At 41.5% G+C, this 68,578-nt stretch overlaps 1 protein-coding gene across 2 annotated transcripts; it reads right to left on the bottom strand.

Annotated features, from left to right (window-relative positions):
• Positions 1-12,934: 12,934 nt before the first annotated feature.
• On the bottom strand, positions 12,935-43,831 carry LOC124145110. Of its 2 annotated transcripts, XM_048391222.1 has the most exons (8): positions 43,746-43,831; positions 38,571-38,640; positions 37,955-38,128; positions 34,073-34,240; positions 30,578-30,778; positions 18,087-18,209; positions 14,281-14,462; positions 12,935-13,168 (listed from the first exon to the last, which is right to left on the bottom strand). In XM_048391222.1, the coding sequence occupies exons 1-7, from the start codon at positions 43,758-43,760 to the stop codon at positions 14,281-14,283; spliced, it is 933 nt and encodes a 310-aa protein (XP_048247179.1). In that variant the 5' UTR covers positions 43,761-43,831; the 3' UTR covers positions 12,935-13,168. The 2 variants fall into 2 exon arrangements, with proteins under 2 accessions (XP_048247179.1, XP_048247180.1); XM_048391223.1 differs by lacking the exon at positions 12,935-13,168 and having other exon boundaries at positions 14,255-14,462.
• Between the last annotated feature and the right edge of the window lie 24,747 nt (positions 43,832-68,578).

Raw genomic sequence — 68,578 nt, 5'->3', positions numbered from 1 at the left:
TCTAAGTAGCTTATCCCGTGCTGTTAGATTGCCCTTACAAACATCAGCATTTAAATCGCCCAAGATAAAAACTGTTCCTAATTCACACAGATTATCATATATATCAATCAGTTAATCAAGGGCATTGCAGTATAAAGAGTTTAAAACATTTGTAGATGGTAGTCGACTGGCTATTACATCAACATCACAGTAGCCTGTTTGTGACAATTTAACACTTATTGCATAATCCGAGCTTATAGCTATTGGAATAGCTTTCCACTTGGTGTGTGGTCAACAGAAACAGTACAAGTGCAATAGACAGGCAAATAACACTAATTCATGTACGATAGTTTTATTTAGTTTCAAGCAACAATTACAGACAACAATTACTATTGTACTTCAATTCACATTTACAAAGTTTCTGAATTCTCAAATTTCTATTATAACCACAATTACCAAATGACTCGCGTGTCGAACGATGTTGCCTATCCTAACTCTTAAGCCAAACTGAATAACAACGACACATGGTGGTCGACACCTGGCGCACATGCATGCTTTTTTCATGCTTTTAGATATGTAACCACGAAGTAAAGCAGTGTGTGCGTGAACTGTTTTCACACACAGGAACGAAACAGAACTACCTGTTCGGAAACATAACATACTCACAGCAATACAATCTGTGATGACAATATCCTTATGTCCATATCCCCCTCCTTGATAGAGTCTGTCAACACAAAATAGTAACCAACTTTCCACAATCGAAATAATATCCTCGATCACATCCACAATCGTATCTTTTTGGTCAAGGTTCTGTCACAAAATTGTATATCTCACATTGGATAGATTCTCATGTTAAATCCATCAATCTCACAAATGTTCACATTTCGAATGTCAGAATAGAATCCATAGAATCCTGTGTTGTCCTTTTGTTCAGTGACATCTGGTACTTTATCAGCTAATGCTGTCCGTTTCAAGAGGGCACACTTTCGTCACTGGTCTAGTAGTGTGAGTGTGTTAAAATTTAACGTCGCATTGGCATTATTTCAGCCAATAGTTGTGCAATTTGAGCGCCGTGCTGGCCAACGTTTTTTTCTGACGACATACGCCAGAAAAAAACATCGCCAAAATGCAATGGCCAGCAATGAGTGCTGACCGTTCCGCCATAAGACATGGCATGATCGGGAGACGTCAAAGGCCACTCACGGCGTTAGCCTAGTTGGACCAGTCGCTGCAAGGGGAGTGTATACTTAGTGAGGTGAAATGGGGTTTAACGTCGCATCCAAGATAATAGCACTGATATAGCGACGTGCATGCACGTGTATGTATGTGTGTGTGTGTGGCTGCTTGTACTAGTCCGGACTGATGCCGATTGATAGTGCTAGCTCACTGAGATGCCATGTCGCAGTTTAACATCAGACACAGTATACTGACTCCGAGCCGACCAGTCCCTGTTTTAGCCACTTAAAGCCGAGCAACAGACAGGGTAACAACAATTACAATCTGTAAACGTCTTTTTGTATGACGCGGCAAGGGATCGAACCCCGGACATTCCGCTCTCCGGGCGGGCGCTAGATCACGGAGGCGGTCTTATATACTTAGTAATGATTGTTAACTTGACATGGGGTCACGCGCACACACATACATGTGTGGCTATTACCGATTTGGGGGACGCCGCATCCCAATTTCGTGTTGTAATGCGTTTATGCCCTTCTTGACCGCCTCCGTGGTCTAGTGGTAGAGCGTCCGCCCGGAGGTCAGGATTAGACCCTCGACCGCGTCATACCAAAAGACGTTAAAAGATGGCCCTTCTTGTTACCCAATCTGGCGCTCAGGATAAAGGTGTTAAAACAAGGACTGGTCGGCGCGGAGTATACTGTGACTCAGTGGGGTATTCATGTTAAACTGCGGAATGGTATCTCAGTGGGCTAGCACTATAAATCGGCATCAGTCCAGACTAGTACATTTGGTTGGGTGGTTGGTTGTTTTACGCCGCACTCAGCAATATCCCTGCTATATGACGGCGGCCAGACTTGTACAAGCAGCCATACACACACGTGCATGTACGTCGCTATATAAGTGCAAAAATCTTGGACGCGACGACATTGGCTCGTCATCAAGGCTAGACTGTTCCTTGTGGAATCATTCATGCACTGTCGTGGCGTTAGGACGAGACAACCTTATGTCTATGGTCTGGTACACAGACGTCCATGGCCGATCATTAACTTAAGATTCACATTTATTTGTTTTGATTATGTCTCTATTTACACGTTAGCCTAATACCCGGTCATGTGTGTTCATGGCACACCCGTTGGTTACACCCCTTAATGTCTGCAATAAAACATTTTGAAAGTTTCACTATGGCCTTGAACGTTTTGACGTATGACGCTTTTTAAAATATTCGTCGAATAAACATTCGGTCTGAAATATAGTGATAGAAAAATAGACATTTTTTTTATGCACCGATTGTCTTTAAATGTAATATCCAGTTATGTATGACTGTTTAATAATCTCATACCAACTCTGACTGGAGTAGGTCCAATAGTTTTACAGATATTGTAGTAAACGTCGGTACCTTAAATTACCTTAAATTACCTTCCAGACTATAGCTGTTATATTGCTGAGTGCGGCGTTAAACAACAAACAAACAAAGAAAGAAAAAATTAAGTTTTGAGAGCGACTTTAAATGTTTGTAGCTCTGACCATACAGAACAGGTCGTATATCCATCTACAAACCTTCGATAAGTACTAATAGATCGGCCAATCTATTATGTAACGTCATTAATTTTCTTCTATTTTACTTTCATTAATATTTTGGGTTTGGTGGGGGTGGTATGGGTTGGATTATTTTGGAGGCAATTGCTGTTCCCGAGTGTGTTGAAAAAAGTGATTTATCATCATGTGTGATAGTCTCATATATTATTAAGAAGGGCACTAAGATTAAATGACATTAGAAGGTGTCAGTTTAAGTTTCTTTACGCTGTTGATAAGGTGCGCTGAATTGTTGATAAATGTTCAACGTGACCCCATACTTAGTCAAGGATCATGATTTGCATAAAATAAGACGTCAGCATTATTCCTTAGTCATCCAATGAGGCTTTAGCGGAGATCAATGTGTGTACCAAACTTCCCATTTTAAAATGAGCATTAAAACGTTTTGGAACGAATGGGGAGCAGTCAACTGGTAAAGCATAAAAAAATAATGTTATCCATCACCGAGAGTCAACAGCCAGTTCCTGAATCTGGTTCCAATTTTATTTGTACATTGAATACACTTCATGATTAGTTGTTTGTCATGATAAAGCGTAATTTTCGTTCGCCTTTTCAAAAAGAACATTGACCCGTGAAGATCCGGGTAGAGAATAGGTCTTCAGCAACCATGCTTGCCGTAAAAGGCGACTATGTTTGTCGTAAGAGGCGACTAACGGGATCGAGTGTCAGGCTCGCTGACTTGGTTGATGCATATCATCGATCCCAATTGCGTGGGTCGATGCTCATGATGTAAATCACTGAACTGCCTGGTCCAGACTCGATTATTTACAGACCGCGGTCATATAGTTGGAATATTGCTGAGAGCGGCGTAAAACAACAAACAATCAATTCACTTCTCAATTTTCGTCAGTTCAGTGGTCTAGTGGATACAACGTCAGCCCGGGGAGCGGGAGGTCCCGGATTCGATCCCAGGCCGCGTCATCCCAAACGACGTTAAAAGCTGGTACTTGTTATTACCCTGCAGACGCTGGGCATTTCGCAGCTCTAACAAGGACTGGTCGGCGCGGCATGAGCATACTGTGTCTGGGTAGGGTATGCGTCTCACACAGCGGCATGGTATTTCAGTTGGCTAACAACTACAAGTAGAGATTGCTGCAGAGCATCAATAGCTCCCCGCAATATAATGTTAGGTGCAGAGGAAGGAAGTGTAAGCTATGGGAGGAGAGAATTTGTGTTAAGTACAAATTGGTGGTTATTAATGTACTTATCTTTGGAAAGCACAATAAAAGAAACACATGGTATAAGTCAAAACATTAAATCTTATTGGACATCATTTTTGACACTGCCGCGTCCAATTCGGACATGAACTACACATAAAGATTTGTGAAAGCACAGCTGAGACCTCGAATGTTTCAAACAACTTTTGAGGAAGAGTCGTATGACGCTCTCCGAAATCCTCACAAAGAGAGCCTGTACTGTGAGCGGTTCGATCCCTGGCCGTGTCACACCAAAATACATTAGAATATGGTTCTGCCTTGGGCTCGGCATTTATGGCATCAAACAAGGATTGGTCGGGTCAGTATACTGTGTCAACACGGGATATTTTTAACTCAAGAAATAATGGACATTATGCTCCTTCTCTTTGCTGATGATGTAATTTTTTCTATTCAGTAAATGACTTGCAAAAACAGTTAAATGTGTTACAGAGTTACTGTTCAAAATGGTGTCTTGAAGTAAATCTATAAAAAAAACCAATGATGTAGTCCTTAGAAAAGGTGGTATTGTTGCAAAACATGAAAAATGGTTCCTGGTTCATATGCCTTGAGTGTAGTCACTTACTATAAATATTGAGGTTTTATGTTCTCCTCTGGATTGTCATGGTCTATGGCATGTAAGCAATTAACTGAATCGAAAGCCATTATGCCTTTTTATAATGTTTCAGGAAAAATAGTTGTGTTTCTTTTTTCAAAACATGTGCCATTTTTGAAGGCAAAATTATGCCTATACTTTTGTATGGTTCTGAAATATTGGAAGCTGTATTATGCTGCAACTGAAAATGTTCACACTTCATATTTCAAATGTTTTCTAGGTGTTGGTGAGTTTGCCTCAAACAGAGCAATCCTTGGTGAAACAGGCCGTAGTAATAATTTTGTAGCCACCCAATTAAGGGTAATTAAGTATTGGATTAAATGCCTGATAGATACCCATATCAGTGTCACAAAATGTTATAGGCACTTCGTGATAATGGTAAAAATAATTGGGTTTCAGATGTTAGAAATCTATTATTTGTTAGTGGCTTTTCATATGTATGGATTCCCCAAGATGAGGGAGATACACAGTTATTGTTATATTCATTTAAGCAAAGACTACAGGATATATTTTGTCAACAGTGGCACCAAAGTATTTCTGAATCATTTTATCTTAGCAGTTACTGCAAAGTAAAATCATTGTTACAGACTGAAAGATATTTAACTTATCAGAGCTAAATGTAAACTTAGAATTTTATTGCACAATTTTAATGTAAATGTATATCGCAGGTCCAAAGACTGTGGTATTGTGAACTATATTTGTACAAACTCTTCATCGGGAGAAGTACAGAATGAATATCATGTCTTACTTATATTATATGTGAAACGTATTCCCATCTAAGGTATAACGTTCTCCCCATGTTGCAAGGTATTTTTAAAGACCGTCAGTTAATGATAAATCTGCTAAACTCTGAAAATCCTGATATGATCCAAGTATATTTGAAACATGTTTTTATAATGAGGAATGTGTAACTTGATTTAAAATCTAATCATGTACATCAAGTGACAAATGTTAATATCCAATGTGCATTGTAGTATTGGCCTTGATGCCTAATTTACTGAATTAACTGCCTGTCTGTCTACTGTGCCAGAATGGAGTATTCATGTTAAACTGTGACATGGTGTCTCTGTATAAGTGGAAATATCACCAACGCGATGGCAAACCCTATTTCACATCACCTATTATAACGAGAAACTGCCTCCGTGGTCTAGTGGATAGGGCGTCTGTCTGGTGAGTGGACGGTCGGGGTTCGATCCCGGAGTGCGTCATAACAACGAGACGTTAAGATGTAGAACTTGTTGTTGCCCTGCCTGGTGCTCGGCATTACAGGAATAAAACAAGGACTGGTCGGCTAAGAGTCAGTATACAGAGTCTGAGTGGGATGTCCATGTTTAACTGCGGCATGGTATCACAGTGGGCCAGCACTATAAAATCGGCATTAATCCGGACTAGTACAAGCAGTAACATACCCACACCGCTATAAAATTGCAATAATCTCTAAGTAACGTTAAAATCTATTTCGCCAAGAAGACGACTTCCGAATCTCATGACATAAGTCGTTGTATGTGTGTGGATATTTTATGTCCGTTTTAAATAGGCGATAATCCTGATGTGTTTTCAACTTTGAAATTTCGAATCTACATTCCAACATGGAACAGGTTTTATTTAATTGTACCGGGACATGGTGGCAAACTACACTCGAAATCTTTCCAAAAGCAGAAGGGATAAACAATGCGGCAATGATCGCCTAATATTTTCAAGGATTCGGGACAATAATTTGTTCCGGGATTGACGGAGACCCGGTTTTGACAGATTCCAATAAAATTTCCCGAAGTCAATATCCGTTTTCAGACATTTTATACACTGAGTCAAATTATAAACTTCACATTTTTAAAAGTAATGCCATATATGATATACAACGGACAAATGTATCAGAAAAGGTATTTTTTAATCATTAATGTCCAAAGAAGGATTTTGATTAACGGTGGTAACCAAAGTTTGTTCCAAGCACCTACGGTATTCGGTAATAACATCAACAATAAGATCAACAATCATAAGTTCCAAGCACGAGAATCTGATGGCACACAAGTTCAGTAGCGTGTATGGCCACCATGTGCGTTGACAACTGCCACACAACCACTCCGCATGGACCTTGTGATGCTACTGAACACATAATTCATGATTCATCACTGAAGACATCTTGATTCCAATTCCTCTGAGTCCATAGTAAGTGTCGCTATGCCCACAATTGACGTTGACGTCTGTGTAATTGAGTAAGAATCGGCCTGCAGTATGGCCGTCGTGCTTGAAGGTGAGCAGTTCTCAGACTGTTTCGAACAGTTTGCGCACTCAGTCTACCCCTAAACAGTTCATTTCTGGTTGATATAGCCGTCAAAAATGGTTACGGAGGTGACTGAACAGAACAGAACTTTATTACGCCCAAGGCTACAAAAAGTAGCATGTAGCATGTTGAGGAGATGCGACATATAATAGTGATGCCAGCTTTAATAGTCATTTAAATGTAGCCATTACTATTTTACAATATTTTGATAATTTTTTCAAGAAGATATTATTTTTACAATGAAACATCTGTTGAAGTTTAAACATAGATGGATGTACAATAAGAGTCTTTGGTATGTATGATTGTCTTACTTCTTTAAAATATTCACATTTAAAAATATAATGATATTCATCCGCAATGTCTTGGCTTTTACAAACAGTACACTTTCTATCTAATAAAGGGGTGTGATTCCATCTTCCACATTCAATCGGTAAATAATGGCAAGAAGTTCTGAAAAGTAGTAGTGGTATGTACACTCGTTTTGGTAAATTGCACAGATATGTTTCCAGTGAGATATTATCTTTAATGACTTTATAAAATTTTCCTTTACTTGAATTTGTGACATCAGAATTCCACCGTTGTATAAACTGATCATCCAAACAAGTTCTAATCACACATGTAAGCCAATAAACTAATGAAAATGACTGACGTTAGACAATCTGACGATCCTCTGCATGTGACGTCACACGTGGTCGACCTGGCCGAGGGCGATCAGCGGTGGTACCCGTTTGCTGTAGACGCGTCTGTAAATCATAAACAGTCCGTCGACTACAACTCATCGTCCTTGCAACTGCAGCTACGGACGTTCCCGTCTGCAACATGCCGGTGGCACGTTCACGTTGCACATTTGAAAGGCGTGGCATGACAAATGGCCGTAAAGACTTTTGTTTTCTTGTTTTGTTAATGACTGCTCACAAGTATGGCTGAAAACAAGTGCGGTATTATGGCCACGTGATCAGTCCACTTTTGCCACTATAGTGCTGTGCACATGATTTTGATCGATTCACCTGCACAAAAACGGGTGCTATCTGAAGACAATACGTGGCCATTACTGTTTAAATACACAACAAGGGCCCACAATGATAACTGGTCAAAATGTTAAAATTTTAGGATTGTGAAGTTTTTAATTTGGTTTAGTATACATAGGTTAGTCTCTCTCAGAGACCCTGAAATAATGTCATTTCTAAAAAGCTGTTCTCATCTTTCACAAACAAAAACTAAACATTGCAAGTTTGCCTGGAATGTGCGCCTTAATATACTATTTCAAAAAGAAACGCAATACGGATATCTTTGGCCATAAAAGCAAACTGAGCGGACCAAGAGGTGCAAAATGAAGAGGTTTCATGTGCTATAGTGTCAGTGACAATTGTCCTGGATCAGAATGATCACAACAAGGACATACAAACCATTAGACGGGAAACACGTACGATTCGGAAAAACGCAACCAGTGCATTAACAAAAGGGCCAAGCAACTGCACACACTGCATGTGCAGCAGCACTATGAACGGTATTAAAGTGCAGGTTTTTTTATTGCCTGGCATCTGCGTCAATCGAATAGTGACAGTTCAACAACATGCCAAGATTAACAGAAGTGCAAAGAAACAACGTCAAAGGCCAGTTGCAGGAAGGGGAATCCCGATCAGCTGAAGCCAGAGTTTTCAATGTAGCGCCGAGCACCATCACAAGGCTATAGGATCGGTTTCAACAGCATGGGTCAACACGTGATCGGCCAAGGTCGGGACGACCAAGAGTAACTACCCTGCCCAAGATCGCAACATCCGACAGCGCCAGACCCGTGAAGATTCCAGGGTAGAATATGTCTTCAGCAACACATGCTTGCCATAAAAGGTGACTATGCTAACGGGATCGGGATGCTAACGGGATGCTAACGGGATGCTAACGGGATCGGATGGTCAGGCTCGCTGACTTGGTCCATGCATGTCGTCGATCCCAATAGCGTGGATCGATGGTCATGATATTAATCACTGGATTGTCTGGTCCAGACTCGGATATTTACAGACCGCCGTCATATAGCTGGAATATTGCTGAGTGCGGCGTTAAACAAGCAACAGACAAACAAACAGAGTATTTGAAGGTAGTGTCCTCTGGCAGTTTCCGCAGCAGTAACAAAGCGATCTTGAAGATGCTGTCGCACAATCTGACGATCCTGACGTCGAGTGGTGGCCGGTCATCTGTATTGTTGGTGGTCTGGTACTGATGCTGGAGCCTGTATATTGTCCAGCTTGCAATCGTCCAAGGGCTTGGTGTCGCTGATTACTTGTCAATCTTGGCGTGTGGTAGCAATTCAATAACGGATGAATGTTATCCGATCTCGGTGATTTTTTTATAGGGCAAGAAAGTGGGAACGCATGCGGATTTTGATTTGCATCGGATTACTTGCCGTGATGCGTTTGGGCCATCGGTTTTATTGTCATCTGCTTTATTTTTTTCATCAAATTTCATTTTTCCGGACAATGTTAATGTTAAATTTTAGAAACTTTGACAAAAAATACCCAGACAATTTTTCATGCAATATTACTTGGGGTCATGCTTCTTTTGCGGTTCAGTATATGTATTATGTATTTCTTGTGTGTGTTGGTGTTGGTGATGGTCGGGGAGAGGGTTCTTATGGAGAGGGGTTTAAGTTTAATAATATTTTCTGCTTGATGAATATGACTCTAATCGGTAGAATAACACTTCACTACAAAATATACCCCAAAATAAGTGTGATCCATTACCGAGAAAGTGTTAGCCTAGCATTAACACAGCAGGAACATTTGTAGGTATCACGATTCAGCCAAATATAAACATGGGATTCCCATAAAATACCGCACATTCATCTGCCGTGTCAAAAAGTGTATGACATAAATGTCTCCTCAAGTGTTACATGGTATATACAGCAAACATGTCCGGCCAAGATGTGGGGAAGTAGGCAGAAAACCCACGACAGAACACGCGTGGAATATTGACCTCGACTCTCCACACCCGACTTATGAACAGTTTGTAAATTAAATTGAGGTGCATATATTGTTTCTGACTGATGTAGAGTTACATAACCATAACTGCCGTCATCAATGACTACTACTACTACCACTACTACTGCTGCTGCTACTACTACTACTACTACTACCACTACTACAACTGCTACTAATACTACTGCTACTATTATTACTACTACTACTGCTACTACTACAACTACCACTACCACTGCTACTTTTACTACTACTACTACTTCTACTACTACTACTACTGCTACCACTACTGCTACTTCTTCTTCTACTACTACTACGACTACCACTGCTTCTACTACTACTACTACTAGTACTGTTACCACTACTGCTACTAGTACTACCACTTATACTACTACTACTACGACTACGACTACAACTACTACTACTACTGCTACTACCACTACTACTAATACTTCTACTACCACTACTACTACTACATCTGCTACTACTACTGCTACCACTACTACTGCTACTACTACTACCACTACTACTACCACTACTACTGCTCCTACTACTACCACTACTACTACTACTACCACTACTATGGCCACTACTACCACCACTACTACTACTGCTACTGCTACTGCTCCTACTCCTACTACTACTACTACCACTACTACTACTACTACCACTACTACGGCCACTACTACCACCACTACTACTCAAACACGTTAGTCTATCACGGCGGGGTACACCAGAAATATAAGTAATTAAACTTAAACTTGAGTAAAATGTGTTACACCTATCAAGATCTGTGACTCCTTTTCGGAACGTTCTGAGATCGCTGACCTGTGTACCATGTGTAGTTGTCGTCATGGTAGAACCTCAAAACACTGACGTTATCTCTTATATGTCATTTGTTATTTGTTTGCTTGTTTGTTGTTTAACGCCGCACGCAGCAATATTTCAGCCATACCATGGGTAAACGTCTGAATCCTGCATCATTATGAACCTTTCTCACACATGGAGTTGATATATATCTACAATCGCTACTTTCAAAGCGGTGTTAAACCAAACAATGACGAACTCACTCACACACTCACTCTCTATAACATTTAAAAAGGTACTTCGAACGGTTCTATAAATTGGTGCAACAATTACAGGCGCCAAGAAAGCACGGCTACAGTTTTTTTGGGAAGGGAGAGTGCAAAATGAATTCAAATAATCTGCGAAGCAATTTGCGATTTGTAGTCTATTGTTTTTTGTTCAAAACATATCACCTGCTGGATAGGAGGTTTCTGTTGATTATTAAAATATTCGAGGCTTTAACAAAATATCTGATGTCTCAGTTAGTCAGTAATGTTTACAGAACTGTTCATGTCTCTCATGTAATGGGTTTCCAGACAAAATCACCAGGTGAAGGAGAATTCACGCTACTGCTTCAGTGAGAAAAATTCAACATCACTACTCATAGGTTTGGAATCGCATGTAAGAACACATAACAATTGACAGTGCTGTTAGCTACTTCTGTTTCACGCACTCAGTAAATCAATCTGTTTCTCGTAGACCCTGAGGCACCTTTCCCACAGGAACTCAATAATTGTCAGTGCCCGAACAAAATATGCACTCCGTCACTCCTCATCTTCCCGCATATTCCACATGCTACACTTGTTGTCAAACACACATTTGAGTTCGAAACAAAGTCACGAAAGGCGAGCGGAATTAGTCGTGGGCCAACTTCATCTTCCCGAATCAATTGTGTGAACTGACTATAGCCGGCCAAGTTCCACCCTTGCCTACCTTGGCTGGATTTTCGGCGGTATATTTCGTCGCTGTAAACAAAGGGGCAAGATGGCGAGTGACTTTTCTCTACTAACATTCAGGGGGTACTTTTTTGTATTCATTGATCAATAACGAATTCCTCTGACTTCACAGTGAGTCGTTGGGCCAGCCCAAGTTGTCTATAAATGTTCATCCCCAGACAAGACAAACTAACAAACTAGTTGCCATCTCATCACAAACCAGTCAGGTTTAAGGTCAAGGACATCAAATTCCTCCCCAAAACTATCCGACAATGTTCTTTTATAGTTGTGATGGGTTATCTGTAGTCATTAGTGTATGTATGATGTAGGCTATGAATGTATCCATACACTCGCCTTTTTGTGTGAGGTGAGGTAAAATGGGGTTGACCGTCTCGTTCATGATTATTGCACTTGTGTGTATGGGGTTGTTTGTACTAGTCCGGACCGATGCCGATTTTATAGTGCTATCCCACTGAGATACCATGCCGCAGTTTAACAAGAATACCTCACTCATACACAGTATAATGACTCCGTCGGCCCTTGTTCATCTTCCCGGGGCAAGAGAGTTTACTGACTACAAAAGACCAGTTTCCACCCTTGCCGAACAAGGCTGGTATTATGGAGTTACATTTTGGCTGGACTAACGAGTCTATGCATAGTCCAATCAAAATCGCGCACCGAAATCGAAATCCGGTTCGTAAACTGTCATGCAGATTTCGGTCGATTGCAGGATTTGCAAAGCATGTGCACCGCCAACTCGTTGTCAACAGATTTTTGCCTCATCTTTTCATGTTTTTAATCAAGGTGCTCACTTGATTTGATGCACTTCGCGATGTAAGACCCGTTTTATCACAATATAGATCTTGATTATCGATCAGATCGTCTTGACTGGGCGCGGCTGATACGAGAGATGGAATCTGATTGGTCCATTGCAGAGGCTTAGAAGGGACATAACTCGTAATAGCCACTGGTGGCGCTACGATCGAGCCCCCGAATTCCAGCCTAGTTCGTCAAGGATGGAAACTGGACGTTTAAAGTCAGTTAACTCTCTCGCCTCGGGAAGATGGTCCTTGTTAAGTCCCTTAATGCCGAGCGCCAGATAGGGTAACAACAAGTACCATCTTTTAACGTCTTTTGGTATGACGTGACCGGGGATCAAACCCGCGACTTCCGCTCTCCAGGCGGACACTATTCCACTAGATACCATTTACTGCCCCGTGATACCCCAAACATTCTTTTATGTCATGACAGAATAACTAATATTAGCTCACTTGTCCACAACAGCAAATCCAAGAAGGCCAGGAGACGTATACCATTTGATTTATTTCTTTGTAAATCCCGAAAGCAAGTTAAAAGAAGACAAAATGCAAAAAGTCGTTGGCCCTCCAAGATAGACATGTCTTCAAATAATATAAGCAGATACCGTGTTGGTTTTCCCCTAGAAATACTTTCAAATATCAGTATTTGCACCGAAACATGTTCAGCTTTGTGAATCCCTCTCTAGTCAGTGATGAATGCACAACCATATCTTGAATCCATTTACAGAATATTATTCTTTGTATTCTGTCAGACCGGAACTGTAAAACATGAAAGGGCGTCTTCCATTATACAAAACAGACAAAAATATTTTTTCAAAAGATTCAATAAAAATCGTTAAAAAATCCAGAGATCGACTAGTACCACACTAAGAAGACTGATCTCATTGATACAACGCCTCTCGCCTATTGCTCTCAGAAACGAAGAATCTGTTCCAATGCTGTTGCACATATCAATGTCTGATAAGTTAGAAAAACAAAAACAGTTACATATTTGATCACTTGCTGCCAATGATAATTATTATTTACAGTTTGTGTTTGTTCCTGGTGAAAATATGCAGTCTGTGAAGTTATTTTTGTTGACGTATTTACTTCGGCTATGTAGTTATAAACGGGCCTACAGGCTTTGCGTAAATCCTCAACGCGAATTTACATGGCATGCATACCGGCTTACACGTTAATACCTCCATAATCTTTACACATATTGAAGCTAATTCTAATTAACATGATTTCCGGGGTTTTACTTTTAAGAAGTATAACCTTGCCCGACAAGAAAGGCATGCCGTCACTTGAGGTTTATAAAGACATTTAGAAGAGACGAAAATAACATGATTTTCTTTTTACATATGATGTCTTCTGTGCATTCGAGATTATGCATTAAGATTTAGAATAACAATACATGTAAAGTATTCAGAAGCATGTATACACAAGACCATGACCAGAGCTTTTATTTCAAATTTTCAAAAGCCAGTTTTTTCTCTGTGACGATCAGCGCCAGCATCTGGTGTGATTTCACCTTAGCGGTGCAATTGAATGTGTTCTTTCTACGACGATTTCAAACAGTGTCATGCGACTCTTTATCAGAAGTTGTTTGATACGGGTTACAGCATTGGTGGCGCTTTCAGGAAGTCTTGTGTTAGGCAGGTGTAGGACACTTCAAACTTTGCCACATAAGTGATCAAAATGGTGTTAAAACTCTCTGTTGGTGTGTCATGTGTTCCCGTGTTCAAAGAACATATGTCCTCGCGAAACATGCTGGATATCCTGTGAAAACTTGTGTTGTGTAAAATACCCTCTGTTCTGCTCTTCCTACATGCATTAGTCCTAAACATATCCTGTCTCGAACCAAATATTGTATTGTTCATAACCTTTACCTAATTCCCGAGGACGCAATCCTTACACGTGGTTCTGCAGACACGGGTTCGTTTCTGGTTCGTCTCGCCCATGCAGCTGTCCTTGAGGCAAGTCCTTGTTCTAGTATCGTCGACAAGGCGTTGTTTGGTGGTACAGTCACAGTAACAGGCGTTGCTCTTCCACGGAGTCCAGTCAGTAAAATCTGAAACAGACGTCCAATATAAGTACATGAAATAAAGGCTTGATCCACACAAGGACATTACCTCTTTGTTTGTTTGGTAGGGGTGGAGGTGGGGTCGAATATTTACATACCGCCCTCATATAGCTGGCATATTGTTGAGTGCGGCATGATGCCAAAAAATGTTAAATGATGGTGCTTGGCGCTCGACGAGAACAAGGACTGAGAAAATTATCTCAGTGGGCCTGCTCAATCTCATATGGCCTGCACTATCTCAGTTGGCCTGCTCTATCTCAGTCTCAGTAGGCCTGCTCTATCTCAGTAGCACTATAAAACTGACTGCAATTCGGACTAATTAAAGCCGCCACACGCAAACACTTTGCTATATAAGTCGAATAATCTGAAACGCGACCTTAAACCCCATTTCATCTTCCCTCTCCCGTGAATATCCGGGTTAGAAGTTTTCTTCAGCAATCAATGCTTGTTGTAAAGGGAACTAATTGGGCATGTTCACTGAATTTATTGATGTATGTCGTCGTATCCCAGTTGCGTTTGTTTTCATGCCCATTATGGCAAATATTGGATTGTCTGGTCCAGACTCGATTACTTCAGACGGTCGTCATAAAGCTGGAATATTAGTAAGAACAACGTAAATTATACCACTAGGATTCACTATGCCCATTGCTTCGGGGGTCGTTATTCTTCGTCATTATTATTCGTAACGACCAGATCCCCTCTGTGGTGTAGTGGTAGAGCCCCTCCTGGAGAGCGGAAGGTCCGGGGTTCCAGCCCCGGCCGCGTCATTCCAAAAGATGTTAAAAGATGGTTCTTCTTTTTACCCTGTCTGGTGCTTGGTATTCAGGGGCTAAAACAAGGTCTGATCGGCTCGGAGTCAGTACACTGTGTCTGAGTGGGGTATTCATGTTAAACTGCGGCATGGTATCTCAGTGAGCTAGCACTATAAATCGGCATCAGTCAGGACAAGTACAAGCAGCCCCAAACGCACGCGCACGAGCAAGCACGTCGCTTAATGAGTGCAAAAATCTTTGACGCGACGTTAAACCTAATTTTAACTCACCTCGTAACGACCAAAACACGCACAACGCGCCGAGGTCGGACGGGAGTCGAAGAAGCCTCGGTTCGACGGTTTTACATCGTCACGTAATGACCATCGCCGTCGTGACCCAGGCAGAAGGCCTCTTCGTTTGAGTGAGTGAGTTAGGTTTACTTTATCATAGGAGGTACGAGTGGCCCATTCGTTTAAGGCGTCGCGATTCGCTCTGCAGAGTTGTCTCCCTTCGGCACGCCAGAAACCTATGATTGTGGGTTCGAATCCCGAATCGCCCCGATTATCTTTCTAGGTTTCTCAGCACCATACCCGTGCTACACCATACACCATACTCGTGGTAAACGTCTGGCACCTGCATCACTTTTGGCTTTCCTCCCACATTAAGCTGACACGACGTGATATAACTGGTTTACTCCACCATACGAGGTATATGTTCTAAGTGTTCTAATACGCTACTTTTTAACGCTGCAACGTAACAAGGACACATGTTTTGTGCAAACGAGAAACGGGAATAGACATGTGGTGAGAGAGAATCCGTAACCTACAAGACGGCTCGTCCCCCTTTCGAAGGCCGCCGTGCGTCGGAACGGCGCAAGCCAATCAGAATTATAATATATTATACTCTTCAAAAATAGAAACACAAAACCGATATTGCTGGCCATAAAAGCAAAATTTACGGACCAAGATGTGCAAAATGAAGAGGTTTAATGTGTTATAGTGTCAGTGACAAATTTCCGGGATCAAATGATCACAACAGGACAGGACATGCAAACCATTAGTCGGGAAACACGTACAATTCGGAAAAACGCACTCAGTGCAGTAAAAAATGGGCCATGGGGCTGCACGTGCAGCAGTACTATGAACGGTATTAAAATGCAGTGTTTTTTTTAGCCTGGCATCTGCGTCAATCGAACAGTGACAGCTCAACAACATGCCATGATTAACAGAAGTGCAAAGAAACAGCGTAAAATGCCGCTTGCTAGCAGGGGAATCCCGATCAGCTGAAGCCAGTGTTTTCAATGTAGCGCCGAGCACCATCACAAGGCTATAGGATCGGTTTCAACAGCATGGGTCAACACGTGATCGGCCAAGTTCGGGAAGCCTAAGAGCAACCACCCCCGCCACAGATCGCTACATTCGACTGCGCCACATACGTGAAAAGACGACCACAGCCACTTCAACCACATCAGAAATACCCGGACTGCACAGATTTTCCGACCAGACCGTACGAAACCATTTAAGAGCAGCAGGTCTACGAGCAATACGTTCTGTTCGACGCGTCATATTGAGTCGACAACATCGCCAACAACGACTGCATTGGTGGTTAACTGCGATGGGGAGATATCTGGTTCAGCGACGAATCGAGATTTCTCCCCCGTCGAGGGAATGGAAGAGCACGGGTCTACAGACGTCGGGGAGAGCGTTACGCCGTAAACTACGTACATGAAGTGGACATGTTTGGTGGGGGTAGCGTTATGATGTGGCCTGCTATCTCTCATCATGGCAGGACATTTTTGGTTGCTATCCAGGGCAATCTTACGGCTCAACGATACATCAACGACATTCTCCTACCACACGTCCTGCTATTTGCAGCCAACGGCAAAGGTGTATTCCAAGAGGACATCACGGATCACAAGATCCTCTCTATACAACACCAACATAGATGTTCTCCCCTGGCCCTACAGAACCCCAGATTTGAAACCGATAGAGCACCTGTGGGATGCATTGGATAGACGGCTACGCCGACGTCAACCACAACCCCAGACGTTGCAGCAGTTGGCTTTTGCGTTGCAGGCAGAGTGTGGGCTACCGAATCACATACCCAAGGAAGGTGATTCGCTTACTCGTCTCTTCCATGGGCAGGAGATGTCAGGCCGCTATCGATTCCAACGGGGGAAATACGCGTTATTGATGGTAGCTGACCTTCACCTTGGACTTTTCCTATGTACCGATAACTGAGAGGACTACAATGACCAAATGTTCTCTCCACAACATTTTGGCTACCTCACACAAATCTGGCTTTGTGTTTCTTATTTTGAAGAGTATATATATATTTTAATATATACATATATTTTCCTTGTTGGCATGTTTGATAAATGGGATAGAACCATTTTTAGCAGCGACATGTGCGTTAATATTTCGTGTCACCTCGCTATTGTCATGAAATCATATACATAATACATGGATTTAATGACAAAAATGACGAAATAACGAAAACGTGGTTATGTTTGCAAATTTGATGACACTAATTTCGTGCATTATGCCACATTTTCTCCAATTGTTGTATGCTGGGTTTGGCGGAAATGTGACACGCCAAGTATAAAAACGAGAACAATAACATTTTGATTTGATCAGTTGTAATAGTGTTTAATGATAGGGCCTGCCATTGATTATGAACTTTGACCTTTTATTTTATTCCTATAATAAGTAATTCATTTTGCATTTTTAATGATTACATTAAGCAATAAATCTAAAACAGATCTAACAGTTTGGAAGATATAAATGGTTAATTTTAATCATATACTATGTTTACTTTTGAGAAAGGAGGGGTTAAAGAAGATAATAAAGAAGATATTTACCTACGGTGTACTCTAATCTCGTGCCATTGTAAGCAAAAACGAAATCTGACCAATGATGAATTGTAACATTGCTTCCACGGAAGATCCTTTTGGATGTATAACACAAACGAAGACAGCCGTCATCTGAAGAAGAAAGAAGAAAACATCGTGTTTATCGTGTGTGGATTATGGTGTACCGTTTTAAAATCAGATATTGTACTCAGATACTACACATGTAAATCTAATCACTTTTCCAAAGGAGATCGGGGGATGGGGTAGCCTAGTCGTTAAAGCGTTCGCTCGTCACGCCGAAGGCCCGGGTTCGATTCCGCACATGGCTACAATGTGTTAAGCCCATTCTGCTGTTCCCCGCGTGATATTGCTTGAACATTGCCAAAAGCAGTGTAAAACCAAACTCACTCACTCACCCCAAAGGATATCACATCATATGAGAACCCTGAGCAAAATTTGACAATCCAATGTAAACGACGGATTGTGGATTATTGAGCCAATCACCCACCGGCTTTCTAAATGATTCTGTTTTAAACACCTCGTTTCGGAAATGTAAGCTAATGAAAATCCCCACAAAACCCAGATATACTCTTCATGATACACCCGTTGAGGTGTACATGCCAATACCCCCAAACGACGGAATGTGTAAAATATCCACAACAATAATATATTAGGGCGGTGCTTCTTTGTTTTCATTTGGTTCCGATTTAGAAGCTTCGACAGTGAGTAAAAGGTGGCCCCGTGGGGGTGGTCATCTTCACGCGAAAATGTATCGCGTCGAAATTAAAGATGTGAATATAATGAGATTGAAGTCCCTCCAAACTGCAATTTAGGGGATATCCTTTGACTTACTTTAAACCCTGTGGATAGACTCCATCTTACTTCCTTCTCTCAATACTATAGCCGCTAATACCGTCTGTCTTACCTTCCTCTCTGGGGATACCCTCTGTTTTACCTTCCTCTCTGGGGATACCTTCTGCTTCACTTCCATCACTGAGGATACCCTCTATCTCACTTCCATCTCTTGGGATACCCTCTGTTGTACTTCCATCTCTTGGAATACCCTCTGTCTCACTTCCATCTCTAGGGATACCCTCTATCTCACTTCCATCTCTGAGGATACCCTCTGTCTTACTTCCATCTCTGGGGATACCTTCTGTCTAACTTCCATCTCTGGGGATACCCTCCGTCTTACTCCCATATCAGGGGATACCCTCTATCTCACTTCCATCTCAGGGGATATCCTCTGTCTTACTCCAATCTCTGGGGATACCCTCTGTCTTACTCCCGTCTGAGAGTATACCCTCTGTGTTACTACCATCTCAGGGAATACCCTCTCCATAACTACCATCTGAGGGAAAACACTCTCCCTAACTGCTATCTCTGGGGATACCCTCTGTCTTACTCCCATATCAGGGGATACCCTCTGTCTCACATCCATCTCAGGGGATATGCTCTCTTTTACTCCCATCTCTGGGGATACCCTCTGTCGCACTTCCATCTCTTGGAATACCCTATGTCTCACTTCCATCTCTAGGGATACCCTCTATCTCACTTCCATCTCTGGGGATACCCTCTGTCTTACTTCCATCTCTGGGGATACCCCCTGTCTCACTTCCATCTCTGGTGATACCCTCTGTCTTACTCCCATATCATGGGATACCCTCTGTCTCACTTCCATCTCAGGGGATATACTCTGTCTTACTCCCATCTCTGAGGATACCCTCCGTCTTACTCCCGTCTGATAGGATACCCTATGTGTTACTACCAGGGAATACCCTCTCCCTAACCGCCATCTCAGGGAATACCCTCTCCCTAACTGCAATATCTGGGGATACCCTGTGTCTTACTCCAATCTCTGGGGGTACCCCCCGTCTTTCACCCGTCTAAGAGGATACCTCTGTGTTACTACCATCTCAGGGAATACCCTCTGTATCACTTCCATCTCTGGGGATACCCTCAGTCTTACTCCCATATCCGGGGATATCCTCTGTCTAACTCCCATCTCAGGGGATACCGACTGTCTTACTCCCATCCCAGGGGATACCCTCTGCCTAACATCCATTTCAGGGAATACAGTCTGTCTCAGTTCCATCTCAGGGCAAACCCTCTGTCTTACTCCCATCTCGGGGTTCATCCTCTCTCTTAGAACCATCTCAGGGGATACCCTCCACCTTACTTCCATTTCAGGGGATACTCTCTCTCTTACTCCAATCTCTTGGGATACCCTCCGTCTTACTCCGGTCTTAGAGGATATCCTCTGTGTTACTACCATCTCAGGGAATACCCACTCCCTAACTACCATCTAAGGGAATACCCTCTCCCTAACTGCCATCTCTGGGGATACCCTCTGTCTTACTCCCATATCAGGGAATACCCTCTGTCTTTTTACCATCTCAGGGGATACCCTCAGTCTTACTCCTGTCTGAGGTTATACCCTCAGTATTACTTCCACCTCTGGGGATACCCTCTGCGTAACTACCATCACAAGGGATACCCTCTGTCTTATTCCCATCTCAGGGGACACCTTCTGCCTGTCTACCATCTCTGGGGATACGCTCAGTGTTACTACCATCTCAAGGGATACCCTCTGTCTTTCTACATACGTAGGGGATAGCATTGTCTTACTCCCATCTCAGGAGATACCCTCAGTCTTAATACTATTTCTAGGGAAACCCTCAGTCTTACTACCATCTCATGGGATACCCTCTGTCTTACTCCAATCTCTTGGGATACCCTTTTTCTTACTCCAATCTTATAGGGGAGACCCTCTGTCTTACTACCATCTCTAGGGATACCCTCAGTCTTACTCCCATCTCTGGGGATACCGACTGTCTTACTACCATCTCAGGGGATACCCTCCGTCTTACTCCCATCTCAGGGAATATCCTCTAACTTACAACATACGTAGGGGATAGCTTTGTCTTACTTCCACCTCTGGGGATACCCTCTGCGTAACTACCATCACAAGGGATACCATCTGTCTTATTCCCATCTCAGGGGACACCTTCTGTCTGTCTACCATCTATGGGGATACCCTCAGTCTTATTACCATCTCAAGGGATACCCTCTGTCTCACTTCCATCTTAGGGCATATGCTCTGTCTTACTTCCATCTCAGGGAATACCCTCTGTCTTTCTACATACGTAGGGGATAGCATTGTCTTACGCCTATCTCAGGAGATACCCTCAGTCTTAATACTATTTCTAGGGAAACCCTCAGTCTTACTACCATCTCAAGGGATACCCTCTGTCTCATTTCCATCTCAGGGGATATGCTCTGTCTTTCTCCCATCTCAGGGGATACCGTCTGTCTTACTTCCATCTCTGGGAAACCCTCTCTCTTACTACACTGTCAGAAGATACCCTCCTTCTTACTCCAATCTCAGGAGATACCCTCTCTCTTACTCACATCTCAAGGGGTACCCTCAGTATTACTTCCATATCTGGGGAAACCCTCAGTCTTACTACCATCTCTAGGGATACCCTCTGTCTCATTTCCATCTCAGGGCATATGCTCTGTCTTACTCCCATCTCAGGGGATGCCCTCTGTCTTACTACCCATCTCAGGGGATACCATATGTCTTACTTCCATCTCTTGGAGTACCATCCGTCTTACTCCTGTCTGAGGTGATACCCTCAGTAATACTTCCACCTCTGGGGATACCCTCTGCGTAACTACCATCACAAGGGATACCATCTGTCTTATTTCCATCTCAGGGGACACCTTCTGTCTGTCTACCATCTCTGGGGATACCCTTAGTCTTATTACCATCTCAAGGGATACCCTCTGTCTCACTTCCATCTTAGGGCATATGCTCTGTCTTACTTCCATCTCTGCGGATACACTCCGTCTTACTCCCGTCTGAGGTGATACCCTCAGTCTTACTACCATCTCTGGGGATACCCTCTGTCTCACTTCCATCTCAGGGCATATGCTCTGTCTTACTTCCATCTCTGCGGATACACTCCGTCTTACTCCCGTCCGAGGTGATACCCTCTGTCTTACTACCATCTTAGGGAATACCCTCTGCCTAACTGACATCTCAGGGGACAACTTCTGTTTTACTCCCATCTCTGAGGTAGAACCTCTGCCTCAATTCCATCTCCAGGGATACCCTCTGCCTCACTCCCATCTCAAGGGATACCCTCCGTCTTAATCCCATCTCAGGGGATACCCTCTGTCTTATGCCCAACTCAAAGGATACCCTCTGTCCTACTCCCATCTCAGGGGATACCCATGTCTTAGTCCCATCTCAGAAGATACCCTCTGTCCTACTCACATCTCAGGAGATGCCCTTTCTCTTACTCCTATCTCAGAGGATACCCTCTCTCTTACTTCCATCTAAGGTGATACCATCTGTCTTACTCCCGTCTCACAGGATACCCTCTGTCTTACTCCAACCTTAGGGGATACCCTCTGATTTACTTCCATCTGAGGGGATACCCTCCGCCTTACTTCCATTTCAGGGGATACTATCTGTCTTACTCCAATCTCTTGGGATACCCTTTGTCTTACTCCCATCTTATAGGGGATACCCTCTGTCTTACTACCATCTCTGGTGATACCATCAGTCTTACTCCCATCTTAGGGGATACCGACTGTCTTACTACAATCTCAGGAGATACCCTCCGTCTTACGCCCATCTCAGGAAATACCCTCTCTCTTACTACCATCACAGGGGATACTCTCTCTCTTACTCCCATCTCAGAAGATACCCTCTGTCTTATTCACTGAATAAAAGGATAACCTCTGTCTTACTCCAATCTTATTGGATAAGCTCTCTCCTACTCCCATCTCAGGAAATACCCACAGTTTTATTCCCATTGCAGTAGATACCCTCCGTTTTCCGCCCATCTCAGGAAATACCCTCTGTCTTACTTCAATCTCCGGGGATACCCTCTGCCTTACTTCAATCTCAGGGGATACCCTCTGTCTTATTCCAATCTCAGGAGATACCCTCTGTCCTACACCTATTTCTGGGGATACCAGCTGTCTTATTCCATCTCAGGAGATACCCTCCGTCTTACTCTCATCTCAGGGGATACCCTTTGTCTTACTTCCATCCCAGAGGATACCCTCTGTCATACTCCCATCTCAGGGGATACTCTCTCTCTTACTTCCATCTCAGGGGATGCCCTTTGTCTCACTTCCACACACAGGACACCCTCTGTCATACTCCCATCTCAGGGGATACTCTCTGTCTTACTGCCATCTCAGGGGATACTCTTTGTCTCACTTCCATCCCAGAGGATACCCTCTCTCATACTCCCATCTCAGGGGATACCCTGTGTCATACTCCGATCTCAGGGGATACTCTCTGTCTTACTCCCATCTCAGGGGATACCCTCCGTCATACTCCCATTTCAGGGGTTACTCTCTGTCTTACATCCATCTCATGGGATACTCTCTATCTTACTACAATGTTAGGAGATACCCTCTGTCTTACTCCCTTCTCACGAGATACCCTCTCTCTTTCAACAGTCTCAGGGGATACTCTCTGTCTTACTCCCATCTCGGGGGGGTACCCTCCGGCTTACCTCCATCTCATGCGATACCCTCTATCTTACTACAATGTTAGGAGATACCCTCCGTCTTACTCCCTTCTCACGAGATACCCTCTCTCTTACAACAGTCTCAGGGGATACTCTCTGTCTTACTCCCATCTCGGGGGGTACCCTCCGGCTTACCTCCATCTCATGCGATACCCTCTATCTTACTACAATGTTAGGAGATACCCTCTGTCATACTCTCATCTCAGGGGTTAGATATCCTCTGTTTTACTCCCATTTCTTCGGACACCCTCCGATCTTTCTCCGATCTCATGGGATACCCACTGCCTTTTTTCCATCGCTTGGGATACCCTCTGTCTTACTTCCATCTCAGGGGATACCCTCTGTCTTACTCCCATCTCGGGAGGTACCCTCCGCCTTACCTCCATCTCATGCGATACCCTTTATCTTACTACAATGTTAGGAGATACCCTCAGTCTTACTCCCATCTCACGAGATACCCTCTCTCTTACAACAGTCTCAGGGGATACTCTCTGTCTTACTCCCATCTCAGGGGATACCCTTTGTCTCACTTTCATCCCAGAGGATACCCTCTGTCATACTCCCATCTCAGGGGATACCCTGTGTCATACTCCGATCTCAGGGGATACACTCTGTCTTACTCCCATCTCAGGGGATACCCTCTGTCATACTCCCATCTCAGGGGTTACTCTCTGTCTTACATCCATCTCATGGGATACTCTCTATCTTACTACAATGTTAGGATATACCCTCCGTCTTACTCCCTTCTCACGAGATACCCTCTCTCTTTCAACAGTCTCAGGGGATACTCTCTGTCTTACTCCAATCTCGGGGGGGTACCCTCCGGCTTACCTCCATCTCATGCGATACCCTCTATCTTACTACAATGTTAGGAGATACCCTCAGACTTACTCCCATCTCACGAGATACCCTCTCTCTTACTTCCATCTCAGGGGATGCCCTTTGTCTCACTTCCACCCAGAGGATACCCTCTGTCATACTCCCATCTCAGGGGATACCCTCTGTCATACCCCGATCTCAGGGGATACCCTCCGTCATACTCCCATCTCAGGGGATACTCTCTGTCATACTCCCATCTCAGGGGATACTCTCTGTCTTACTCCCATCTCAGGGGATACTCTCTGTCATACTCCCATCTCAGGGGATACCCTCTGTCATACTCCCATCCATGGGATACTCTCTGTCTTACATCCACCTCATGGGATACTCTCTATCTAACTACAATGTTAGGAGATACCCTCCGTCTTACTCCCTTCTCACGAGATACCCTCTCTCTTACAACAGTCTCAGGGGATACTCTCTGTCTTACTTTCATCCCAGAGGATACCCTCTGTCATACTCTCATCTCAGAGGTTAGATATCCTCTGTTTTACTCCCATTTCTTCGGACACCCTCCGATCTTTCTCCGATCTCATGGGATACCCACTGCCTTTTTTCCATCGCTTGGGATACCCTCTGTCTTACTTCCATCTCAGGGGATACCCTCTGTCTTACTCCCATCTCTAGGGATACCGACTGTCTTACTCCCATCTCAGGGGATACCCTTTATCTTACTTCCATCCCAGAGGATACCCTCTGTCATACTCCCATCTCAGGGGATACTCTCTCTCTTACTGCCATCTCAGGGGATACCCTTTGTCTCACTTCCATCCCAGAGGATACCCTCTGTCATACTCCCATCTCAGGGATACCCTCTGTCATACCCCGATCTCAGGGGATACTCTCTGTCTTACTCTCATCTCAGGGGATACCCTCTGTCATACTCCCATCTCAGGGGATACTCTCTGTCTTACTTCCATCTCATGGGATACCCTCTATCTTACTACAATGTTAGGAGATACCCTCCGTCTTACTCCCTTCTCACGAGATACCCTCTCTCTTACAACAGTCTCAGGGGATACTCTCTGTCTTACTTTCATCCCAGAGGATACCCTCTGTCATACTCTCATCTCAGGGGTTAGATATCCTCTGTTTTACTCCCATTTCTTCGGACACCCTCCGATCTTTCTCCGATCTCATGGGATACCCACTGCCTTTTTTCCATCGCTTGGGATACCCTCTGTCTTACTTCCATCTCAGGGGATACCCTCTGTCTTACTCCCATCTCTAGGGATACCGACTGTCTTACTCCCATCTCAGGGGATACCCTTTATCTTACTTCCATCCCAGATGATACCCTCTGTCATACTCCCATCTCAGGGGATACTCTCTCTCTTACTGCCATCTCAGGGGATACCCTTTGTCTCACTTCCATCCCAGAGGATACCCTCTGTCATACTCCCATCTCAGGGATACCCTCTGTCATACCCCGATCTCAGGGGATACTCTCTGTCTTACTCTCATCTCAGGGGAAACCCTCTGTCATACTCCCATCTCAGGGGATACTCTCTGTCTTACTTCCATCTCATGGGATACCCTCTATCTTACTACAATGTTAGGAGATACCCTCTGTCTTACTCCCTTCTCACGAGATACCCTCTCTCTTACAACTGTCTCAGGGGATACTCTCTGTCTTACTCCCATCTCGGGAGGTACCCTCCGCCTTACCTCCATCTCATGCGATACCCTTTATCTTACTACAATGTTAGGAGATACCCTCAGTCTTACTCCCATCTCACGAGATACCCTCTCTCTTACAACAGTCTCAGGGGATACTCTCTTTCTTACTCCCATCTCAGGGGATACCCTTTGTCTCACTTTCATCCCAGAGGATACCCTCTGTCATACTCCCATCTCAGGGGATAGATACCCTCTGTTTTACTCCCATTTCTTGGGACACCCTCCGATCTTTCTCCGATCTCACCCACTGCCTTTTTGTCCATCGCTCGGGATACCCTCTGTCTTACTCCCATCTCTAGGGATACCGACTCTCTTACTCCCATATCATGGGATTCCCTCTGTCCTACTCCCATCTCAGGGGATACCCTCTATCTTTTTCCCATCTAAGGGGATACCCTTTGTCTCACTTCCATCCCAGAGGATACCCTCTGTCATACTCCCATCTAAAGAGATACGTATACCCTCGGTTTTACTCCCATTTCTTGGGATACCCTCCGAACGTTCTCCGATCTCATGGGATACCCACAGCCTTATTTCCATCGCTTGGGATACAATCTGTCTTACTTCCATCTGAGGGGATACTCTATATCTCACTCCCATCGCAGGGGATACCGACTGTCTTACTCCCGTTTTAGGGGATACCCTGTGTCTTACTTCAATCTCAGGAGATACCTTCTGTCTTACTTCATACATAGGGGATACCTTTGTCTTACTCCTATTTCAGGGGATATCCTCTGTCTAACTACCATCTCTTGGGATACCCTGCGCCTTACTCCCATCTCTTGGATACCCTCTGTCTCACTCCAATCTCAGCGGATACCCTCTGTCTTACTCCCATTTCAGGGGACAGATACCCTCTGTTTTACTTACTGTCTTACTTCATACGTAGGATATGCCTTTCTCTTACTCCAATCTCAGGGAATACCCTCTGTCTTTCTTCCATCTCAGGGGATACCCTCTGCCTTACATCCAATTCAGGGGATACTATCTGTCTTACTCAAAACTCTTGGGATACCCTTTGTCTTACTCCCATCTTAGGGGATACCCTCTGTCTTACTACCATCTCTGAGGATACCCTCAGTCTTACTCCCATCTTAGGGGATACTGATTCTCTTACTACCATCTCAGGGGATACCCTCCGTCTTACTCCCATCTCAGGGAATATCCTCTAACTTACTACATACGTAGGGGATAGTTTTGTCTTACTCCCATCTCAGGGGATACCCTCTGTCCTACTCCCATCACAGGGGATACTCTCTGTCTTACTCTCATCTCAGGGGATGCCCTCTGTCTTACTCCAATCTCAGGGGATACCCTATGTCTTACTCCCATCTCAGGGGATACCCTCTGTCTCCCTTTTATCGCAGAGGATAACCTCTGTCTTACTACCATCTCAGGGGATACCCTATATCTCACTCCCATCTCAGGGGAAACTCTCTGTCTTACTCCCAACGCAGGAGATACCCTGCCTTATGCCCATCTCAGAAGATACCCTCTGTCTTACTTCAATCTCAGGGGATACCCTGTGTCTTATTCCCATCTCAGGAGATACCCTCTGTCTTATCCCCATCTCAGAAGAGACCCCCTCTCCTCCTACCATCTCTGGGAATACCCCCTGTCCTCCTCCCATCTCTGGGAATACCCTCTGTTCTACTCCAATCTCTGGGAATACCCTCTGTCCTACTCCCATCTCTGGGGATACCCGCTGTCTTATTCCATATCAGGAGATATCCTCTGTCTTACTCCTATCTCAGAGGATACCCACTCTCTTACTACAATGTCAGGAGATACCCTCCGTCTTACGAACATCTCTGGAAATACCCTCTCTCTTACTACCATCACAGGGGATACTCTCTCTCTTACTCCTATCTCAGGAGATACCCTCTGTCTTATCCACTGAATAAGGGGATAACCTCTGTCTTTCTCTAATCTTATTGGATACCCTCTCTCCTACTCCCATCTCAGGAAATACCCACAGTCTTATTCCCATCGCAGGAGATACTCTGTCTTACGCCCATCTCAGGAAATATCCTCTGTCTTACTTCAATTTCAGGGGATACCCTCTGTCTTACTTTAATCTCAGGGGATACCCTCTGTCTTATTCCCATCTCAGGAAATACCCTCTGTCTTACTTCAATCTCAGGGGATACCCTCTGTCTTATTCCCATCTCAGGAAATACCCTCTGTCTTCTGCCCATCTCAGAAGATACCCTCTGTCCTACTCCCATCTCTGGGAATACCCGCTGTCTTATTCCATCTCAGGAGATACCCTCTGTCCTACTTCAATCTCAGAGGATACCCACTCTCTTACTCCAATGTTAGGAAATACCTTCAGTCTTACTCCTATCTCAGAGGATACCCTCTCTCTTACTACAATGTTAGGAGATACCCTCAGTCTTACTCCTATCTCAGAGGATACCCTCTCTCTTACTACAATATTAGGAGATACCCTCCGCCTTACTCCCATCTCACGAGAAACCCTCTCTCTTACAACAGTCTAAGGGGATACTCTCTGTCTTACTCCCATCTCAGGGGATACCCTTTGTCTCACTGCCATCCCAGAGGATACCCTCTGTCATACTCCCATCTCAGGGGATAACCTCTCTCTTAGTACAAAGTAAGGAGATACCCTCTGTCCTACTCCCATCTCTGGGGATACCCTCCGTCTTACTCCTATCTCAGAGGATACCCTCTCTCTTACTACAATGTTAGGAGATACCCTCAGTCTTACTCCTATCTCAGAGGATACCCTCTCTCTTACTACAATATTAGGAGATACCCTCCGTCTTACTCTCATCTCACGAGATACCCTCTCTCTTACAATTGTCTCAGGAGATACTCTCTGTCTTACTCCCATCTCAGGGGATACCCTCTGTCTTAATCCCATCTCTGGGATAACCTCTGTCTCACTCCCATCTCAGAGGATAACCTCTGTCTTACTCCCATCACTGGGGATAACCTCTGTCTTATTCCCATCTCAGGGGGTAACCTCTGTACTACTACCATATCTGGGTATACCCTCTGTCTTACTCCCATCTCAGGGGATACCCTCTGTCTTACTTCAATCACAGGGGATACCCTCTGTATTACTTCCATCTCAGGGGATACCCTCTGTCTTAATCCCATCTGCCTTACATACATCTCAAGGGATACCGGCTGTCTTATTTTCATCTCTTGGGATACCCTCTGTCTTACCTTCATCTCTATTGAGGCCCTCTGTCTTACTCCCATCTCAGGGGATACCCTCTGTCTTACTCCCATCACAGGGGATACCCTTTGTCTTACCTTCATCTCTATGGAGGCCCTCTGTCTTACTCCCATCTCAGGGGATACCCTCTGTATTACTTCCATCTCAGGGGATACCCTCTGTCTTAATCCCATCTGCCTTACATACATCTCAAGGGATACCCTCTGTCTAACCTTCATCTCTATGGAGGCCCTCTGTCTTACTCCCATCTCAGGGGATACCCTCTGTCTTATCTAAATCTGTAGGGATACCCCCTGTCTTACTTCCATTTCATATTACTTTCATCTCTTGCCCTGCCTCTAACTTTCATCTCTGAGGATACCCTCTGTCTTATTTCCATCTCTGTAGATACCATCTGCCTTAGATACATCTCAATGGATGCCCGCTGTCTTATTTTCATCTCTGAGGATACCCTCTGTCTTACCTTCATCTCTATGGGGGCCATCCGTTTTACCTGAATCTCAGGGGATACTCTCCATCTTACCCCCATTTGAGGGGATACCCTCTGTCTTCCCTTCATATTAGGGGATACCCTCCGTCTTACTCCCATTTCAGGGGATACCCTCTGTGTTATTTCCATATCAGGGGATACCCTCTGTCTTACTCCCATCTCAGGGGATAACCTATGTCTTACTCCCATCTCTGGGGATACCATCTATATATCTTATGTCCATCTCTGGAGATAGAATCTGCCTTACATACATCTAAAGGGATACCCGCTGTCTTATTTTCTTCTCAGGTGATACCTTCTGTCTTACTCCCATCTCAGGGGATACCCTCTGTCTTCCCTTCATATTAGGGGATACCCTCCGTCTTACTCCCATTTCAGGGGACACCCTCTGTGTTATTTCCATATCAGGGGATACCCTCCGTCACCTTCATCTCATTGGATAACCTCTGTCTTATATTAATCTGTAGGGATACCCTCTGTCTTACTTCTATTTCAGGGGATACCCTCAGTCTTACTTCCATCTCTGGGGATACCCTCTGTATTACTTTCATCTCTGGTCATGCTTTCGGTATAAGGAATAAACGCTATGTATTTAGCTCACCAAGTTTCGCTAAATAGATTGCATATTCCTAATGAAGTATAGTTTCCATCCCCCAAAACACTCGCGTGATAACCTCTATATACTTACCGTCACATATTCGTACACCGTCACAACAACACTCAATATGGGAAGACATAACCTCCACCTTTACTTCCCTCGCACCAGTGATGCTACTTTCGATCATGACTTCGCAATCTACACTGTCAAAATAAGGACCGTTCCCGAAGTTGGGCGTCACAACTTCCTGGACAGTGGTGTCAGCAGAAACCAGACTCGGTAGAGTACAGACTGCAACAGACATATGGCACACATAGTAATATAGTCATGAAAGTAATACACTTTCATTTGCATCGGGTTATATTACCCTGGCAATGAATATGATTCCAGACATCAATGCCAGAGAACAATCAGTGCACTCAGCCTAAAGCACTCAGGTAAGATAGATGCTTTCGTCTGTCCCTTATCAATAATGCACATTTGTATCAAGCACTGGCCATTACAATAGACAATTCAAGGGGATACTTCTCGAGAACAATTGGGCATTTTGTTTTTGATTGTAGCTTTGTCGACCAGTCGTGCAGTTTATCGGGTAGTTCATACATAAAGCTTACCCAAATGTCTCAAGGTGTGGTAACGGTCAACAGTCCATAAGAACAGGGAACCTGGCATATGCAAATGAGCCACAACACAAGAGAGGGTTCACAAGCAAGTTCCAATGGTCAGTAGCGAGTGTGTCCAGTTCATGCATTGATGCAGACATGGCACCTTCGCCTCATTGATTGTCGAGTCCTTTTCTAATGATATCGTCATGTCCTTTGGACTCTACAAATGAAACATTCTTCATTTGGAACGTGGCAAGGTAGAAATGTTAAGATCAGTCAGTATACCTGTGGGAAGAGGGTGGAGGGGGGATTTATTGACCATCTCGTGAAAGGTCAGGCCTAGACATACTTAGGGAAGCAGATTAGGGACAAACTCCAGAATGCCTGTATCAAGAAGAAACTTCGAGCAGAGTACAAATGTAGACTCAAGAAAATCTGGAGTTCAGAGCTGAAGTAAAAGCCACAAATACTTATGCTGTACCCAATATCCTGTTGGTGTTGTTATTAGACGAAACAAGAATATTGACGGCATTGACACTCTCACACGAAGGATCATGTCAGACAATAGATCCAACTACCCCTCACTCTTCCCTCAATCGCTTATATTTACCAATCGTAATGACAGGGCGTGGTTTGTTTAACGTTGAGGCTCTTCAGGATAAATATGTTTTGTGCACTTTGCACACATCTATTTGTCTCATGATCCTCTTGTGAAGCATGTCAAGACTAATTATGAAAACAAGGCATTCCACCGTATTCGTATACGAGCCAAAGATGTGGGACATAATCTCAATGTCAATGTTGATTTTGTTAATGCTTCTGTACTGCTTGACGGTACAGAAATTGGTGTAAACCAAGTGAAGTGCCATATCAAATTGTTTTCAATAGGAGGCTATCGGAACGAACACTGCATCGAGTTGATGTGCAGTGTGTTCAGAAAATGACCAACCCTGAAGAGTCCTTCACATGAATGAAGTCGTCTGGCCTGAAAAATTAAAACAGGAGCCTTTCTGTTTGCTGCTCAAGATCGGTCACTTCCACTCGAAACCGTCAATATAGGATTTTGCATCAAAATGTTAGTGTGAAATGTAGATTATGTTATGAAATTAATGAGACTGTCAAACACATTGTCAGTGGATGGCAAGCTTTGGCAAAAAAACATTATCTTAAGTGATATGATGGAGTGGCTCGATGATTGTATTACCGTCTTCGCCATGCTTGTGGTTTTGACACAGAGGTCAATCTAGGGTTCGGCCAAGAATATGTAGAGGGCGTCATGGAAAATGATAAATACAAAATTCTTAGGAATAGGCCCGTATCCAGTCCAACAAACCTGATCTCGTCCTTTTTAATAAATCCAATGTAATCATTTATATCATTGAATTGTCTGTCCCTTTTGACACTAATGTTATTGACAAGATTGAGGAAAACATGGCAAATATGCGGACCTCACTTTCGCAATGTCACGCTTGCATCCCAAGTACCAAGCTGTCTGACTCCCCATTGTTCTCGGTGCCTAAGGTTTGGCACCTCCCAATCTGTTATCTGACATTTGGTGAGTACATGGGTTTTCTGCCAGGAATACAGGCCTTCCGCCAATCTGGATAATGCAGAATGCTGCAGTGTTGTTTCTCCAAAACGTTCTCGGTGAGTTCGAGTAGGTAGCGCTTCCTTGGAGCGGTCCCATTCACAGTCTGGGCTTTTGTAAAGGGACGAGGGCCCTGGGCTGATTAAGAACAAAACGTGATTTTTCTTGTAGGGTAGACAGTCTTGGGACAGGGTTTATTCCAATTCCGCTTCCTCTTTTTAGGTTTGAGCATTCTACCAATGACAACATCATGCACTGACTTAACCCACGCTGAAAAACATTAAAAATGTTCTATTTTGTGGCCTATGTTTTGGCTGGAAAGAAAATGGTTTTGAGTGTTTCTTTTACATGAGTTTGACTGAAATCATCCATGGAGAAGTATGACAGAAGAATATGACTTATTGGTGATTATTCTCTTGTCATCACATACAACAAGGTACACGGTCATTAAAAATGATACTTCACTAATTGTTCTGATAACTTAAAAAAAACTGTAAGGAAATCCCTATCGTATCCATACATTGGGTATGATGTCTTTCATGCAAATAATGACCACATCCCCTCCCCTAAGATCACTGAGCTACTCTAGCTTGTTACTCTGGATCAAAAACACCACACCTTTAACCTGTTTCAAGTTCCCATTTTAAGTTAACATGTTGTGAAAACAATTTTTGACGGACCTCGTTTTTGGGTTAAATATCCTAGTTAACGTGAGAGAATGAGTGAGTGAAGGGAAAAAGCCGGAATTGATGCAGGTTGACAAACTGGGGACGCACACGAGCCCTAGTTGGGTGCTGATGATTAACTCTGTGTTTTTTCGGTTCATTGGGGCACAGTGGATTCTTGCAAAAGTTTGCACATCGGTTTTCTTAGTCATACCTCAAAATGGACCGAAAAGAATCAATCCTTATAAATAGGTTCGATATTACATTATGTGTTATGCATACCCAATTAATGAAAAACAGTTATATTAATCAAAGCAGACACAAAATATTACGAGATTGATTAAAATGTCCTGCATAGGAATACATATTGTGACGTGACAGAATCAAGTTTGGATGATGAATGCATGACTTTAGATAATACAGGTGAGCAGAAAGGCAATTCCATCAACAGCAAAATTGGGATTCCCACATATTCCGTAGTGGTGAAAGTAGTCCGCCTCGGTGGGCATGGCTTATTTTTTTTTACATTCATTTGGAAATGAATACTATTGAACACGTGACCATTTCAGCTAAATAGGATGCCGGAATTACAATGAACGCAACAAAGGTTTAAACATAATCAGGTGAATCTCTTTTTGTCTGTGATCAGCGGATCCTGTCAAATGCACAACCTTATACAAATGGGCTCCCAGTTTCCCAAATACTAAACACTATGGCTACGACTTACTGTTCTCTTCGAAGTCTACCTCTTGATACGTCATGACAAATGTCGAATTTGTGAATAAGAAATTAACTCTCACGTAGACAGATCCATTGTAAACGTAGGTGGGTGCGCCTCCGGCCGCTATCGTATTTGTGATGACTGCTGCAAGCCTCTGCCTGTTGACTGACGGATCTATACAAGAATGAACAATACTTAAAATCAAGCACAATCTATCTCAATGGCACGGCTGTTTTGTAGGGATAATTTGCATAATTTTATATTGATTAATGTTGTCTGACATCATCATTCACTCGCAGCGATGTATATTCTCCTAAATCACAGTGGTGACAGAGAAGATGACAAGAATACGAATACAAAATTACACAGCAATGAAACATGAGTGAAGCGTACTCAATCCGATGTGGAGCTGTTTAAGCAGCATTTTATAACAACAGAACCTCCCGGTTAGTTTTAATAGACAACCATGTATATATTGCTGGGGATATAGTAATCTGTCCCTGGAACCTCATTGGCCGACAATAATGCCACTTAATTAGTTGAAATGAAATGAATTCTAATGAGAGGGTGAGATAAATTTTAAGTCACATCGTCAACATTCATCCATATGGTGGCTATCAAGGGTTAAACATAATAAATACATTGAGGCTTATATTTAAACCTGCCCAAAAAGGACAGTAGTGAATGAGTGAGTGAGTGAGTATGGTTTTACGCGGCTTTTAGCAGTATTCCAGCAATATCACGGCGGGGGAAACCAGAAATGGGCTTCACGCATTGTACCATGTCGGGAATCAAACCCGGGTCTTCGGCGTGACGAGCGAACGTTTTAACCAATAGGCTACCCACGACCACCCCACGAAGGACAGTATAATAACTGGACGTATCACAGAAAAAGATTTACAACTAGTATGGAATCATAAAATGGACATCACTGTATATAACAATACCTTAAAAATAGATCGACAACAGTTGAAGGTAGATCAGCATACTTTGGATCATGGAGATTCTTAATATACACATGCACACAAGTTAAGCGCCACCCACCATATTTGTGACCTTTTACTTTTGGCACTTAATGATGACTATTATAACGAGATGTACGATTGTTATAAGCCGTATATGTAAACCTCATGTGATGCAAAAGTTGTCCCAAAGAAAGCTTATCTTGTGTTCCAAAAGAATATGAGCAGAAAGGAATTTCACCGAAGACCAGAAATTGAAGGATTAGAAAACATTGAAAAACTTTTATTGCCATGTAACTGTCATGATATCAGCAGACCATATCAGGTGTCACATAGACACCCTAGGGAGTGCATAGTCTATTGCACGACAGAAACGTCAGTAACGTGTGTATGATCCATCGACATTGACCACAGCTTCAACCCTACGACTCATACTCATTACAAGTAGTTGAATGCTTCTCTGAGGCAAACGGATCCATTCTTCATGAAGTCCGGCTTCAAGTCCAGCGAGATTTTGAACTGAGGGATCACGATGTCTGATTTTCTGGCCAAGAATGTCCCAGAGATGCTCAATCGGATTAAGATCCGGACTACAGGCCGGCCAAGGAAGAGTGGCAATAGCTTCTTGACGCAAATAAGCAAAAACTGCTGGAGATCTGTGTGGTCTAGCATTGTCGTCCATGTAAACAGGTCTTGTCTGAAGAGGATGGTTGTCAAAATGGGGAACTACCACTTGACGAAGAACGACATCTTGGTATTGTTGGCCATTCAGGCTTCCACGATTTGTCACCAGCGGAAGTTTGCCGCCAAAGGAAACACAACCCCATATCATGACAGACCCCTCGCAACATGCTAAGGTCTTCTAGATGTTCCTTGGTACAAAACGAGTGTTATGTTGCCTCCAAACACGTATTCGACCATCAACAGTTCGTAGCAGCATTTGACACTCGTCAGATCAATGGATCCTTCTCCAGTTGGCCAAGTTCGATCGACTACGGGCACGACACCATATCAGACGATTCCGCATGTGCCTCTCAGTCAGTTGAGGACGTTTTACTGGTCTTCTGGCGTTATGACCAGCCGCTCTGAGGCGATGCCTTATGGTCATCGTCGATAGTCTCTGATGGGTAATCCACTGAAGTCTTAAATCTGTTGAAGTGGCAAACGGATTTCGCCTGACTATCCTGAAAAGACGTCTATCCTCTCTGTTAGAGGTCTTTCGTGGCCTACCAGACCTGAGCCTGTCATTGACATCATTGGTTTGACCATGTTTGACAATCAAACGAGTGATAACACTGTGATGACGACCCATTTGTCTTGCAATAGCCCTACATGACATGCCAGCATTGTTCATGCCTATCACTTGCCATCTTTCAGCGTTCGTTAACTTTCTCCTCACTGTGGCTGATTTTTAACCTCTATTGGAAGGGGAATCTCACACAGGAGCAAAATGCAACCACGTGTCTGAAACTGGAATTTTTCTATTTATAGGGCAGGGGAACTGCAGCAACACATAAAGCAAGCTTTCCTTGTTGTATCTGGACAAATATGGGTTCATGAAACTATTGAAGCCTAATTCAGCCATACATCATCATATTTCGTATTTCTGATTCCCACACGTGAAATCAAGAGACTATGAATATGGTGGCGCTTAACTTTTGTGCATGTGTATATATGATGTCTTGAAATTCATTTAGTTATCCCTTGTGATGGATAAATCTATAGTCAAACAGAACATGTGTGGAAGACAAAATAGAGAATCTGAAAAACTGATTAACTGTTAATGTTTAGTTTGGTTGTTGATATATTTTAGTGCTGTTGAAGTAGAATCGTTTCTGCTGTAAAATTGAACAGTTATCTGGTAATCTGGATGCGATAGTCCTGGATCCAACGATGGTGGCACTGGCAAATCATCAGAAGTTGAAACTAGATCTGTGTCAACGTTCCTTCAATTACTTTTGTAACGAGAATCAGAGATTTGTTGGGAAGCCATGATGAAAGAAAACAGATATGACAACCCTACTCCCCACCCACCATGGAGTGTCAACATACACTATAGAGCTACAGGCGTGCTATACGCAAGCTATATCAACATAGGTAGCTAATAATGTCAAACAGAATAAAAGTCAGATTTGTTCTGCCTTTTAACAGTCATTTGAAGACAATTGGAACCTGGAGGTCAGTAATGCCAGTTTGGCAAATGCGCCACTGCCTTCTGGCATAGGACTCTAGGCAAGGTTGTCATGTACCACATTTACTGTGTGATATACTTATATCATCAAAATTGAAATGCACAGGGCACGGTATGATCAGCCGATTGATAGAACCGGGCCCATTCTACCACCTGTCTAGATGAAGTAAGGATCAAAGTGAAGTGTTGGGCAAAAGGAACACCTGTTCCTGGCTCCAGTGCCTTCAACCACCAGACTCCCTTCCTCCACCGACACAGGGGCGCAACCCATGGCAAACAATGTGCCCAATTCGGTCGCCTCTTACGACCAGCAATGAGGTGCTGAGGACACATTCTATTCGACCCCGGGTCCCCACTGGGGAAATGAATTATAACGTCGCTGTCAAGATTATTCCATTAATATAGCAACGTTTCTGCACGTGTACATGTGTGTTGCTGCTTGTACTAGCCTGGAATTATACTGGTTTTATTGTGCTCGCCCACTGAGATGTCGCAGTTTAACATGGTAGCCTCACTCAGTCACAATCCACTGACTCTGAGTCGACCAGTCCTTGTGTTATTCCCTGTGTGGCGGGATCCAGGCAGGGAAACAGAGCTGCCATCTTTAAAAATCGTTTGGTATGACATGGCCAGGAGATTGAACAATTGAACAACTCTCAAGGCGAACACCCTGCCCACTACACCCCTCCTCTGCCCACTAAGCAATTTCCAAGATACGTTTGTGTTTTCACTCACCATTCGCATATAGCTTAATAATATGGGCCGTGCCATTAAATCTGGTGAAATCAAGTTTCAAAGAGGAACCAGCTGGCACGGTGATTTGTACTGTACATTGTGAAGATAACCCATCTGTGTTCTGGAGTGTCTGGGGCGTTGAGTTGGCAACTAGCACTGATCCACTACCACAAACTGGGAAAAAAAAACATTATTATCTGATTATTATCCTAAAAGTTAAATATATAACTTTATTTTCAGTTTAAGGTATTGAATAAAGTGACATGCGGTCTTCTAGGTTGTAGGACTTTGGCATTTTATTTTGATTTTAAGGCGCCATCATAATTAATACACCATCTAATACAGTCAAGCCTAAAAGACAGGAAAGTGACACAGCATCCAGGTTTATTTTTTCTTAATTATCCTCGAGTCTGATATTCACACGTAAGTCTTCAGAATTATTTATAATAACATAAAATATGTATGTGTACAACTTTTAACATTCCAGTTTCTCATAAATACCATTTAAGAAATAGACAATTTTAAAATGGTTTAGTTCTCATCCCAGTGACCTGATCGAAAAAGACCCAGAAAAACAACACACTAAAGTAGAAATAATAGCAGGCTGGCTACTTACTGTCGACCTGTGCTCCTGCATCCAACACTAGCACCCAGACTGAAACACACAGCTTTAGGAGGATCAGCATCTACGGGAACATAAACATTATAATGATAATGATGATGATAGTTGTTTATGATGATGATGATCACCATATGTTAACGTCTTTTGGTATGACGAGGTCGGGGACCATGGCGTGATTAACAAGGAGGCCTTTCATGATTGAATTTTATCGTGCACTATTGCACATATTTATTTATCTGAAGATCCTCTTGTGAAGCATGTCAAGACTGAAAACAAGTCATTCAATATTTTTCCTAAACGACCCATTGATGTAGTACTGAATATCAATGTTAATGTTTATTTTGTTGATGGTGCTGGACGGTACAGAAATAAGTGTCAACCAAGCGAAGTGCCATATCAAATCGACCAAGAATCAGTCACTTCCCACTAGAAAACGTCAATGTGTGATTTTGTATCAAAGTGGATGTTCAACTTGACACAAAGGCATGGTTCGATCCTCTTGTTACCGTCATCGCAGGATCGCCTTTTTGGTTTTGACTCCGAGACCATCAATGGTACGACGCAGAATATGTAGAGGGTGTAATGAAAAATGATAATTACATATAAAATTCTTTGAATTACGCCCACATACATGATCATGTTTTCACTGCAGTTTAATGTATGAGAACACAAGAAAGTACGTATTTGTCAGTCATTCAAATCTCGGTTTCAGCAAAAGTTTTCGTATCTATTTTTAGTATAAATTGTTAGGTGAGTGAGTGTGAGTTGTCAAGTTCAGGTGCTTAAAATGCACTTCAATGAATCCTTGGAGTTTGTAACCTTGAGAAACGTTGTAACGTTATTAATACGAAAATCAGAAGAATAGCAGTAAAGCATATATTTTGTGACAGGAAGTAGCATGTTCGAGGTAAAGTTTACGCTTTGTTTATCATGAAAAGCCTGACAGTGATGACATTTCCTCAAAACATGACAAAGTGCCTATCAGTCACAACATGAGAGATATTTACCACTAATGTGTGTACCGAACTCTCGAACCTATTCTCCGATCACGACCACCTCACCATAAAAATACATATAGATTTGGACCTGTGAAGATCAGGGTTAGAACAGATCTTCAGCAACCAACGCTTACGTTAGAGGCGACTAACGGGATCGTGTTGCTTGTCAGGCTTGCAGACTTGGTTGATTGGATGCATGTCATCTTATCTCAATTGTATGGATTGATGTTCGTGATGTCAATCACTGGATTGTCAGGTCCGGACTTGATTTTTTTTTTGCATGACCTCCGTCATATAGCTGGTATATTGCTGAGTGAGGCGTTAAACAACAAAACAGACAAACAAAGCATATAAATTCAACCGCTTATTTCAAATTCGAGATAAAAATACAAAGCGCCATATGGAACTCGGATTCGGTCCCAATCTGACTTTACATTAGAACTGTGTACCATGATATCGAAGTTTGAATTTGCCTCCGTGACAGCTTTAAGAAATCTTAATTAGAATTTTACTTAACTGTAAACAGTTCTCCTCGATACAAGATGAGGAATCTTAATGGAGACAAAGAAAGTGATCATTTGTAACATTGTCAAACTTAGCTTCATCCACAGAAACCAAAACTGAAATTCAACTCAATCAGCTGTTGCCAATCCTTCACTTGTTGTTATCACATTGTTAATTGATTATTACCTGCGAAATACATTTCCTTTAGTGATACATCTATCTGTTTAAAGTTGATATTGACAGCCCGGGCCAAGTCGGACCCAACACAAGCCAATCACTTCTGATAGAGACTATGTTTAGAATGTAGAGGGAAAAGGGCTTCACTTTGAGCACCTTTTTTTCTTTAAGTACCGCGGTGTGGGACACTATAAAGCAGTAAAAAGGTAGATATAATACTAGTCTATAAATGTGAATCCATTTCATGATACATATGTGAGGTTTGATTTGATTTTCACAGCCCCGGCCAAGTAGGACCGAACACTTGCGTAACTGTTGAGAGTATAGGGAGAAGAGGTCTACTTTAACCAACGTGTCTGCTTAAATACGATGAACAGTGACATTATAAAGCGGATTTTACTTATATATAGTACTATCCCAAAAATATAAACGCTATGCCGACAGATGGAAATTGGTATCACGATAGATAGAAGTATTTGATACGTTTCAAATCTTATTTCGTTTAACGATTGCTCTTTTACATGTTACCTAGATCAGCGACGCTTACCAGCAGCTCCACTTACTGGTTTTCAAGCGATATAAACCGAATTACTTCATTATGGTGCACGTTTTTGGTTGGTGATTGTTCAATAATGTTATGTGTGTATGTTGCATAAATAATATGTAGGTATGGTCGCCGATAATGATGTAATTAGCCAATAACACTTTGGCCCGTCTTGGGTCGGGCCAGCGGGTAATACTAAAAACGGATTGTAGAATAATAAAACGAAACGTGCATATTTAGGCAGATCTCAAATGACCACAAACGTTTAGTTTTGCTCATTTAATTGAGCTTGAATCAAAATGCATCTTCAACAATGTAATAAACTGGTAATTATGACTACATACCGTGAGTCCTCGTAGAAAAGTCAGTGTCGTGACTGTGTGTTTTCTTTGATGAGAATGTTTCTCACCAACATTAGCGTGTAGGGGTCCTGGGTAGGAAAGACAGTGTTTTGACTACGCTTTCACTACTCTTCTTTCACTAATTAACGTGTTGGGCATCCCTCTACTAATTCATGTTGAACCAACACAGGATGTTTTCGGGAAGTGGATATTCGCGAATGTCATAGGGCTTACACGACACGTGTTAATAACTGTCCTAGCACTTCTTAAGTTACTAAACATTCTTCATATATCTAAAGACTAATATTATATCAACCTATCTACCACTTTATTGTCTCATATTGGGGTAGTTAAAGAAAACACAGTGCTCAAAGTGAAGCCCTTCTCACTCTACCTTTTCAACATAGCTTCTATCAGTAGTGTTTGGCTTGTGTTGGGTCCGACTTGGACCTGGCTGTCAAAATCAACTTTAAACACACAGATGTATCATCACATGTGTTTACATCTGAAGCTTAGTATTGTATCTACCTATATACAGCTTTATAATGTCACAGTACATCGTATCTAAAGTAAGTTGTGCAGGTTTACCTATCTAGGTTTTTCTGTATTCTTACACATCATCACGTCATACTGTGTATAATTATTTGTTCTTATTCTAATACTGCTCCCATGTTTGTCAGTGGCCAATGATCGTCTGTTTTTTTATGGAATAGTATTTTGCATAGCAATTTTGACAATAAGTAGTATAGGTAATGGTGATTCTGACGCAACCCCACAGGAGCCAGATTTATATACCTATACTGCTACTACAGAGGGAATTTCTTTATGTCAAAATGCTGATGCGATTCAACGATCGTCATGAGTCGTATTAAAAGAAACATGAATATTAATTAATAATGAATAAAATTAACTATCTCCCACGAGGATATTGGAAAGGTATAGGAGCAATACAAAAATTAGCCACTGCGGCTAAGGTATCTAAAGATATGGCCAAGGATTGGTTAAAGAAACAAGCGATGTGGCAAATATACTTACCGGCACCGCGTTATATACCGAGGAAGAAGTTTGATATTTTTACAACGAATGAAGTTCATCATACATACACGAAAATTGGCCAAATTGGTGTCACATATACACTGACGGATCTTCAGACCCGATCTCCAACCACACAGGCTTCGGAGTCCATACCACACAACCAGTTATATCCAAACAATCTTACCGACTCCCTAACAACCAATCTATATTCACGGCCGAACGTATGGGCATGGCCTCAGCCCTGCATAACCAACAATCTAAAGACAACAATAAAATCCTAATTCTCACCGACTCCCTTAGTGGACTACAAGCCCTCCAAAACAAAAATACAAAAAAAACGACCTAAATTAATAAACCAAATACTTAAAAGCTCCAATGACCCAACAAAAGCAGGCAAACAAATAACCTTCTTGTGGATCCCCGCCCACGTAGGAATTTACGGCAACGAAAGCGCCGATAAAGCAGCTAAATTATCTCTCAAAATACCAGAAATAAGCCTAAACCTACCCATCTCAAAATCAGAAATTAAAAGTGTAAACAAACAAAAAATAACCAAAAAATGGCATAACCAATAACAAAACTCAAATAGCCAAATCAAAAAAGTGCTCAGAAAACCACTAGCCAAACCTAAAATCCTACAACCCTAAAACAAATTTGACAGATTAATTACAAAACTCCAAACAGGGCACACTAACCTAAATAACCACCTAAAAAAACTTAAAAGACACACCATAGGCAACTGCCCCCACTGCAAACAACCCGAAAACACAGAACCACACTACAAACCACCCTCAATCTAAATAAGGTTCCTACTCTAGATGAAATACTAAACCCTCAAAAGAAACTAGAAAACTTCAAGGCCCTAGGCGTATTCCTAATCAAAACAGACCTAATTAAGAGCATTTAAAAACTAATTAATCTACCAATCCAAAATCCAATAAACATACAAACACCCACCTCACCCGGCTCCCTCAGTTCCCTCCTCCACCCACCTCGGCATTTATTCCAAATTTAAAAATTCCAAAAATTCAATATAAGCAACCCCTAAAAGACCCCCTCTTGGGTTGCACACACCACTTTCACCCTTTTCGGAATACACTAAATGGTCTGGCCAGGCCCGTGTGCGAAATACGCTACAGTTGGAAAGCGCACGTTAAATCTTCTATATCAGTCAGTCAGTCGCGAGATTATGGGATCAGTAACTAAACTGTTAACAAAGCACGATGTCATAATCAGGCAAGTAGCTAGGTTACCACTACAGCGAACTATTACGTAACCCATCACCCTGTACATATGCCTCATTAAAAAGTGATTTATCAAACTACCACATGCTGATTTTGTTATCTTTTAATCTTCACTAATCCATAAACATGCCACCCCAATTATCTTTTAATCTCCACTAATCCCTAAACATGGCACCCCAGTAGTATTAAACAGAACCAACCGCTAACAAATTAGTATATACCTATGTACATAAACCCATCAACGGTTTTTGATTTAGCATCTGTTAACAGAAGGGTTTACAATGTCAGTGTCATTCTCCAAACACATACGGTAATTATGTACTTACATCTAGGCCCATCATGTCCAGTCTCGCACAGTTTAACAGTGCACGCGGCTAATTTAATTACCTGGCACCTTTCACTTCCTCTCACCTGCTGGGTGTCACAAAGTTTAACTAAGTACAAAATTATAGAGTCGTATTCTATGCAACCACACCGCGTAAATCTAGCTAAATTGCATAAAACCGTATCTAAACAATCTATAAAAATCAATACTGGTCTATGTGATAATACCGTCCAGCCTACCACCAAACAACGCAATCTGCAGCAATCTGCAGCAATCTGCTTCCTCAACCGCACCTGCATGTATCGAGTCGCACACAGAATCCTATGCTATCTCGCAGTAGAGATGTATATCAACTGGGAGCTTTTTAGACACCTGTACTTCCGTCTTAACGAATTCAACATCGAAATATTGAAGCTGCATGTGGATTTTGAACTACTAGAACGCTTCTACATCAGGGATGTAGAAAAGAAGGAACGGTAAGTGCTAACACACCTTATTGCATCTTGCAATCTTATTAGCAAGAGTCCCGCCATTTGGCTTTTTTTCATTGCAGCCGAAGAACCACTACGGGAGATTTTCTGCTGAGCCTTCAGCTACCAGTACACAAAATGGCGTGTAATCACACACCCCTCAAATTAAGTCACAACACCCCACAGCGTGAGTGAGTGAGTAAGTGAGTGAGTGAGTGAGTGAGTTGGGTTTCAACGCTGCTTTTAACAGTATTCCAGTTATATCACGGCGTGTCAGCTTAATGTGGGAGGAAAGCCCGAAGTGATGCAGGTCTCAGACGTTTACCACTTCGGTGAAACCCACGAGCATGGGTATGGTGCTGACAAACCTAGAAACATAATTTAGGCGAACCGGGATTCGAACCCACAATCATAGGTTTCTGGCGTGCCCAAGGGACGCAACTCTGCACAGCGAATCGCGGCGCCTTAGACGACTGGGCCACCCGTGCCCAAAGACCAATAATTGTGAAATGTTAAAACAAGTTTACATTAGAAGTTAGCCTCTACTCCAATTTATCCTATACTCGACTCAATTTATTGTGATAACATGCTTTGAAGTAAAATATATGGAATTAAACACACATCGTCTCATACAAACACAAATAGTTGTTAAATGAAACAAGTTTACCTTAGAAATTAGTCCCCTACTCCAACTTACTCGCCGACTCTGATTGGCAGACACAGCTAACTTATTGTGAATGTATTATACGCTTTAAAGTACTCAATGTCAAGCTGAAACTGTATTTAAGAATCCTAACATGGTGCTATCAGATCACAATTTTTCCCATGGCCTTTCGATGTGTCATTTGAACAAGTTGAAAGGTTTTACAAGAGATATTTGTCAGTAGTAACTGATGCTATTTCTGCCCTTACATTACAATAAATAAATCAGCCAATATGGAACTATTTTATTGATATGTGGCAACATACTTCAGGCTGTACATTTGACAAATGGGTTAATATCTATGTCATATCTATACAGCTACAGACAGAAAACAGTTTACTACTACAAATCAAATACGGTATGGGTTTTACTGAAAGTGTCGCCATAACTGAAAATCTTCAAATACCTGTATTTGGCTATAAATTGGACTATTCCTGCCTCAGGTAAGGATGTATTCAAAATCTTTATTTAGTACAGTACAGGCCACAGGCCCTTTGTAAATGATAAAATATGTGTTCTTTCTTCTTTACTGTGATACAGATATTTAGCGATATTAATAATCAGCTTTGTGTTGGTTGTAGATAAAATAATGTTAAACTTATGGACATTTGGGTGTAAATAATATGAAGGAATATAGAGATGGCGTGGGTGAGTGTATGCAGGGCACACTAGCAGGAAATGGAACTCGTTTTCTATTAGGCCAACTTGACATAGTTTGCAAAATCTTTTTTCGCGAGGGATATTAAGTTTTCTACCAGTTTCTATTTCCAGCCAGTGTGAGCTGCAACTAAACCTTGACATACATGACCGGAATTTACTCACGGTTACACAATACAAATATTCTTCACACTTCAACGTTAATTTAAAATGAGAACAGATGGACATTTTGGAGCTATTACATAAACTTCTATGCCATATTTGTTGAAAATTATCTTTCAAACGTTGAAATAACATCGAAGTAAACACCTGTACGTTACCGGGTGATTGTGATAACCAAACATGACCGAATCCGAGAGAAAATAACGTTGTTCTAATATTAGTAACCCAATTCTTCTTTCCTTGACTATCGTATAGATACATCATTTCATAGCACTTTTTAGGTAAGCGGGTACACGGCATACACATTAAACGTAGCAAATATATTTAAAAGCTCTCATCATTGCATTGATATGTAAAGGGAATCTGCCACATTCACCCAATACAGCGCTACTTGATGTACATTGTTTAACATTCAATAACCATTTACTCGCATATAAATGAACTTTCTCAACTTCTTCCATATTATGGAATGCCCCTATTTCTGATCCATACAGTAACATAGGTGATATCTTGGAGTCAAACAATCTGAAAAGAAATTTTGGAGAATAAGAATGTAAACAAATTTAAACATTTGTAAATATGTGTGTGTTTCATAATTTATTACTAACAAGTTTCTAAAGATGTTATGAATTGTTTCAGGTACCTGGATTTCACAATCCGAGACCAGCTACATTTAAGAAGATCTTGCTCACACACTTCAGACAAGGGACTCGCCGGATGATGAACAATGCTCCCGATATCAACCAACAGATTCACCTCAGAAAGTGATGATTCTGAATGAATAATGCCACATCAGTGTTACTGTAGGTGGTTTCATTATGACACTAATGAAGTCTGAATGAATTTATGCCAAAGCACTGTGACTATGTCCAGGTTGTGTACACTGATGCTGACTATACAAATCTGAATGACTTTTGTGGTCTACTGCAGAAACATAATTGACTTTAGATATTCTTCTTCAATGAAATTCTTCTGAGATTTGACTAATTTGTTTATTTAGAAAATGGCATTGAAGCGTCTGTTCTGTAAGGCCTTGCAAACACCACTGGTTACTTTATGCTAGCTCCTCTTCTAGCTTGATCAAATTTCAATTTGTGATATGTACCAATAAAATGCCATATAATCAATAAATAAGATTTTTTCCAAAAACATTATTTGTTTTGCTTCATTAGCATAAAGAAATATAATACTGATCAGCCATAACATAGGTGCTGAACAAATATAAAATGTCCTAATGCCCTGAATGTTTTCCTACTATAAATACAGCTCACTTAATAAAAGTTGTAGTTCCATCTTAGTAGACAAATGACATTGATATTTTTTCTGTACTTTATTTAGGTGTTTTCTATGGATGCCATTAGTCTTATGCACCAAATTGGGACAATTGTATTCTGTTTCATATTCCCATGAAACTACACTGTCCCGATATAACAAGTACTGATACCGTTCAAAACTAATCTTTTAATCTCACCAGGGCCACATGCCAAAGCACATAGCCAATGACTTTCCATTTTTTTCTGAGTGAGAATGCTGTTTTGCCACTTTGAGCAATATTGCAACAATACCATGGTGGGAGACACCAGCAATAAGCTTCACACATTTGTACCCATGTCGCGAAACAACTTGTGAACGATGCATGCCCACATATCTCAGTTTGAGGAGGATATTTACAGCTAAAATAACACAGAATATTACAAGAGCTATCTAACATTATTTACCAGAAACAAGACATGAAGAAAATTTGCATCCGGATACCTCCCGGAAACCTTCCAGATGCCTTCAGCAACCTTCAAATGGGTTGGTATTTTAAAGATAACTTTTGTATGAGTTTCACACTTAAGTGAACAAAATGCACCCCCCAAATTTTGACATTTTTTGGAAGGTTTCCGGAAGGAATCCGGGCCGGATCCAAAATGGGAAGGTATCCGGAAGGTTTCCGGAAGACGGAAACCTACACTTTTTTGGCTGTGACCGGGCCCATCTAACCACCCGTCTAGGCGAAGTAAGGGTCAAAGTGGTGTATTGGGCAAAGGAACACAATTCCTGGATCCAGTGCTCTCAACCACCAGACTCCCGTCCTCCGCCGACACAGGGACGCAACCCACGGCAAACGGGCTGTCCACTTTGGTTGCCTTTTACGACCAGAAATGGGTCGCTGTGGAAATATTCTGCCCCTGTAACGCGATATGAGACACTATAAAGTGGTACATAGGTAGATAAAATACTGAGCTATAGATGTGATCCATTTCATGGTACATCTGTGAGGTTCATTTGAAAGCCCGGACCAAGTCGGAACGAACACTTCTGAGAGAGATTTTCTTAAGAAAATACAGTAAAAGAGTTTGACTTTAACGGTGCAGTTTTCTGTAAATGCGATACACTATGGCATTATAAAGTGGTATATAGGTAGATATAACACCGATCTATAGATGTAAACACATTTGAAGATACATCTGTGTGTTTAAAGTTGATTTTGACAGCCCGGGGCCAAGTCGGACCCAACATAAGCCAATAAGTTCTGATAGAGACTATGTTTAGAATGTAGAGGGAAAATAGTTTCACTTTGAGCTCCTTGTTTTCTTTAAATACCGCGATCTAAGACGCTATAAAGTGGTATTTATTTGTTTAGATGTAATACTAATCTATAGGTGTGAATCCATTTCATGTTACATCTGTGAGGTTTAAGTTGATTTTGACAGCCTGGTCCGAGTCAGACCGAACACTTGTGAGACTGTTGAGAGTATGAGGAGCAGAGGTCTACTTCAACCAACGTGTCTGCTTTAAATACGATGAACAGTGACATTATAAAGTGGTATTTATTTAGATATAGTACGTTCCTATAAATATAAACGCTACGCCGACAGATGAAAATTTCTATCACGATAGCTAGAAGTATTTGGTACGTTTCAAATCTTATTTCGTTTACGATTACCTAGACCAGCGACGCTTACACACAGCACTGGTTTTCAAGTGATTTACTCCGAAATACTTAATTATGGGGCCCGTTTTTGTTGGTGGTTGTTCAGTAATGTCATGTGTGTATGTTGCATCAATAATATGTAGGTATGATCGCTGACAATAATGTAATTAGCCAATAACACTTTGGCCCGTCTTGGCCCGGCCCGACCTGACTTTTAGGCGATGCCGACTTTTAGGCAATGCTGTCTTCGTTGAGTCATGTGAAGGATACGAAAATAAAGTATGTTCAGATTCATAAAGAGGAAGAAGCGGTCTATTTGAAAACAGCATGATGACGTTATCAACGAAAAGGTGAATTATTACCTGATTACAAACATATAACCACATAGAAAGGGATACTTATTAACTACAGTAATTATCGTACATGACCATGCGACTGCATATGTGAGACGTGAGACGGGTAATGGCGGGTGACAGTCAGTTAACAAAAGTTGACATTTGTGATAAGAATAATGTGAACATAAGAGTCACGTCGTGAACATAAGAGTCACGTCGAAGTTGCCTACTAGTAAGAAGGATCAAAACCATTCACGAGTCGTACCGTTCGGATTTCGATCAAGCTCGAGATGTAACATTATCCCCTAATTCGACAAGGATGGAAACTGGACTTTTATAGTCAGTTAACGCCCATGCCAGGGAATATGGTCATCGCTTGACACTGGCCATGGTGTATTTTCCTATGGTTTCACATAAAGACAAAGAGACATCAGTTAAGATAAGACTTTATTATCCTAAGGGAAATTCATATTGCACAGTTGCTTTGCACAAAAAAAAGAAAAAAAAGAAAATATGTTATAATGAAATATGATACTTACTTATATCTTGGCGGGTAAAAATGTGTAGAGAATTGAACACTATCACAGTGACGACAAGGAATGGTATTTTTAAGTATGTATCATCATCATTCTCAGGCCAACGTACAATTAATACAATGATAGTATCTCGAACACGAGTGCAATTATGTACAAATGTGAAGATAGTAGATTGATGGCATCTTAAATGTAATCTGCTAAATGTTTAAGAAAGCATATATCGGAGGACTGCAGCATTGTTATCAAAGCAACCTTGGGTTAACATAAGTATGGACATTGAAAAATGGGAAATATTTTGAACGAAGACTAAGAAAAAGTTATATTCTTGATATTTGAAACCCATGTTTTCTCCCGACGGCATATAGTTCAACTAACATATCATAACACCGTCTGGTATATCTGCCTCAAGACATACTGAGGAGTTTAAAACAGTATTTCACACATCTCGTGAAAATATCAATACCATAACGACCACATTCCCCTAACACTGCAACGTTTGCAGCCTTTCAACCAACTCCGAAACAAATTTAGAAAACTTAGCTAAAACACGTTTGAGAAACACCTGTTATTAGGATCCAAGATCTCTGATCCATAAATATTCGGTTTAATCTGAAGGTCAAACAATACCTTTTCGAGAAATATTTCACAGTTTATAACTTAGCTTCACTAGCTTTGGACACAATTGTCTGACCAGCTTTCGACCAACATAATCAATTTGGATAAATAATTCCTAAATAGTTATAATTATATAAGTCAATTATTGTTCACCCGAAAAAACATAGGAACATATGGTACAAGTCAAAATAGGGAATTGGACATCATTTTTGTCACTGATGCGTCAATATCGAAAATGTCCTCCACATGTCTGCAATAAAACGTTTTGAAAGCATTACTGATTACTTGAAAATTGTAACTGGGCATAACTGGTAAGAGCTGAAAGCGCTAGCAAATTAAAACAGTGTTAATCTTACTCCACTAATATAATCTTGATTATAATTATTCACTGTGTATGCGTGCATTCGTGTGTGCGCGCGCATGTGTGTATGAGTGAGTGAGCTTGGTTTTATGCCGCTTTTAGCAATATTCCAGCAATATCACCATGGGGAACACCAGAAATGGGCTTCCGTGACGAGCGGTGTGTGTATGCGATACAATATTTGTCAAATAGTGTGGTAAATATTTTTTTGTATTCTATGGTTTACATTCTAGTTTTACTGTTTTAGTGGCTTCTCAAAACCTCAAACTCCTTTATGTACACTTCAGTGTATTTTACTGTACAATGGCTTCGTCTTCTGTTTATTGACATATCCGTTTGAAGTCCCCAATGTATGGAAAATGAGGCCATAAACGTTGTAAATCAAGGCCACATCTATACTGCCCCAGTTGTGTGAAGGTGATGCAGGATTATGACTAAAAGGAACATCAGAAAGAAACAGAAACTACAGTTAGTATGATTTACGCTAACTCGAATATATGTGACAGCCCTGACACCTCTGATACCCGGCCCCCGAACGAGACACTACATCTGATAAGATGAGCACGGGAGAATGTTACCCTTATTTAGCAGTTTTTAACATCCTTGTTTAGCTCGTGGGATACTATCCCAGTCGCCCCAGGCTGTTGAAAACTCGTCGAATGCTTTGTCACAAGAAAAATACGCACATCTGCTGTCTGTGTGGAGTAATCAGATCATCAAACTGTCCCTACTCGATAATACTATGTCAGTCATACTCTCTGTACTCTCTCTTTGACCACCTGACTCATGCAAAAGCGCCTATGAGCAGATCCAATCTGGAAATTGGCGTGATATAAATTTTTATCATATAATGGGAACGTTTCTTGGCAAGATAAAGCCAACGGATCAAAGCGATATCAGTTGGGGTCATATGCAGATAGAGATACAAATATCAACGATCAAGTAGGGACTACTTTCAGTGTTTATATACAAACACGGCGTCGCCCTTGTCATTCGGCAATCGAGTCAGAATTAACCATCGGGAATCTGGATAAACTACAGAGATAATTGCTATCATTATCAAAAGAACAGTCTAATATACTTAAAATCAGTGTCTAGCTGTGACGTAGCTAAGGCATTTTATAAGTTTTGGCAACTTTGGAGATATAAATTTTGAAACAATTTTGCGAGGGCACTAGGCCTAGCCAAGCTGGACCAGTAGCCATATCTGTGCTTGTAGACCTCTGCGGCTTGAAACCTTTCCCACAAATTAAAATATACTGAGTCAAATTAAAAACTTCACATTTTTAAAAGTAATCCCAAGCACGAGAATCTGATGGCACACAAGTTCAGTAGCGTGTATGGCCACCATGTGCGTTGACAACTGCCACACAACGCCTCCGCATGGACCTTGTGATGCTTGTGAACACATGATTGGGAAGACGACGCCATTGTTGCTGCAAAATGGTGCCAAGATCTTGCAAATTCTGTTGTTGGTTCTGGAGAGTGTGCAGACTTCTGCCAAGAGTATCCCAGACGTGTTCGATGGGATTGAGGTCGGGAGAGCTTGACGGCCAGTCCATGACGTTGACTCCCGCATTCGAAATTCCATGCCAAAATTGCTGTGTGGTGTTTGGCATTGTCGTGTTGGAAGATCAAACCGGGTCCATGCGCTGCCATAAAAGGCAAAAGTTCTGGTGCCAGAACCTGGTCGCGGTAAGCAGCAGCGTTGAGGTTGCCATGGATGACAAGAAGCCTGGAACGTGCATTGCCACAGAAAGCACCCCACACCATGACACTTCCGCCTAGAAATCTGTCAACTTCCTGTACACAACACTGGGCGTATCGTTCATGACGGCGCCTCCACACCCTCGCCCTACCATCAGCAAGTCGAAGATTAAATCGGGATTCATCACTGAAGACGACTTGATTCCAAGACCATCGTAAGTGTCGCTGTGCCCACAATTGACGTTGACGTCTGTGTAATTGAGTCAGAATCGGCCCGCAGTATGGCCGTCGTACTTGAAGGTGAGCAGTTCTCAGACTGTTTCGAACAGTTTGCGCACTCAGTCTTACCCTAAACAGTTCATTTCTGGTTGATGTAGCCGTCAAAAATCGGTTACGGAGGTGACGTAAGACAATCTGACGATCCTCTGCATGTGACGTCAGACGTGGTCGACCTGGCCGAGTGGCGATCAGCACTGGTACCCGTTTGCTGTAGACGCGTCTGTAAATCATAAACAGTCCGTCGACTACAACCCATCGTCCTTGCAACTTCAGCTACGGACGTTCCCGTCTGCAACATGCCGATTGCACGTTCACGTTGCACATTTGAAAGGTGTGGCATGACAAATGGCCGGAATGACTTCTGTTTTCTTGTGTTTTTCTTTTTTTGTTAATGACTGCAAACAAGTATGGCTGAAAACACGTGCGGTATTATGGCCACGTGACCAGTTGCACGTGAAAAAAACACTTTTGCCACCATAGTGCTGTGCACATGATTTTGATCGATTCACCTGCACAAAAACGGATGTTATCTGAACACAATACGTGGCCATTACTGTTTAAATACACAACAAGGGCCCAAAATGATAACTGGTCAAAATGTTAAAATTTTAGGATTGTGAAGTTTTTAATTTGGTTCAGTATATATCCTGGTCCTCCGAATTGTACCATATTTACTGCATGTAATAGATGTCTATTTTCTACAACATTTCTTAGTAGCTTATCCCGTGCTGTTAGATTGCCCTTACAAACATCAGCATTTAAATCGCCTAAGATAAAAACTATTCCTAATTCACACAGATTATCATATATATCAATCAGTTAATCAAGGGCATTGCAGTATACAGAGTTTAAAACATTTGTAGATGGTAGTCAACTGGCTATTACATCAACATCACAGTAGCCTGTTTGTGACAATTTAACACTTATTGCATAATCCGAGCTTATAGCTATTGGAATAGCTTTCCACTTGGTGTGTGGTCAACAGAAACAGTACAAGTGCAATAGACAGGCAAAGAACACTAATTCATTTACGATAGTTTTATTTAGTTTCAAGCAACAATTACAGACAACAATTACTATTGTACTTCAATTCACATTTACAAAGTTTCTGAATTCTCAAATTTCTATTATAACCACAATTACCAAATGACTCGCGTGTCGAACGATGTTGCCTATCCTAACTCTTAAGCCAAACTGAATAACAACGACACATGGTGGTCGACACCTGGCGCACATGCATGCTTTTTTTTTGCTTTTAGATATGAATCCACGAAGTAAAGCAGTGTGTGCGCGAACTGTTTTCACACACAGGAACGAAACAGAACTACCTGTTCGGAAACATAACATACTCACAGCAATACAATATGTGATGACAATATCCTTATGTCCATATCCCCCTCCTTGATAAAGTCTGTCAACACAAAATAGTAACCAACTTTCCACAATCGAAATAATATCCTCGATCACATCCACAATCGTATCTTTTTGGTCAAGGTTCTGTCACAAAATTGTATATCTCACATTGGATAGATTCTCATGTTAAATCCATCAATCTCACAAATGTTCACATTTCGAATGTCAGAATAGAATCCATAGAATCCTGTGTTGTCCTTTTGTTCAGTGACATCTGGTACTTTATCAGCTAATGCTGTCCGTTTCAAGAGGGCACACTTTCGTCACTGGTCTAGTAGTGTGAGTGTGTTAAAATTTAACGTCGCATTGGCATTATTTCAGCCAATAGTTGTGCAATTTGAGCGCCGTGCTGGCCAACGTTTTTTTCTGACGACATACACCAGAAAAAACATCGCCAAAATGCAATGGCCAGCAATGAGTGCTGACCGTTCTGCCATAAGACATGGCATGATCGGGAGACGTCAAAGGCCACTCACGGCGTTAGCCTAGTTGGACCAGTCGCTGCAAGGGGAGTGTATACTTAGTGAGGTGAAATTGGGTTTAACGTCGCATCCAAGATAATTGCACTGATATAGCGACGTGCATGCACGTGTATGTATGTGTGTGTGTGTGGCTGCTTGTACTAGTCCGGACTGATGCCGATTGATAGTGCTAGCTCACTGAGATACCATGTCGCAGTTTAACATCAGACACAGTATACTGACTCCGAACCGACCAGTCCCTGTTTTAGCCCCTTAAAGCCGAGCAACAGACAGGGTAACAACAATTACAATCTTTAAACGTCTTTTTGTATGACGCGGCAAGGGATCGAACCCCGGACATTCTGCTCCCCGGGCGGGCGCTAGATCACGGAGGCGGTCTTATATACTTAGTAATGATTGTTAACTTGACATGGGGTCACGCGCACACACATACATGGGTGGCTATTACCGATTTGGGGGACGCCGCATCCCAATTTCGTGTTGTAATGCCCTTTATGCCCTTCTTGACCGCCTCCGTGGTCTAGTGGTAGAGCGCCCGCCCGGAGGTCAGGATTAGACCCTCGGCCGCGTCATTCCAAAAGACGTTCAAAGATGGCCCTTCTTGTTACCCTATCTGGCGCTCGGGATAAAGAGGTTAAAACAAGGACTGGTTGGCGCGGAGTATACTGTGGGGTATTCATGTTAAACTGCGGAATGGTATCTCAGTGGGCTAGCACTATAAATCGGCATCAGTCCAGACTAGTACATTTGGTTGGGTGGTTGGTTGTTTTACGCCGCACTCAGCAATATCCCTGCTATATGACGGCGGCCGGACTTGTACAAGCAGCCATACACACACGTGCATGTACGTCGCTATATAAGTGCAAAAATCTTGGACGCGACGACATTGGCTCGTCATCAAGGCTAGACTGTTCCTTGTGGAATCATTAATGCACTGTCGTGGCTTTAGGACGAGACAACCTTATGTCTATGGTCTGGTACACAGACGTCCATGGCCGATCATTAACTTAAGATTCACATTTATTTGTTTTGATTATGTCTCTATTTACACGTTAGCCTAATACCCGGTCGTGTGTGTTCATGGCACACCCGTTGGTTACACCCCTTAATGTCTGCAATAAAACATTTTGAAAGTTTCACTATGGCCTTGAACGTTTTGACGTATGACGCTTTTTAAAATATTCGTCGAATAAACATTCGGTCTGAAATATAGTGATAGAAAAATAGACATTTTTTTTATGCACCGATTGTCTTTAAATGTAATATCCAGTTATGTATGACTGTTTACTAATCTCATACCAACTCTGACTGGAGTAGGTCCAATAGTTTTACAGATATTGTAGTAAACGTCGGTACCTTAAATTACCTTAAATTACCTTCCAGACTATAGCTGTTATATTGCTGAGTGCGGCGTTAAACAACAAACAAACAAACAAACAAAGAAACAATTAAGTTTTGAGAGCGACTTTAAATGTTTGAAGCTCTGACCATACACAACAGGTCGTATATCCATCTACAAACCTTGAATAAGTACTAATAGATCGGCCAATCTATTATGTAACGTCATTAATTTTCTTCTATTTTACTTTCATTAATATTTTGGGTTTGGTGGGGGTGGTAGGGGTTGGATTATTTTGGAGGCAATTGCTGTTCCCGAGTGTGTTGAAAAAAGTGATTTATCCTCATGTGTGATAGTCTCATATATTATTAAGAAGGGCACTAAGATTAAATGACATCAGTTTAAGTTTCTTTACGCTGTTGATAAGGTGCGCTGAATTGTTGATAAATGTTCAACGTGACCCCATACATAGTCAAGGATCTTGATTTGCATAAAATAAGACGTCAAAATTATTCCTTAGTCATCCAATGAGGCTCTAGCGGAGATCAATGTGTGTACCAAACTTCCCATTTTAAAATGAGCATTAAAACGTTTTGGAACGAAAGAGGAGCAGTCAACTGGTAAAGCATAAAATAATAATGTTATCCATCACCGAGAGTCAACAGCCAGTTCCTGAATCTGGTTCCAATTTTATTTGTACATTGAATACACTTCATGATTAGTTGTTTGTCATGATAAAGCGTAATTTTCGTTCGCCTTTTCAAAAAGAACATTGACCCGTGAAGATCCGGGTAGAGAATAGGTTTTCAACAACCATGCTTGCCGTAAAAGGCGACTATGTTTGTCGTAAGAGGCGACTAACGGGATCGAGTGTCAGGCTCGCTGACTTGGTTGATGCATATCATCGATCCCAATTGCATGGGTCGATGCTCATGATGTAAATCACTGAACTGCCTGGTCCAGACTCGATTATTTACAGACCGCGGTCATATAGCTGGAATATTGCTGAGAGCGGCGTAAAACAACAAACAATCAATTCACTTCTCAATTTTCGTCATTTCCGTGGTCTAGTGGATATAACGTCAGCCCGGGGAGCGGAAGGTCCCGGATTCGATCCCAGGCCGCGTCACCCCAAACGACGTTAAAAGCTGGTACTTGTTATTACCCTGCAGACGCTGGCCATTTTGCAGCTCTAACAAGGACTGGTCGGCGCGGCATCAGCATACTGTGTCTGGGTAGGGTATGCGTCTCACACAGCGGCATGGTATTTCAGTGGGCTAACAACTATAAAATCGGCATAAGTCCGGACTAGTACAAGCAGCCACGCACGTACGCACGCACGCACGCACGCGCGCGCATGCACGTTGCTATATAAGTGCAATAATCTTAGACGCGACGTTAAGCCCCATTTCACCTCACCTCATCACCTTCGGGCATATTACACAAACACGTACAAAGGCAAGTCAATTGTTCACCTGAAAGGACGGAAAACACATGGTATAAGTCAAAACATTAAATCTTATCGGACATCATTTTTGACACTGCAGCGTCCAATTCGGACATGAACTACACATAAAGATTTGTGAAAGCACAGCTGAGACCTTGAAAGTTTAAACAACTTTTGAGGAAGAGTCGTATGACGCTCTCCGAAATCCTCACAAAGAGAGCCTGTACTGTGACCGGTTCGATCCCTGGCCGTGTCACACCAAAATACATTAGAATATGGTTCTGCCTTGGGCTCCGCATTTATGGCATCAAACAAGGATTGGTCGGGTCAGTATACTGTGTCAACATGGGATATTTTTAACTCAAGAAATAATGGACATTATGCTCCTTCTCTTTGCTGATGATGTAATTTTTTCTATTCTGTAAATGACTTGCAAAAACAGTTAAATGTGTTACAGAGTTACTGTTCAAAATGGTGTCTTGAAGTAAATCTATAAAAAAAAACAATGATGTAGACCTTAGAAAAGGTGGTATTGTTGCAAAACATGAAAAATGGTTTCCTGGTTCATATGCCTTGAGTGTAGTCACTTACTATAAATATTGAGGTTTTATGTTCTCCTCTGGATTGTCATGGTCATTGGTATGTAAGCAAATAACTGAATCGAAAGCCATTATGCCTTTTTATAATGTTTCAGGAAAAATAGTTGTGTTTCTTTTTTCAAAACATGTGCCATTTTTGAAGGCAAAATTATACCTATACTTTTGTATGGTTCTGAAATATTGGAAGCTGTATTACGCTGCAACTGAAAATGTTCACACTTCATATTTCAAATGTTTTCTAGGTGTTGGTAAGTTTGCCTCAAACAGAGCAATCCTTGGTGAAACAGGCCGTAGTAATAATTTTGTAGCCACCCAATTAAGGGTAATTAAGTATTGGATTAAATGCCTGATAGATACCCATATCAGTGTCACAAAATGTTATAGGCACTTCGTGATAATGGTAAAAATAATTGGGTTTCAGATGTGAGAAATCTATTATTATTATAATCTATATACAGTGGCTTTTCATATGTATGGATTCCCCAAGATGAGGGAGATACACAGTTGTTGTTATATTCATTTAAGCAAAGACTACAGGATAAATATTGTCAACAGTGGCACTAAAGTATTTCTGAATCATTTTGTCTTATCAGTTACTGCAAAGTAAAATCATTGTTACAGACTGAAAGATATTTAACTTATCAGAGCTTAATGTAAACTTAGAATTTTATTGCACAATTTTAATGTAAATGTATATCGCAGGTCCAAAGACTGTGATATTGTGAACTATATTTGTACAAACTCTTCATCCGGAGAAGTAGAGAATAAATATCATGTCTTACTTATATTATATGTGAAACGTATTCCCCTCTAAGGTATAAATTTCTCCCCATGTTGCAAGGTATTTTTAAAGACCGTCAGTTAATGATAAATCTGCTAAACTCTGCAAATCCTGATATGATCCAAGTATATTTGAAACATGTTTTTATAATGAGGAATGTGTAACTTGATTTAAAATCTAATCATGTACATCAAGTGACAAATGTTAATATCCAATGTGCATTGTAGTATTGGCCTTGATGCCTAATTTACTGAATTAACTGCCTGTCTGTCTACTGTGCCAGAATGGAGTATTCATGTTAAACTGTGACATGGTGTCTCTGTATAAGTGGAAATATCTCCAACGCGACGACAAACCCTATTTCACATCACCTATTATAACGAGAAACTGCCTCCGTGGTCTAGTGGATAGGGCGTCTGTCTGGTGAGTGGACGGTCGGGGTTCGATCCCGGACTGCGTCATAACAACGAGACGTTAAGATGTAGAACGTGTTGTTGCCCTGCCTGGTGCTCGGCATTACAGGAATAAAACAAGGACTGGTCGGCTAAGAGTCAGTATACAGAGTCTGAGTGGGATGTCCATGTTTAACTGCGGCATGGTATCACAGTGGGCCAGCACTATAAAATCGGCATTAATCCGGACTAGTACAAGCAGTAACATACCCACACCGCTATAAAATTGCAATAATCTCTAAGTAACGTTAAAATCTATTTCGCCAAGAAGACGACTTCCGAACCTCATGACATAAGTCGTTGTATGTGTGTGGATATTTTATGTCCGTTTTAAATAGGCGATATAATCATGCTGTGTTTTCAACTTTGAAATTTCGAATCTACATTCCAACATGGAACAGGTTTTATTTAATTGTACCAGGACATGGTGCCAAAATACACGCGAAATCTTTCCAAAACGCAGAAGAGATAAACAATGCGGCAATGATCGCCTAATATTTTCAAGGATTCGGGACAATAATTTGTTCCGGGATTGACGGAGACCCGGTTTTGACAGATTCCACTGCAGGTAAAAATGATACAATACTACAATATGAGTGAAGATCGGATGCAGATTAACTTAAGATTTCCCGAAGTCAATATCCGTTTTCAGACATTATCATATACTGAGTCAAATAAAAAACTTCACATTTTTAAAAGTAATCCTATATATGAATACAACGGACAAAGGTATCACAGAAGGTAATTTTTAATCATTAATGTCCAAAGAAGGATTTTAATTAACGGTGGTAACCATAATTTGTTCCAAGCACCTACGGTATTCGGTAATAACATCAACAGTTGAAATCATACGTCCCAAGCACGAGAATCTGATGGCACACAAGTTCAGTAGCGTGTATGGCCACCATGTGCGTTGACAACTGCCACACAACGCCTCCGCATGGACCTTGTGATGCTTGTGAACAATCACAATCACAAACAGAAACTAAACATTGCAAGTTTTCCTGGAATGTGCGCCTTAATATTCTATTACTTAAAGAAACGTAATACGGATATTTTTGGCCATGAAAGCAAAATTAGCGGACCAAGAGGTGCAAAATGAAGAGGTTTCATGTGCTATAGTGTCAGTGACAAATGTCCTGGATCAGAATGATCACAGCAAGGACATACAAACCATTAGACGGGAAACACGTACGATTCGGAAAAACGCAACCAGTGCATTAACAAAAGGGCCAAGCAACTGCACGCACTGCATGTGCAGCAGCACTATGAACGGTATTAAAGTGCAGGTTTTTTTATTGCCTGGCATCTGCGTCAATCGAATAGTGACAGTTCAACAACATGCCAAGATTAACAGAAGTGCAAAGAAACAACGTCAAAGGCCAGTTGCAGGAAGGGGAATCCCGATCAGCTGAAGCCAGAGTTTTCAATGTAGCGCCGAGCACCATCACAAGGCTATGGGATCGGTTTCAACAGCATGGGTCAACACGTGATCGGCCAAGGTCGGGACGACCAAGAGTAACTACCCTGCCCAAGATCGCAACATCCGACTGCGCCAGACCCGTGAAGATTCCAGGGTAGAATAGGTCTTCAGCAACCCATGCTTGCCATAAAAGGTGAATATGCTAACGGGATCGGGATGCTAACGGGATGCTAACGGGATGCTAACGGGATCGGATGGTCAGGCTCGCTGACTTGGTTCATGCATGTCGTCGATCCCAATAGCGTGGATCGATGGTCATGATATTAATCACTGGATTGTCTGGTCCAGACTCGGATATTTACAGACCGCCGTCATATAGCTGGAATATTGCTGAGTGCGGCGTTAAACAAGCAACAGACAAACAAACAGAGTATTTGAAGGTTGTTTCCTCTGGCAGTTTCCGCAGCAGTAACAAAGCGATCTTGAAGATGCTGTCGCACAATCTGACGATCCTGACGTCGAGTGGTGGCCGGTCATTTGTATTGTTGGTGGTCTGGTACTGTTGCTGGAGCCTGTATATTGTCCAGCTTGCAATCGTCCAAGGGCTTGGTGTCGCTGATTTCTTGTCAATCTTGGCGTGTGGTAGCAATTCAATAACGGATGAATGTTATCTGATCTTGGTGATTTTTTTTATAGGGCAAGAAATTCGGAACGCATGCGGATTTTAATTTGCATCGGATTACTATGGCCGTTGCCGTGATGCGTTTGGGCCATCGGTTTTATGGTCATCTGCTTTATTTTTTTCATCAAATTTCATTTTTCCGGACAATGTTAATGTTAAATTTTAGAAACTTTGACAAAAAATACCCAGACATTTAGTTGACAATTTTTCATGCAATGTTACTTGGGGTCATGCTTCTTTTGCGGTTCAGTATATGTATTTTGTATTTCTTGTGTGTGTTGGTGTTGGTGATGGTCGGGAAGAGGGTTCTTATGGGGAGGGGTTTAAGTTTAATAATATTTTCTGCTTGATGAATATGACTCTAATCGGTAGAATAACACTTCACTACAAAAACATACCCCAAAATAAGTGTGATCCATTACCGAGAAAGTGTTAGCCTAGCATTAACACAGCAGGAACATTTGTAGGTATCACGATTCAGCCAAATATAAACATGGGATTCCCATAAAATACCGCACATTCATCTGCCGTGTCAAAAAGTGTATGACATAAATGTCTCCTCAAGAATAAGAATATTATATTTTACTCTTGTTCTCAATTGTTTTTCAAACAAGCGTAGATGCAACATTTACAGAAAAGGAGGGGTGAATTATGAGATAAAAACGCGTTTGCTCTGTGACAAAAAGGTGAGGTTGAGTGCACACTGCTGCCTGCTCTTGATGTGACATTCCACGTTACTGGGATGCTAACCTGTACACTCTGCATGGCACCTTGGTAATGATTCTCAACCCTCTACTGATTTCTGCCATCGAGGTCTTGCTGGGAACAGTGGGGAAAGAGTGAAAGCACAATCGTAGTGATGTATATATGTTTGCCAATTGTTTTAAGGAAGAGCCACCCGCATCCTTGCCATATTTTATATAAAATAAAACAAAGTGTCTGCTTTAATGTTTTTGAATCGCAGAAATGTTTCATTCTGTCAAAACATGATGGTACACCACTTTCAACACAACTAAATCAGGAAAAAGGAAAAACGTATTCTTTGATCTATGGCGGCATATTATATTAATAAATGTGGAACCATAGAAATACTTACACATCCATCTTTTAACGTCAAAATCAATTTGTCAGAGTTGTCACAGCTATCTCGCCTTTTGCACCAAATGCAATATGTTTGGGTGGATTATCGAAACGGGTTATTCTCTTGTGTTGACGTTTTCTATTATCATAGATAAAGTTTCTGGAGAGAAGATTTAGGCATAGAATAGGCATCCACATGGGCACCAATTGCTCTTCCCTCCTAACTGACATGTTTCTTTTTGCATAGAAATCGGAATCTCTGATGCGATTGACAAAATGGAAACGATATTTTGGTCAAGGGGCTTTTAGGTTCTGAATGTGATAATGATGTGTCATATTAATCTTTGTGATGTTCTTTTTGTGATATCTTCGAATTTCTGATATCAATAAATCACCTCTTCACACCAATTATCCCTTTGCTGTACAAATTAGGAATGCGGCATTTCAGAATGTCAGGTTTAGTTTTCAACATAGCCAAGATGTCTTGAAATAATTAGGAGATAAACGCACAGTGTTTGAAATTTCCATTTATGTTAGACCGAACTGATGGTCTCTAGATTTCTTTGAAACCGAACGTGTAGCGTATTTTTAAATGAGGTGGAAAAAAATGATGTACTTTTGTTACCTTGTAACGAAATATTCACAAAGACATTTGAAAGGAGACGATATTTTCATTCGATTTATGTATTTTCACATTGTTTTATAATGCTAAACTTTCTGGGCTTAATTTACCTGAACTGGTTAAACTGGCTATGATAGAGGTAAGTTCATCATCACTGAATTATGCCAAGTTCGAACCACATATGGAAAAAATGCAGAATTAAAACAAATCCGAAACCCATCACGTATGTTGTATTGATTTCAGCCGTGTTGATGGTCAAACTCAAGTAGTGAGACTGTGCAGTGAAACGGTCATAAAATCAGACGCATTATTTTCAATCCAAATTGATTATGTCAAATGTTATGGATTGTCAAACCAAATTCGAGTATTTCACGTAGTCATGGTGGAATAATTCACAAACAAGAAATATATCCATCAACTTAAATACATGCTAGACATGTGAGGCAACAATATTGTTGTCTGGTACATGCAGCTTATGTTGTAGTATACTCCAAGAAATCACATTGATATACCAAAGTTATGATTCGAATTTCCTATATCTGGCAATGTTTCTTTGTTGTTTAACGCCGCACATTCCAATTTTAAGCCGACGGTCTGTAATTAATGCAGTCTGGACCAGACAATCTAGTGATAATATCATGAGCATCGATCCACGCATTTGGGACCAATGACATGCATGAACCAAGTCCCCGAGCCCGACCACTTGATCCCGTTAGTCGCCTCTTACGACAAGCATGGGTTATTGAAGACCTTTGATAATAATAACGCGGATCTTCACGGGTAGATATCAAGAATTGGTTTAGTGAGGTGACCGTGGTGGTTCTAGTAGTGATACGTGGTCGGCCGAGTCTGCTAAGGATACGTTGTGTCATGGTTTCGCAGATCACTTGCTGTAAGATTGTGATGGCATTCAAATGAACACGTGATGTTGCACATGTATGTCATGTTTTCGCAGTTCACTTGCTGTAAGATTGTGATGGCATTCAAATGAAAACCAAACGTGCATGCATGTCGTGTTGGTGTGTTTCAGCGCCAGACTCTCGCGTGGTTATGGGTTCGCGATTGTCCCATCTTTTCACAAAACTTCTACAGTTACTTATTCTTTCCACACAAATCAATCCCAGTCCACGCAGAAATAACCAAATCATTTTTGGCATTGATTTTGTATGGATGATTTGAACACTCTGTCAGATGTTTACGAATTTCTACTTTTACGTTTCTTTTCATACAGGGAACATAATTGTTTTTCCCACCTGTTGACAGGGATTTTCCTGTAAAAATCCGTAAAAAACATAAAAACAAGTAACAATACGTGGATTGTCAGAAGGTTTCTGATTACTTATAAGGCACATTTATGTATTATCGATCCCTGAAACAATGAAATTCCCCTCGTAAAATCTCGCATAATGATGTCAGAGGACACGCCATTTTGTAAAAGTTGATCAACGGTTGTGACGTCATACGCCAACTTGTACACCTTGTACATCATTGGTTATTTCTTGGAGGTGAAGGTCGGGTGATTAACAATGAGCTGTGTTGTTATGTATTGGATTGGAAATACTATTATTTGCATGAATCTGAAAAAATATACCTCCAACTGGGTCACTGCGATCCACTGTAACAGTTAACGTAAATCGCCTAAAATGTGCGTCATGGTGAAATTGGTATCCCTTATACTACAAAATACGAATTTACAAAAACTGAATTTCACATTGTGTTTGTTTTAATGGAGTAACAAAAAAATTGAGTTCTCAAATGAAAAATGTATTTATATTAAATACTAGTATATAAAATGTTAAGAAATTCTACGTTGTCGTTTTGGAAATTCCTCTGTCAAAATGTCTTCTCTGAAATGCTCAAATATTAAACCTCTTCACATTTCACGCCAATTTGTTTAATAAGAGAACTGCCAATTTTCAGCAAATCAGAAAGCCAGTTGGTTAAGACCAGTTCTCATCCGGATCTTCACGGGTCTTTTAATCATGAAGATCACCGTGGTGGATTTTGCCATCTCTCTGTGTGTGCTAGTGATAACCTCTCACCCGACCTCGTTGACCTCGACACGGAAAGAATTACGCAGCAGATCACGTTGAGTTTTCAACCTCCTGCTTGCCCAGTCCTCTCTTTAAAGTAAACAAATAAAGTCCTCGTCTGAATAATAACTTGAACGCCGACTGATTCATTCTTTCTTATTTTCACCAAATCCCCTTCCAAAATAGACTGACGGCACCGCAAGTCTCATCTTCCCGATGCAAGGGAGATAACTCACTATAAACGTGCAGTTTCCGCCCTTGACGAACAAGGCTGGAGTTATGGAGTTATATTTTGGTTGGACAAACGAGTCTATGCATAGTCCAATCAAAATCACGAAACGAAATCGACAACCAGTCCATAAACAACATAGCGACTGACGTGCAAATTTCTGTCGATTGCAGGGTTTGCAAAACATGTGTACCGTAAACTGGGCGTCGACGGATATTTGGAAATGTTTTCATGTTTTCAAACAAGGTGCTCAAGTGAGGGTAACAGGTGCGCTTCAAGAGGTAACACCCATTTTATTACAATATAGATCTTGATAATCGATCAGACCGTGTCGACTGGGCGCCGCCATTTTGTTTGAAGCAAATGCATGTGAAATAAGAGAAACTGATTTGTCAATAGGAGGGACATAGAAGGGGCTTAACTTGTAACAGCCATTGGTGGGGCAACGATTGAGTCACGAAATTCCAGCCTAGTTCGGCAAGAGTGGAAACTTGATTTTTATAGTCAGTTAACCCCGATGCCTCGGGAAGATGAGCAACTCTTTATATTGTCAGTAAATATACTGAACAACAAAAGTTCCTGTGACATTGAATAAGATTTAATGCAAAGTTATGTTTTTTTACCAAATCTGAAACAATTTCGGTTTGCAACAGATAAAAGACTCCAGTAAGTGTTCAAATGGTTTAATTTGCCATAGTGACTTCACAAAATGCGTGATTTCATAAAAAAAACATGAACATGCCAAAATGTCAATTTACAAATTAATAGCGTGTATGTCCACCTCTGGTTGCGATGCAAGCAACACATCTTCGTCTCCTGAATGGACCAGGCGTCGCACAAAATCCTGTGGGATATCTGTCCATATTTGCTGGAGCATGTTTCGAAGTTCCTGGAGTGCTTGTAGAACACGTGGTTGACGTCGAAGGCGCCGATCCATCTCATCCAACATGGGCTCGATTGGTAAGAGATCAGGGGAGCGAGCCGGCCAGGCGATGACATTCACGTTGTTTTGTTGAAGAGAATCCTGAACAAGTCGAGCAATATGAGGCCGGGCGTTGTCATGTTGAAAGGTAATGCCTGGGCCATGAAGACGCAAAAACGGTAGAACAACAGGGCCGATGATCACGTCGCGGTAGCGCTGTCCATTGAGATTTCCCTCTAACACTATCAAACGGGTCCTCTGTCTTGCTGTAATCCCAACCCATACCATAACGCTGCCGCCCCCGAACCGATCTTCAATGACACAATGATTGACGTAACGTTCACCTCGACGTCGGTACACTCGAATCCGTCCATCGCTGTGGCTGAGTTGAAAACGAGACTCGTCAGTGAATAGAACTTGTCCCCACTGCATGGCCGTCCAGCGTAGACGCTGGCTGCACCACTGTCAAAGTCAAAGATGTTTATTGTATCAAAGGCCATCGGCCCATATACAAGTTCAGATAAATACAGTGGGTGAGAATTTACAGATTGGGAGATACAACAAAAATTATATAAATATAACATTCATTTAACAATCGGTGATAATCATGAGGACTTTCTAGGGTGAGGTAATTAAAATTATGAATTTCCACTCAACATGTTATTTCGTAGTTCCATCCCATGTTTTACAAATAAAGACAGTTTAAACATTACATCGGCATCATTCGATGACAAAATAGAAACAAAAGCTATTCTACTTGTCTTAGATAAGAAACATTCTGGTATATATTTAGTACGTAATTCTGCATAATAAGGACATTCAAAGGTAAAATGTATTTCGTCTTCTATTGCAGAGTTACAGAATGGACAAATTCTTTGTATTCTTTCAAGTGATATATTCCGTCCATAGTTAATCATAAGTTTTGACAAGCCAAGTCTGTATTTAATATATCCATTTCTTAGGTGACTATTTGTTAAAACTGATAGATATTTTTCTGGCTCTAATAGAGTCTTAAATGTTCTGTACAAATCATAACGTGAACTATTTTCCAAGTTGCATTGCCACCCTTGATAGAACATATTTATTGCTATTTTACGAAAATCATTTAGAAATAAATGTTGATCACCAACAGATTGGTTAAGCCATATATACCCATATCCATGTGAGAATAATAGTGTCCTAATATGCGATACCCATGTAACCTTAGCGATACTATCTAAATGAAAGAGCATGTTATAAGCTTTTTTCGGAAGCCGATGTTCTGGCATACGGATGATATTAAACCAATATTTTAAACACTTTATTTGTGAATTAATGTAAAGTGGGTATCTTCCACATTCTCCATATATCATATTATTTGGTGTTGCTATTCCAACGCGAAGAAACTTTTTACATGCCAGTAGGTGAATTCTTTCTAAACATTCATATCTTCGGTAACCCCACACTTCAGATCCATACAATAAAATTGGCTGTATTTGAGTATCAAATAATTTGAAAAATACTTTTGGAGTAATAACTCCAAGTTTATGTGAAACAGATATTATATTAAGTAAAGCTCGTTTCCCTCGCAGTGATAAGTCAGATACACATTTGTTCATATTTAGTGTTGAATTAAACATTATGCCGAGATACTTATAACCATTAACTACATTAATTTGTTGTCCATTTAAGTACCATCTTTCCCTAAAGTTTAAAGGACCCCCTTTTCTGAATACTATAATTTCTGTCTTATCTAAATTTACAGATAAATTCCATTCCTTAGTATATTTATCTAATACATTCAACTGATTCTGTAGACCAATAACAGTGTCAGATAGTAAAATAACATCATCGGCAAAAAGGAGCATAAGAAGTTCAAGGATGTCAGGATACATCTGTATACCATGCTTGCCGTTACATGAGATTTCATAATATAATTCGCTTATGAAAAACGAAAATAACAGAGGACTCAGTATACATCCCTGACGTAAACCAGATGGGCAATCGATAAAATCAGTAACACCATAATCACTACGTACACATGACTTGATATTTGAATACATTGATTGTATTATATTAAACATCTTCCCTTGTAGTCCAGCTTTTCTTAAACAACACCATAATTTATAACGATCAACTGTATCAAATGCCTTTTTAAAATCAATAAAAGCAACGTAAACCTTGTGTTTACGACGTGTTAGACATTTTTGAATTGCAGCATATAATGTAAAAATATGATCTACGGTTGAATAATTTTTTCTAAAACCAGCTTGAACTTCCGGTATCTTATCTCTCATATTTGCCCAGTTAGTAAGCCTGTTATTCAAAACAGAGGTAAAAATTTTCCCCAGAACACTCATTAATGAGATCCCCCTGTAGTTGTCAGGGTTTCTCGGATCGCCTTTTTTATGTAGAGGGACTATTTCTGAACAAGACCAACTGTTTGGAAATATTTGATTATCAAAGAGTTTGTTGAAACATTTATGAAGAAATGGCATAATATCTAATTGGGAACATTTAAGCATTTCTATCAGCACTTGATCGGGCCCGGCGGATTTTCCTTTTTTTAACTTATTTATTGATGATGTAATTTCATGTTCAGTTAT

This window comes from Haliotis rufescens, unplaced genomic scaffold (genome assembly GCF_023055435.1).
Source record: "Haliotis rufescens isolate VD_foot unplaced genomic scaffold, xgHalRufe1.0.p SCAF_9, whole genome shotgun sequence".
NCBI classification, from domain to species: Eukaryota; Metazoa; Mollusca; class Gastropoda; order Lepetellida; family Haliotidae; genus Haliotis; species Haliotis rufescens.
This window is presented reverse-complemented; position numbering and strand designations above follow the sequence as displayed.

Excerpts from the sequence above, each read along its gene's own strand:
- LOC124145110 (XM_048391222.1), bottom strand. Across the intron at positions 34,241-37,954 it reads TATTAAGCTATATGCGAATG|ATCCGTCAGTCAACAGGCAG; the intron begins GTGAGTGAAAAC and ends ATTCTTGTATAG. Across the intron at positions 30,779-34,072 it reads GGTAGACTTCGAAGAGAACA|TCTGTACTCTACCGAGTCTG; the intron begins GTAAGTCGTAGC and ends TGTCTGTTGCAG.